This window comes from Engystomops pustulosus, unplaced genomic scaffold, assembly GCF_040894005.1.
Source record: "Engystomops pustulosus unplaced genomic scaffold, aEngPut4.maternal MAT_SCAFFOLD_26, whole genome shotgun sequence".
Lineage (NCBI taxonomy): Eukaryota > Metazoa > Chordata > Amphibia > Anura > Leptodactylidae > Engystomops > Engystomops pustulosus.
This window is the reverse complement of record NW_027284962.1, coordinates 1,462,053-1,534,141: the sequence shown is the minus strand read 5'-3', so window position 1 is coordinate 1,534,141 and position 72,089 is coordinate 1,462,053.

Sequence of the window (72,089 nt, the reverse complement as noted above, 5' to 3'; positions counted from 1 at the left end):
TGTCCCCCATAATACATTATTAAATATACTGCCCCCATAATACATTATTAAATATACTGCCCCCCATTATTAAATATACTGCCCCCCATAATACATTATTAAATATACTGCCCCCCATTATTAAATATACTGTCCCCCATAATAAATTATTAAATATACTGCCCCCTAATAATATTAAATATACTGCCCCCATAATAAATTATTAAATATACTGCCCCCATTAATAAATTATTGAATATACTGTCCCCATAATACATTATTAAATATACTGCCCCCATAATAAATTATTGAATATACTGTCCCCATAATAAATTATTAAATATACTGTCCCCATAATACATTATTAAATATACTGCCCCCATAATAAATTATTAAATATACTGTCCCCATAATACATTATTAAATATACTGCCCCCATAATTAATTATTAAATATACTGCCCCCATAATACATTATTAAATATACTGCCCCCATAATAAATTATTGAATATACTGTCCCCATAATAAATTATTAAATATACTGTCCCCATAATACATTATTAAATATACTGCCCCCCATAAAACATTATTAAATATACTGCCCCCCATTATTAAATATACTGCCCCCCATAATACATTATTAAATATACTGCCCCCCATTATTAAATATACTGTCCCCCATAATAAATTATTAAATATACTGCCCCCATAATAAATTATTAAATATACTGCCCCCATAATAAATTATTGAATATAATGTCCCCATAATAAATTATTAAATATACTGTCCCCATAATACATTATTAAATATACTGTCCCCATAATAAATTATTAAATATACTGCCCCCCATTATTAAATATACTGCCCCCCATAATAAATTATTAAATATACTGCCCCCCATAATACATTATTAAATATACTGCCCCCATAATTAATTATTAAATATACTGCCCCCATAATACATTATTAAATATACTGCCCCCATAATTAATTATTAAATATACTGCCCCCATAATACATTATTAAATATACTGCCCCCATAATAAATTATTGAATATACTGTCCCCATAATAAATTATTAAATATACTGTCCCCATAATACATTATTAAATATACTGCCCCCATAATTAATTATTAAATATACTGCCCCCATAATACATTATTAAATATACTGCCCCCATAATAAATTATTGAATATACTGTCCCCATAATAAATTATTAAATATACTGTCCCCATAATACATTATTAAATATACTGCCCCCCATAAAACATTATTAAATATACTGCCCCCCATTATTAAATATACTGCCCCCCATAATACATTATTAAATATACTGCCCCCCATTATTAAATATACTGTCCCCCATAATAAATTATTAAATATACTGCCCCCATAATAAATTATTAAATATACTGCCCCCATAATAAATTATTGAATATAATGTCCCCATAATAAATTATTAAATATACTGTCCCCATAATACATTATTAAATATACTGTCCCCATAATAAATTATTAAATATACTGCCCCCCATTATTAAATATACTGCCCCCCATAATAAATTATTAAATATACTGCCCCCCATAATACATTATTAAATATACTGCCCCCATAATTAATTATTAAATATACTGCCCCCATAATACATTATTAAATATACTGCCCCCATAATTAATTATTAAATATACTGCCCCCATAATACATTATTAAATATACTGCCCCCATAATAAATTATTGAATATACTGTCCCCATAATAAATTATTAAATATACTGTCCCCATAATACATTATTAAATATACTGCCCCCCATAAAACATTATTAAATATACTGCCCCCCATTATTAAATATACTGCCCCCCATAATACATTATTAAATATACTGCCCCCCATTATTAAATATACTGTCCCCCATAATAAATTATTAAATATACTGCCCCCATAATAAATTATTAAATATACTGCCCCCATAATAAATTATTGAATATAATGTCCCCATAATAAATTATTAAATATACTGTCCCCATAATACATTATTAAATATACTGTCCCCATAATAAATTATTAAATATACTGCCCCCCATTATTAAATATACTGCCCCCCATAATACATTATTAAATATACTGCCCCCATAATACATTATTAAATATACTGTCCCCATAATTAATTATTAAATATACTGCCCCCATAATACATTATTAAATATACTGCCCCCATAATTAATTATTAAATATACTGCCCCCATAATACATTATTAAATATACTGCCCCCATAATAAATTATTGAATATACTGTCCCCATAATAAATTATTAAATATACTGTCCCCATAATACATTATTAAATATACTGCCCCCCATAAAACATTATTAAATATACTGCCCCCCATTATTAAATATACTGCCCCCCATAATACATTATTAAATATACTGCCCCCCATTATTAAATATACTGTCCCCCATAATAAATTATTAAATATACTGCCCCCATAATAAATTATTAAATATACTGCCCCCCATAATACATTATTAAATATACTGCCCCCATAATTAATTATTAAATATACTGCCCCCATAATACATTATTAAATATACTGCCCCCATAATAAATTATTGAATATACTGTCCCCATAATAAATTATTAAATATACTGTCCCCATAATACATTATTAAATATACTGCCCCCCATAAAACATTATTAAATATACTGCCCCCCATTATTAAATATACTGCCCCCCATAATACATTATTAAATATACTGCCCCCCATTATTAAATATACTGTCCCCCATAATAAATTATTAAATATACTGCCCCCATAATAAATTATTAAATATACTGCCCCCATAATAAATTATTGAATATAATGTCCCCATAATAAATTATTAAATATACTGTCCCCATAATACATTATTAAATATACTGTCCCCATAATAAATTATTAAATATACTGCCCCCCATTATTAAATATACTGCCCCCCATAATACATTATTAAATATACTGCCCCCATAATACATTATTAAATATACTGTCCCCATAATTAATTATTAAATATACTGCCCCCATAATACATTATTAAATATACTGCCCCCATAATTAATTATTAAATATACTGCCCCCATAATACATTATTAAATATACTGCCCCCATAATAAATTATTGAATATACTGTCCCCATAATAAATTATTAAATATACTGTCCCCATAATACATTATTAAATATACTGCCCCCCATAAAACATTATTAAATATACTGCCCCCCATTATTAAATATACTGCCCCCCATAATACATTATTAAATATACTGCCCCCCATTATTAAATATACTGTCCCCCATAATAAATTATTAAATATACTGCCCCCATAATAAATTATTAAATATACTGCCCCCCATAATACATTATTAAATATACTGCCCCCATAATTAATTATTAAATATACTGCCCCCATAATACATTATTAAATATACTGCCCCCATAATAAATTATTGAATATACTGTCCCCATAATAAATTATTAAATATACTGTCCCCATAATACATTATTAAATATACTGCCCCCCATAAAACATTATTAAATATACTGCCCCCCATTATTAAATATACTGCCCCCCATAATACATTATTAAATATACTGCCCCCCATTATTAAATATACTGTCCCCCATAATAAATTATTAAATATACTGCCCCCATAATAAATTATTAAATATACTGCCCCCATAATAAATTATTGAATATAATGTCCCCATAATAAATTATTAAATATACTGTCCCCATAATACATTATTAAATATACTGTCCCCATAATAAATTATTAAATATACTGCCCCCCATTATTAAATATACTGTCCCCCATAATAAATTATTAAATATACTGCCCCCATAATAAATTATTAAATATACTGCCCCCCATAATACATTATTAAATATACTGCCCCCATAATTAATTATTAAATATACTGCCCCCATAATACATTATTAAATATACTGCCCCCATAATAAATTATTGAATATACTGTCCCCATAATAAATTATTAAATATACTGTCCCCATAATACATTATTAAATATACTGCCCCCCATAAAACATTATTAAATATACTGCCCCCCATTATTAAATATACTGCCCCCCATAATACATTATTAAATATACTGCCCCCCATTATTAAATATACTGTCCCCCATAATAAATTATTAAATATACTGCCCCCATAATAAATTATTAAATATACTGCCCCCATAATAAATTATTGAATATAATGTCCCCATAATAAATTATTAAATATACTGTCCCCATAATACATTATTAAATATACTGTCCCCATAATAAATTATTAAATATACTGCCCCCCATTATTAAATATACTGCCCCCCATAATAAATTATTAAATATACTGCCCCCCATAATACATTATTAAATATACTGCCCCCATAATTAATTATTAAATATACTGCCCCCATAATACATTATTAAATATACTGCCCCCATAATTAATTATTAAATATACTGCCCCCATAATACATTATTAAATATACTGCCCCCATAATAAATTATTGAATATACTGTCCCCATAATAAATTATTAAATATACTGTCCCCATAATACATTATTAAATATACTGCCCCCCATAAAACATTATTAAATATACTGCCCCCCATTATTAAATATACTGCCCCCCATAATACATTATTAAATATACTGCCCCCCATTATTAAATATACTGTCCCCCATAATAAATTATTAAATATACTGCCCCCATAATAAATTATTAAATATACTGCCCCCATAATAAATTATTGAATATAATGTCCCCATAATAAATTATTAAATATACTGTCCCCATAATACATTATTAAATATACTGTCCCCATAATAAATTATTAAATATACTGCCCCCCATTATTAAATATACTGCCCCCCATAATACATTATTAAATATACTGCCCCCATAATACATTATTAAATATACTGTCCCCATAATTAATTATTAAATATACTGCCCCCATAATACATTATTAAATATACTGCCCCCATAATTAATTATTAAATATACTGCCCCCATAATACATTATTAAATATACTGCCCCCATAATAAATTATTGAATATACTGTCCCCATAATAAATTATTAAATATACTGTCCCCATAATACATTATTAAATATACTGCCCCCCATAAAACATTATTAAATATACTGCCCCCCATTATTAAATATACTGCCCCCCATAATACATTATTAAATATACTGCCCCCCATTATTAAATATACTGTCCCCCATAATAAATTATTAAATATACTGCCCCCATAATAAATTATTAAATATACTGCCCCCCATAATACATTATTAAATATACTGCCCCCATAATTAATTATTAAATATACTGCCCCCATAATACATTATTAAATATACTGCCCCCATAATTAATTATTAAATATACTGCCCCCATAATACATTATTAAATATACTGCCCCCATAATAAATTATTGAATATACTGTCCCCATAATAAATTATTAAATATACTGTCCCCATAATACATTATTAAATATACTGCCCCCCATAAAACATTATTAAATATACTGCCCCCCATTATTAAATATACTGCCCCCCATAATACATTATTAAATATACTGCCCCCCATTATTAAATATACTGTCCCCCATAATAAATTATTAAATATACTGCCCCCATAATAAATTATTAAATATACTGCCCCCATAATACATTATTAAATATACTGTCCCCCATAATAAATTATTAAATATACTGCCCCCCATAATACATTATCAAATATACTGCCCCCAATAATATATTATTAAATATATTGCCCCCAAAATACATTATTAAATATACTGTCCCCCATAATACATTATTAAATATACTGCCCCCATAATAAATTATTAAATATACTGCCCCCATAATTAATTATTAAATATTCTGCCCCCATAATACATTATTAAATATACTGCCCCCATAATTAATTATTAAATATACTGCCCCCATAATACATTATTAAATATACTGCCCCCATAATAAATTATTGAATATACTGTCCCCATAATAAATTATTAAATAAACTGTCCCCATAGTACATTATTAAATATACTGCCCCCCATAATAAATTATTAAATATACTGCCCCCCATAATAAATTTTTAAATATACTGCCCCCATAATAAATTATTAAATATACTGCCCCCATAATACATTATTAAATATAATGTCCCCCATAATAAATTATTAAATATACTGCCCCCCATAATACATTATTAAATATACTGCCCCCATAATTAATTATTAAATATACTGCCCCCATAATACATTATTAAATATACTGCCCCCATAATTAATTATTAAATATACTGCCCCCATAATACATTATTAAATATACTGCCCCCATAATTAATTATTAAATATACTGCCCCCATAATACATTATTAAATATACTGCCCCCATAATAAATTATTGAATATACTGTCCCCATAATAAATTATTAAATATACTGTCCCCATAATACATTATTAAATATACTGCCCCCCATAAAACATTATTAAATATACTGCCCCCCATTATTAAATATACTGCCCCCCATAATACATTATTAAATATACTGCCCCCCATTATTAAATATACTGTCCCCCATAATAAATTATTAAATATACTGCCCCCATAATAAATTATTAAATATACTGCCCCCATAATAAATTATTGAATATAATGTCCCCATAATAAATTATTAAATATACTGTCCCCATAATACATTATTAAATATACTGTCCCCATAATAAATTATTAAATATACTGCCCCCCATTATTAAATATACTGCCCCCCATAATACATTATTAAATATACTGCCCCCATAATACATTATTAAATATACTGCCCCCCATAAAACATTATTAAATATACTGCCCCCCATTATTAAATATACTGCCCCCCATAATACATTATTAAATATACTGCCCCCCATTATTAAATATACTGTCCCCCATAATAAATTATTAAATATACTGCCCCCATAATAAATTATTAAATATACTGCCCCCATAATAAATTATTGAATATAATGTCCCCATAATAAATTATTAAATATACTGTCCCCATAATACATTATTAAATATACTGTCCCCATAATAAATTATTAAATATACTGCCCCCCATTATTAAATATACTGCCCCCCATAATACATTATTAAATATACTGCCCCCATAATACATTATTAAATATACTGCCCCCATAATAAATTATTGAATATACTGTCCCCATAATAAATTATTAAATAAACTGTCCCCATAGTACATTATTAAATATACTGCCCCCCATAATAAATTATTAAATATACTGCCCCCCATAATAAATTTTTAAATATACTGCCCCCATAATAAATTATTAAATATACTGCCCCCATAATACATTATTAAATATAATGTCCCCCATAATAAATTATTAAATATACTGCCCCCCATAATACATTATTAAATATACTGCCCCCATAATTAATTATTAAATATACTGCCCCCATAATACATTATTAAATATACTGCCCCCATAATAAATTATTGAATATACTGTCCCCATAATAAATTATTAAATATACTGTCCCCATAATACATTATTAAATATACTGCCCCCCATAAAACATTATTAAATATACTGCCCCCCATTATTAAATATACTGCCCCCCATAATACATTATTAAATATACTGCCCCCCATTATTAAATATACTGTCCCCCATAATAAATTATTAAATATACTGCCCCCATAATAAATTATTAAATATACTGCCCCCATAATACATTATTAAATATACTGTCCCCCATAATAAATTATTAAATATACTGCCCCCCATAATACATTATCAAATATACTGCCCCCAATAATATATTATTAAATATATTGCCCCCAAAATACATTATTAAATATACTGTCCCCCATAATACATTATTAAATATACTGCCCCCATAATAAATTATTAAATATACTGTCCCCCATAATAAATTATTAAATATACTGTCCCCCATAATAAATTATTAAATATACTGCCCCCATAATACATTATTAAATATACTGCCCCCCATAATAAATTATTAAATATACTGCCCCCATAATAAATTATTAAATATACTGCCCCCATAATACATTATTAAATATACTGTCCCACATAATACATTATTAAATATACTGCCCCCATAATTAATTATTGAATATACTGTCCCCATAATAAATTATTAAATATACTGTCCCCATAATACATTATTAAATATACTGCCCCCCATAATACATTATTAAATATACTGTCCCCCATAATACATTATTAAATATACTGTCCCCATAATACATTATTAAATATACTGTCCCCCATAATACATTATTAAATATACTGCCCCCATAATACATTATTAAATATACTGCCCCCCATTATTAAATATACTGCCCCCCATAATACATTATTAAATATACTGCCCCCCATTATTAAATATACTGTCCCCCATAATAAATTATTAAATATACTGCCCCCCATTATTAAATATACTGCCCCCATAATAAATTATTAAATATACTGCCCCCATTAATAAATTATTGAATATACTGTCCCCATAATACATTATTAAATATACTGCCCCCATAATAAATTATTGAATATACTGTCCCCATAATAAATTATTAAATATACTGTCCCCATAATACATTATTAAATATACTGCCCCCCATAATAAATTATTAAATATACTGTCCCCATAATACATTATTAAATATACTGCCCCCATAATTAATTATTAAATATACTGCCCCCATAATACATTATTAAATATACTGCCCCCATAATAAATTATTGAATATACTGTCCCCATAATAAATTATTAAATATACTGTCCCCATAATACATTATTAAATATACTGCCCCCCATAAAACATTATTAAATATACTGCCCCCCATTATTAAATATACTGCCCCCCATAATACATTATTAAATATACTGCCCCCCATTATTAAATATACTGTCCCCCATAATAAATTATTAAATATACTGCCCCCATAATAAATTATTAAATATACTGCCCCCATAATAAATTATTGAATATAATGTCCCCATAATAAATTATTAAATATACTGTCCCCATAATACATTATTAAATATACTGTCCCCATAATAAATTATTAAATATACTGCCCCCCATTATTAAATATACTGCCCTTCATAATACATTATTAAATATACTGCCCCCATAATACATTATTAAATATACTGTCCCCATAATTAATTATTAAATATACTGCCCCCATAATACATTATTAAATATACTGCCCCCATAATAAATTATTGAATATACTGTCCCCATAATAAATTATTAAATATACTGTCCCCATAATACATTATTAAATATACTGCCCCCCATAAAACATTATTAAATATACTGCCCCCCATTATTAAATATACTGCCCCCCATAATACATTATTAAATATACTGCCCCCCATTATTAAATATACTGTCCCCCATAATAAATTATTAAATATACTGCCCCCATAATAAATTATTAAATATACTGCCCCCCATAATACATTATTAAATATACTGCCCCCATAATTAATTATTAAATATACTGCCCCCATAATACATTATTAAATATACTGCCCCCATAATTAATTATTAAATATACTGCCCCCATAATACATTATTAAATATACTGCCCCCATAATAAATTATTGAATATACTGTCCCCATAATAAATTATTAAATATACTGTCCCCATAATACATTATTAAATATACTGCCCCCCATAAAACATTATTAAATATACTGCCCCCCATTATTAAATATACTGCCCCCCATAATACATTATTAAATATACTGCCCCCCATTATTAAATATACTGTCCCCCATAATAAATTATTAAATATACTGCCCCCATAATAAATTATTAAATATACTGCCCCCATAATACATTATTAAATATACTGTCCCCCATAATAAATTATTAAATATACTGCCCCCCATAATACATTATCAAATATACTGCCCCCAATAATATATTATTAAATATATTGCCCCCAAAATACATTATTAAATATACTGTCCCCCATAATACATTATTAAATATACAGCCCCCATAATAAATTATTAAATATACTGCCCCCATAATTAATTATTAAATATTCTGCCCCCATAATACATTATTAAATATACTGCCCCCCATAATAAATTATTAAATATACTGCCCCCATAATACATTATTAAATATAATGTCCCCCATAATAAATTATTAAATATACTGCCCCCCATAATACATTATTAAATATACTGCCCCCATAATAAATTATTAAATATACTGCCCCCATAATTAATTATTAAATATTCTGCCCCCATAATACATTATTAAATATACTGCCCCCATAATTAATTATTAAATATACTGTCCCCATAATACATTATTAAATATACTGCCCCCCATAAAACATTATTAAATATACTGCCCCCCATTATTAAATATACTGCCCCCCATAATACATTATTAAATATACTGCCCCCCATTATTAAATATACTGTCCCCCATAATAAATTATTAAATATACTGCCCCCCATTATTAAATATACTGCCCCCATAATAAATTATTAAATATACTGCCCCCCATAATAAATTATTAAATATACTGCCCCCATAATACATTATTAAATATACTGTCCCCCATAATAAATTATTAAATATACTGCCCCCCATAATACATTATTAAATATACTGCCCCCCATTATTAAATATACTGCCCCCCATAATACATTATTAAATATACTGCCCCCCATTATTAAATATACTGTCCCCCATAATAAATTATTAAATATACTGCCCCCATAATAAATTATTAAATATACTGCCCCCATAATACATTATTAAATATACTGTCCCCCATAATAAATTATTAAATATACTGCCCCCCATAATACATTATTAAATATACTGCCCCCAATAATATATTTTTAAATATATTGCCCCCAAAATACATTATTAAATATACTGTCCCCCATAATACATTATTAAATATACTGCCCCCCATAATACATTATTAAATATACTGTCCCCCATAATAAATTATTAAATATACTTCCCCCCATATTACATTATTAAATATACTGCCCCCAATAATATATTTTTAAATATATTGCCCCCAAAATACATTATTAAATATACTGTCCCCCATAATACATTATTAAATATACTGCCCCCCATAATACATTATTAAATATACTGTCCCCATAATAAATTATTAAATATACTGTCCCCCATAATAAATTATTAAATATACTGTCCCCCATAATAAATTATTAAATATACTGCCCCCATAATACATTATTAAATATACTGCCCCCCATAATAAATTATTAAATTTACTGCCCCCATAATAAATTATTAAATATACTGCCCCCATAATACATTATTAAATATACTGTCCCACATAATACATTATTAAATATACTGTCCCCCATAATACATTATTAAATATACTGTCCCCATAATACATTATTAAATATACTGCCCCCCATAATACATTATTAAATATACTGTCCCCCATAATACATTATTAAATATACTGCCCCCATAATACATTATTAAATATACTGCCCCCCATTATTAAATATACTGCCCCCCATAATACATTATTAAATATACTGCCCCCCATTATTAAATATACTGTCCCCCATAATAAATTATTAAATATACTGCCCCCCATTATTAAATATACTGCCCCCATAATAAATTATTAAATATACTGCCCCCATTAATAAATTATTGAATATACTGTCCCCATAATACATTATTAAATATACTGCCCCCATAATAAATTATTGAATATACTGTCCCCATAATAAATTATTAAATATACTGTCCCCATAATACATTATTAAATATACTGCCCCCCATAATAAATTATTAAATATACTGTCCCCATAATACATTATTAAATATACTGCCCCCATAATTAATTATTAAATATACTGCCCCCATAATACATTATTAAATATACTGCCCCCATAATAAATTATTGAATATACTGTCCCCATAATAAATTATTAAATATACTGTCCCCATAATACATTATTAAATATACTGCCCCCCATAAAACATTATTAAATATACTGCCCCCCATTATTAAATATACTGCCCCCCATAATACATTATTAAATATACTGCCCCCCATTATTAAATATACTGTCCCCCATAATAAATTATTAAATATACTGCCCCCATAATAAATTATTAAATATACTGCCCCCATAATAAATTATTGAATATAATGTCCCCATAATAAATTATTAAATATACTGTCCCCATAATACATTATTAAATATACTGTCCCCATAATAAATTATTAAATATACTGCCCCCCATTATTAAATATACTGCCCCCCATAATAAATTATTAAATATACTGCCCCCCATAATACATTATTAAATATACTGCCCCCATAATTAATTATTAAATATACTGCCCCCATAATACATTATTAAATATACTGCCCCCATAATTAATTATTAAATATACTGCCCCCATAATACATTATTAAATATACTGCCCCCATAATAAATTATTGAATATACTGTCCCCATAATAAATTATTAAATATACTGTCCCCATAATACATTATTAAATATACTGCCCCCATAATTAATTATTAAATATACTGCCCCCATAATACATTATTAAATATACTGCCCCCATAATAAATTATTGAATATACTGTCCCCATAATAAATTATTAAATATACTGTCCCCATAATACATTATTAAATATACTGCCCCCCATAAAACATTATTAAATATACTGCCCCCCATTATTAAATATACTGCCCCCCATAATACATTATTAAATATACTGCCCCCCATTATTAAATATACTGTCCCCCATAATAAATTATTAAATATACTGCCCCCATAATAAATTATTAAATATACTGCCCCCATAATAAATTATTGAATATAATGTCCCCATAATAAATTATTAAATATACTGTCCCCATAATACATTATTAAATATACTGTCCCCATAATAAATTATTAAATATACTGCCCCCCATTATTAAATATACTGCCCCCCATAATAAATTATTAAATATACTGCCCCCCATAATACATTATTAAATATACTGCCCCCATAATTAATTATTAAATATACTGCCCCCATAATACATTATTAAATATACTGCCCCCATAATTAATTATTAAATATACTGCCCCCATAATACATTATTAAATATACTGCCCCCATAATAAATTATTGAATATACTGTCCCCATAATAAATTATTAAATATACTGTCCCCATAATACATTATTAAATATACTGCCCCCCATAAAACATTATTAAATATACTGCCCCCCATTATTAAATATACTGCCCCCCATAATACATTATTAAATATACTGCCCCCCATTATTAAATATACTGTCCCCCATAATAAATTATTAAATATACTGCCCCCATAATAAATTATTAAATATACTGCCCCCCATAAAACATTATTAAATATACTGCCCCCATAATTAATTATTAAATATACTGCCCCCATAATACATTATTAAATATACTGCCCCCATAATTAATTATTAAATATACTGCCCCCATAATACATTATTAAATATACTGCCCCCATAATAAATTATTGAATATACTGTCCCCATAATAAATTATTAAATATACTGTCCCCATAATACATTATTAAATATACTGCCCCCCATAAAACATTATTAAATATACTGCCCCCCATTATTAAATATACTGCCCCCCATAATACATTATTAAATATACTGCCCCCCATTATTAAATATACTGTCCCCCATAATAAATTATTAAATATACTGCCCCCATAATAAATTATTAAATATACTGCCCCCATAATAAATTATTGAATATAATGTCCCCATAATAAATTATTAAATATACTGTCCCCATAATACATTATTAAATATACTGTCCCCATAATAAATTATTAAATATACTGCCCCCCATTATTAAATATACTGCCCCCCATAATACATTATTAAATATACTGCCCCCATAATACATTATTAAATATACTGTCCCCATAATTAATTATTAAATATACTGCCCCCATAATACATTATTAAATATACTGCCCCCATAATTAATTATTAAATATACTGCCCCCATAATACATTATTAAATATACTGTCCCCCATAATAAATTATTAAATATACTGCCCCCCATAATACATTATCAAATATACTGCCCCCAATAATATATTATTAAATATATTGCCCCCAAAATACATTATTAAATATACTGTCCCCCATAATACATTATTAAATATACTGCCCCCATAATAAATTATTAAATATACTGCCCCCATAATTAATTATTAAATATTCTGCCCCCATAATACATTATTAAATATACTGCCCCCATAATTAATTATTAAATATACTGTCCCCATAATACATTATTAAATATACTGCCCCCCATAAAACATTATTAAATATACTGCCCCCCATTATTAAATATACTGCCCCCCATAATACATTATTAAATATACTGCCCCCCATTATTAAATATACTGTCCCCCATAATAAATTATTAAATATACTGCCCCCCATTATTAAATATACTGCCCCCATAATAAATTATTAAATATACTGCCCCCCATAATAAATTATTAAATATACTGCCCCCATAATACATTATTAAATATACTGTCCCCCATAATAAATTATTAAATATACTGCCCCCCATAATACATTATTAAATATACTGCCCCCATAATTAATTATTAAATATACTGCCCCCATAATACATTATTAAATATACTGCCCCCATAATAAATTATTGAATATACTGTCCCCATAATAAATTATTAAATATACTGTCCCCATAATACATTATTAAATATACTGCCCCCCATAAAACATTAGTAAATATACTGCCCCCCATTATTAAATATACTGCCCCCCATAATACATTATTAAATATACTGCCCCCCATTATTAAATATACTGTCCCCCATAATAAATTATTAAATATACTGCCCCCATAATAAATTATTAAATATACTGCCCCCATAATACATTATTAAATATACTGTCCCCCATAATAAATTATTAAATATACTGCCCCCCATAATTCATTATTAAATATACTGCCCCCAATAATATATTTTTAAATATATTGCCCCCAAAATACATTATTAAATATACTGTCCCCCATAATACATTATTAAATATACTGCCCCCCATAATACATTATTAAATATACTGTCCCCCATAATAAATTATTAAATATACTTCCCCCCATATTACATTATTAAATATACTGCCCCCAATAATATATTTTTAAATATATTGCCCCCAAAATACATTATTAAATATACTGTCCCCCATAATACATTATTAAATATACTGCCCCCCATAATACATTATTAAATATACTGTCCCCATAATAAATTATTAAATATACTGTCCCCCATAATAAATTATTAAATATACTGTCCCCCATAATAAATTATTAAATATACTGCCCCCATAATACATTATTAAATATACTGCCCCCCATAATAAATTATTAAATTTACTGCCCCCATAATAAATTATTAAATATACTGCCCCCATAATACATTATTAAATATACTGTCCCACATAATACATTATTAAATATACTGTCCCCCATAATACATTATTAAATATACTGTCCCCATAATACATTATTAAATATACTGCCCCCCATAATACATTATTAAATATACTGCCCCCATAATAAATTATTGAATATACTGTCCCCATAATAAATTATTAAATATACTGTCCCCATAATACATTATTAAATATACTGCCCCCCATAAAACATTATTAAATATACTGCCCCCCATTATTAAATATACTGCCCCCCATAATACATTATTAAATATACTGCCCCCCATTATTAAATATACTGTCCCCCATAATAAATTATTAAATATACTGCCCCCATAATAAATTATTAAATATACTGCCCCCATAATAAATTATTGAATATAATGTCCCCATAATAAATTATTAAATATACTGTCCCCATAATACATTATTAAATATACTGTCCCCATAATAAATTATTAAATATACTGCCCCCCATTATTAAATATACTGCCCCCCATAATACATTATTAAATATACTGCCCCCATAATACATTATTAAATATACTGTCCCCATAATTAATTATTAAATATACTGCCCCCATAATACATTATTAAATATACTGCCCCCATAATTAATTATTAAATATACTGCCCCCATAATACATTATTAAATATACTGCCCCCATAATAAATTATTGAATATACTGTCCCCATAATAAATTATTAAATATACTGTCCCCATAATACATTATTAAATATACTGCCCCCCATAAAACATTATTAAATATACTGCCCCCCATTATTAAATATACTGCCCCCCATAATACATTATTAAATATACTGCCCCCCATTATTAAATATACTGTCCCCCATAATAAATTATTAAATATACTGCCCCCATAATAAATTATTAAATATACTGCCCCCCATAATACATTATTAAATATACTGCCCCCATAATTAATTATTAAATATACTGCCCCCATAATACATTATTAAATATACTGCCCCCATAATTAATTATTAAATATACTGCCCCCATAATACATTATTAAATATACTGCCCCCATAATAAATTATTGAATATACTGTCCCCATAATAAATTATTAAATATACTGTCCCCATAATACATTATTAAATATACTGCCCCCCATAAAACATTATTAAATATACTGCCCCCCATTATTAAATATACTGCCCCCCATAATACATTATTAAATATACTGCCCCCCATTATTAAATATACTGTCCCCCATAATAAATTATTAAATATACTGCCCCCATAATAAATTATTAAATATACTGCCCCCATAATACATTATTAAATATACTGTCCCCCATAATAAATTATTAAATATACTGCCCCCCATAATACATTATCAAATATACTGCCCCCAATAATATATTATTAAATATATTGCCCCCAAAATACATTATTAAATATACTGTCCCCCATAATACATTATTAAATATACTGCCCCCATAATACATTATTAAATATACTGTCCCCATAATTAATTATTAAATATACTGCCCCCATAATACATTATTAAATATACTGCCCCCATAATAAATTATTGAATATACTGTCCCCATAATAAATTATTAAATATACTGTCCCCATAATACATTATTAAATATACTGCCCCCCATAAAACATTATTAAATATACTGCCCCCCATTATTAAATATACTGCCCCCCATAATACATTATTAAATATACTGCCCCCCATTATTAAATATACTGTCCCCCATAATAAATTATTAAATATACTGCCCCCATAATAAATTATTAAATATACTGCCCCCATAATAAATTATTGAATATAATGTCCCCATAATAAATTATTAAATATACTGTCCCCATAATACATTATTAAATATACTGTCCCCATAATAAATTATTAAATATACTGCCCCCCATTATTAAATATACTGCCCCCCATAATACATTATTAAATATACTGCCCCCATAATACATTATTAAATATACTGTCCCCATAATTAATTATTAAATATACTGCCCCCATAATACATTATTAAATATACTGCCCCCATAATTAATTATTAAATATACTGCCCCCATAATACATTATTAAATATACTGCCCCCATAATAAATTATTGAATATACTGTCCCCATAATAAATTATTAAATATACTGTCCCCATAATACATTATTAAATATACTGCCCCCCATAAAACATTATTAAATATACTGCCCCCCATTATTAAATATACTGTCCCCCATAATAAATTATTAAATATACTGCCCCCATAATAAATTATTAAATATACTGCCCCCCATAATACATTATTAAATATACTGCCCCCATAATTAATTATTAAATATACTGCCCCCATAATACATTATTAAATATACTGCCCCCATAATTAATTATTAAATATACTGCCCCCATAATACATTATTAAATATACTGCCCCCATAATAAATTATTGAATATACTGTCCCCATAATAAATTATTAAATATACTGTCCCCCATAATAAATTATTAAATATACTGCCCCCCATAATACATTATTAAATATACTGCCCCCCATAAAACATTATTAAATATACTGCCCCCCATTATTAAATATACTGCCCCCCATAATACATTATTAAATATACTGCCCCCCATTATTAAATATACTGTCCCCCATAATAAATTATTAAATATACTGCCCCCATAATAAATTATTAAATATACTGCCCCCATAATACATTATTAAATATACTGTCCCCCATAATAAATTATTAAATATACTGCCCCCCATAATACATTATCAAATATACTGCCCCCAATAATATATTATTAAATATATTGCCCCCAAAATACATTATTAAATATACTGTCCCCCATAATACATTATTAAATATACTGCCCCCATAATACATTATTAAAGATACTGTCCCCATAATTAATTATTAAATATACTGCCCCCATAATACATTATTAAATATACTGCCCCCATAATAAATTATTGAATATACTGTCCCCATAATAAATTATTAAATATACTGTCCCCATAATACATTATTAAATATACTGCCCCCCATAAAACATTATTAAATATACTGCCCCCCATTATTAAATATACTGCCCCCCATAATACATTATTAAATATACTGCCCCCCATTATTAAATATACTGTCCCCCATAATAAATTATTAAATATACTGCCCCCATAATAAATTATTAAATATACTGCCCCCATAATAAATTATTGAATATAATGTCCCCATAATAAATTATTAAATATACTGTCCCCATAATACATTATTAAATATACTGTCCCCATAATAAATTATTAAATATACTGCCCCCCATTATTAAATATACTGCCCCCCATAATAAATTATTAAATATACTGCCCCCCATAATACATTATTAAATATACTGCCCCCATAATTAATTATTAAATATACTGCCCCCATAATACATTATTAAATATACTGCCCCCATAATAAATTATTGAATATACTGTCCCCATAATAAATTATTAAATATACTGTCCCCATAATACATTATTAAATATACTGCCCCCATAATAAATTATTGAATATACTGTCCCCATAATAAATTATTAAATATACTGTCCCCATAATACATTATTAAATATACTGCCCCCCATAAAACATTATTAAATATACTGCCCCCCATTATTAAATATACTGCCCCCCATAATACATTATTAAATATACTGCCCCCCATTATTAAATATACTGTCCCCCATAATAAATTATTAAATATACTGCCCCCATAATAAATTATTAAATATACTGCCCCCATAATACATTATTAAATATACTGTCCCCCATAATAAATTATTAAATATACTGCCCCCCATAATACATTATCAAATATACTGCCCCCAATAATATATTATTAAATATATTGCCCCCAAAATACATTATTAAATATACTGTCCCCCATAATACATTATTAAATATACTGCCCCCATAATAAATTATTAAATATACTGCCCCCATAATAAATTATTGAATATAATGTCCCCATAATAAATTATTAAATATACTGTCCCCATAATACATTATTAAATATACTGTCCCCATAATAAATTATTAAATATACTGCCCCCCATTATTAAATATACTGCCCCCCATAATACATTATTAAATATACTGCCCCCATAATTAATTATTAAATATACTGCCCCCATAATACATTATTAAATATACTGCCCCCATAATAAATTATTGAATATACTGTCCCCATAATAAATTATTAAATATACTGTCCCCATAGTACATTATTAAATATACTGCCCCCCATAAAACATTATTAAATATACTGCCCCCCATTATTAAATATACTGCCCCCCATAATACATTATTAAATATACTGCCCCCATAATTAATTATTAAATATACTGCCCCCATAATACATTATTAAATATACTGCCCCCATAATAAATTATTGAATATACTGTCCCCATAATAAATTATTAAATATACTGTCCCCATAGTACATTATTAAATATACTGCCCCCCATAATAAATTATTAAATATACTGCCCCCCATAATAAATTTTTAAATATACTGCCCCCCATAATAAATTATTAAATATACTGCCCCCATAATACATTATTAAATATAATGTCCCCCATAATAAATTATTAAATATACTGCCCCCCATTATTAAATATACTGCCCCCCATAATACATTATTAAATATACTGCCCCCCATTATTAAATATACTGTCCCCCATAATAAATTATTAAATATACTGCCCCCCATTATTAAATATACTGCCCCCATAATAAATTATTAAATATACTGCCCCCATTAATAAATTATTGAATATACTGTCCCCATAATACATTATTAAATATACTGCCCCCATAATAAATTATTGAATATACTGTCCCCATAATAAATTATTAAATATACTGTCCCCATAATACATTATTAAATATACTGCCCCCCATAATAAATTATTAAATATACTGTCCCCATAATACATTATTAAATATACTGCCCCCATAATTAATTATTAAATATACTGCCCCCATAATACATTATTAAATATACTGCCCCCATAATAAATTATTGAATATACTGTCCCCATAATAAATTATTAAATATACTGTCCCCATAATACATTATTAAATATACTGCCCCCCATAAAACATTATTAAATATACTGCCCCCCATTATTAAATATACTGCCCCCCATAATACATTATTAAATATACTGCCCCCCATTATTAAATATACTGTCCCCCATAATAAATTATTAAATATACTGCCCCCATAATAAATTATTAAATATACTGCCCCCATAATAAATTATTGAATATAATGTCCCCATAATAAATTATTAAATATACTGTCCCCATAATACATTATTAAATATACTGTCCCCATAATAAATTATTAAATATACTGCCCCCCATTATTAAATATACTGCCCCCCATAATACATTATTAAATATACTGCCCCCATAATACATTATTAAATATACTGTCCCCATAATTAATTATTAAATATACTGCCCCCATAATACATTATTAAATATACTGCCCCCATAATTAATTATTAAATATACTGCCCCCATAATACATTATTAAATATACTGCCCCCATAATAAATTATTGAATATACTGTCCCCATAATAAATTATTAAATATACTGTCCCCATAATACATTATTAAATATACTGCCCCCCCATAAAACATTATTAAATATACTGCCCCCCATTATTAAATATACTGCCCCCCATAATACATTATTAAATATACTGCCCCCCATTATTAAATATACTGTCCCCCATAATAAATTATTAAATATACTGCCCCCATAATAAATTATTAAATATACTGCCCCCATAATACATTATTAAATATACTGTCCCCCATAATAAATTATTAAATATACTGCCCCCCATAATACATTATCAAATATACTGCCCCCAATAATATATTATTAAATATATTGCCCCCGAAATACATTATTAAATATACTGTCCCCCATAATACATTATTAAATATACTGCCCCCATAATACATTATTAAATATACTGTCCCCATAATTAATTATTAAATATACTGCCCCCATAATACATTATTAAATATACTGCCCCCATAATAAATTATTGAATATACTGTCCCCATAATAAATTATTAAATATACTGTCCCCATAATACATTATTAAATATACTGCCCCCCATAAAACATTATTAAATATACTGCCCCCCATTATTAAATATACTGCCCCCCATAATACATTATTAAATATACTGCCCCCCATTATTAAATATACTGTCCCCCATAATAAATTATTAAATATACTGCCCCCATAATAAATTATTAAATATACTGCCCCCATAATAAATTATTGAATATAATGTCCCCATAATAAATTATTAAATATACTGTCCCCATAATACATTATTAAATATACTGTCCCCATAATAAATTATTAAATATACTGCCCCCCATTATTAAATATACTGCCCCCCATAATACATTATTAAATATACTGTCCCCATAATTAATTATTAAATATACTGCCCCCATAATACATTATTAAATATACTGCCCCCATAATTAATTATTAAATATACTGCCCCCATAATACATTATTAAATATACTGCCCCCATAATAAATTATTGAATATACTGTCCCCATAATAAATTATTAAATATACTGTCCCCATAATACATTATTAAATATACTGCCCCCCATAAAACATTATTAAATATACTGCCCCCCATTATTAAATATACTGCCCCCCATAATACATTATTAAATATACTGCCCCCCATTATTAAATATACTGTCCCCCATAATAAATTATTAAATATACTGCCCCCATAATAAATTATTAAATATACTGCCCCCCATAATACATTATTAAATATACTGCCCCCATAATTAATTATTAAATATACTGCCCCCATAATACATTATTAAATATACTGCCCCCATAATTAATTATTAAATATACTGCCCCCATAATACATTATTAAATATACTGCCCCCATAATAAATTATTGAATATACTGTCCCCATAATAAATTATTAAATATACTGTCCCCATAATACATTATTAAATATACTGCCCCCCATAAAACATTATTAAATATACTGCCCCCCATTATTAAATATACTGCCCCCCATAATACATTATTAAATATACTGCCCCCCATTATTAAATATACTGTCCCCCATAATAAATTATTAAATATACTGCCCCCATAATAAATTATTAAATATACTGCCCCCCATAATACATTATTAAATATACTGCCCCCATAATTAATTATTAAATATACTGCCCCCATAATACATTATTAAATATACTGCCCCCATAATTAATTATTAAATATACTGCCCCCATAATACATTATTAAATATACTGCCCCCATAATAAATTATTGAATATACTGTCCCCATAATAAATTATTAAATATACTGTCCCCATAATACATTATTAAATATACTGCCCCCCATAAAACATTATTAAATATACTGCCCCCCATTATTAAATATACTGCCCCCCATAATACATTATTAAATATACTGCCCCCCATTATTAAATATACTGTCCCCCATAATAAATTATTAAATATACAGCCCCCATAATAAATTATTAAATATACTGCCCCCATAATTAATTATTAAATATTCTGCCCCCATAATACATTATTAAATATACTGCCCCCCATAATAAATTATTAAATATACTGCCCCCATAATACATTATTAAATATAATGTCCCCCATAATAAATTATTAAATATACTGCCCCCCATAATACATTATTAAATATACTGCCCCCATAATAAATTATTAAATATACTGCCCCCATAATTAATTATTAAATATTCTGCCCCCATAATACATTATTAAATATACTGCCCCCATAATTAATTATTAAATATACTGTCCCCATAATACATTATTAAATATACTGCCCCCCATAAAACATTATTAAATATACTGCCCCCCATTATTAAATATACTGCCCCCCATAATACATTATTAAATATACTGCCCCCCATTATTAAATATACTGTCCCCCATAATAAATTATTAAATATACTGCCCCCCATTATTAAATATACTGCCCCCATAATAAATTATTAAATATACTGCCCCCCATAATAAATTATTAAATATACTGCCCCCATAATACATTATTAAATATACTGTCCCCCATAATAAATTATTAAATATACTGCCCCCCATAATACATTATTAAATATACTGCCCCCCATTATTAAATATACTGCCCCCCATAATACATTATTAAATATACTGCCCCCCATTATTAAATATACTGTCCCCCATAATAAATTATTAAATATACTGCCCCCATAATAAATTATTAAATATACTGCCCCCATAATACATTATTAAATATACTGTCCCCCATAATAAATTATTAAATATACTGCCCCCCATAATACATTATTAAATATACTGCCCCCAATAATATATTTTTAAATATATTGCCCCCAAAATACATTATTAAATATACTGTCCCCCATAATACATTATTAAATATACTGCCCCCCATAATACATTATTAAATATACTGTCCCCCATAATAAATTATTAAATATACTTCCCCCCATATTACATTATTAAATATACTGCCCCCAATAATATATTTTTAAATATATTGCCCCCAAAATACATTATTAAATATACTGTCCCCCATAATACATTATTAAATATACTGCCCCCCATAATACATTATTAAATATACTGTCCCCATAATAAATTATTAAATATACTGTCCCCCATAATAAATTATTAAATATACTGTCCCCCATAATAAATTATTAAATATACTGCCCCCATAATACATTATTAAATATACTGCCCCCCATAATAAATTATTAAATTTACTGCCCCCATAATAAATTATTAAATATACTGCCCCCATAATACATTATTAAATATACTGTCCCACATAATACATTATTAAATATACTGTCCCCCATAATACATTATTAAATATACTGTCCCCATAATACATTATTAAATATACTGCCCCCCATAATACATTATTAAATATACTGTCCCCCATAATACATTATTAAATATACTGCCCCCATAATACATTATTAAATATACTGCCCCCCATTATTAAATATACTGCCCCCCATAATACATTATTAAATATACTGCCCCCCATTATTAAATATACTGTCCCCCATAATAAATTATTAAATATACTGCCCCCCATTATTAAATATACTGCCCCCATAATAAATTATTAAATATACTGCCCCCATTAATAAATTATTGAATATACTGTCCCCATAATACATTATTAAATATACTGCCCCCATAATAAATTATTGAATATACTGTCCCCATAATAAATTATTAAATATACTGTCCCCATAATACATTATTAAATATACTGCCCCCCATAATAAATTATTAAATATACTGTCCCCATAATACATTATTAAATATACTGCCCCCATAATTAATTATTAAATATACTGCCCCCATAATACATTATTAAATATACTGCCCCCATAATAAATTATTGAATATACTGTCCCCATAATAAATTATTAAATATACTGTCCCCATAATACATTATTAAATATACTGCCCCCCATAAAACATTATTAAATATACTGCCCCCCATTATTAAATATACTGCCCCCCATAATACATTATTAAATATACTGCCCCCCATTATTAAATATACTGTCCCCCATAATAAATTATTAAATATACTGCCCCCATAATAAATTATTAAATATACTGCCCCCATAATAAATTATTGAATATAATGTCCCCATAATAAATTATTAAATATACTGTCCCCATAATACATTATTAAATATACTGTCCCCATAATAAATTATTAAATATACTGCCCCCCATTATTAAATATACTGCCCCCCATAATAAATTATTAAATATACTGCCCCCCATAATACATTATTAAATATACTGCCCCCATAATTAATTATTAAATATACTGCCCCCATAATACATTATTAAATATACTGCCCCCATAATTAATTATTAAATATACTGCCCCCATAATACATTATTAAATATACTGCCCCCATAATAAATTATTGAATATACTGTCCCCATAATAAATTATTAAATATACTGTCCCCATAATACATTATTAAATATACTGCCCCCATAATTAATTATTAAATATACTGCCCCCATAATACATTATTAAATATACTGCCCCCATAATAAATTATTGAATATACTGTCCCCATAATAAATTATTAAATATACTGTCCCCATAATACATTATTAAATATACTGCCCCCCATAAAACATTATTAAATATACTGCCCCCCATTATTAAATATACTGCCCCCCATAATACATTATTAAATATACTGCCCCCCATTATTAAATATACTGTCCCCCATAATAAATTATTAAATATACTGCCCCCATAATAAATTATTAAATATACTGCCCCCATAATAAATTATTGAATATAATGTCCCCATAATAAATTATTAAATATACTGTCCCCATAATACATTATTAAATATACTGTCCCCATAATAAATTATTAAATATACTGCCCCCCATTATTAAATATACTGCCCCCCATAATACATTATTAAATATACTGCCCCCATAATACATTATTAAATATACTGTCCCCATAATTAATTATTAAATATACTGCCCCCATAATACATTATTAAATATACTGCCCCCATAATTAATTATTAAATATACTGCCCCCATAATACATTATTAAATATACTGCCCCCATAATAAATTATTGAATATACTGTCCCCATAATAAATTATTAAATATACTGTCCCCATAATACATTATTAAATATACTGCCCCCCATAAAACATTATTAAATATACTGCCCCCCATTATTAAATATACTGCCCCCCATAATACATTATTAAATATACTGCCCCCCATTATTAAATATACTGTCCCCCATAATAAATTATTAAATATACTGCCCCCATAATAAATTATTAAATATACTGCCCCCCATAATACATTATTAAATATACTGCCCCCATAATTAATTATTAAATATACTGCCCCCATAATACATTATTAAATATACTGCCCCCATAATAAATTATTGAATATACTGTCCCCATAATAAATTATTAAATATACTGTCCCCATAATACATTATTAAATATACTGCCCCCCATAAAACATTATTAAATATACTGCCCCCCATTATTAAATATACTGCCCCCCATAATACATTATTAAATATACTGCCCCCCATTATTAAATATACTGTCCCCCATAATAAATTATTAAATATACTGCCCCCATAATAAATTATTAAATATACTGCCCCCATAATAAATTATTGAATATAATGTCCCCATAATAAATTATTAAATATACTGTCCCCATAATACATTATTAAATATACTGTCCCCATAATAAATTATTAAATATACTGCCCCCCATTATTAAATATACTGCCCCCCATAATACATTATTAAATATACTGCCCCCATAATACATTATTAAATATACTGTCCCCATAATTAATTATTAAATATACTGCCCCCATAATACATTATTAAATATACTGCCCCCATAATTAATTATTAAATATACTGCCCCCATAATACATTATTAAATATACTGCCCCCATAATAAATTATTGAATATACTGTCCCCATAATAAATTATTAAATATACTGTCCCCATAATACATTATTAAATATACTGCCCCCCATAAAACATTATTAAATATACTGCCCCCCATTATTAAATATACTGCCCCCCATAATACATTATTAAATATACTGCCCCCCATTATTAAATATACTGTCCCCCATAATAAATTATTAAATATACTGCCCCCATAATAAATTATTAAATATACTGCCCCCCATAATACATTATTAAATATACTGCCCCCATAATTAATTATTAAATATACTGCCCCCATAATACATTATTAAATATACTGCCCCCATAATAAATTATTGAATATACTGTCCCCATAATAAATTATTAAATATACTGTCCCCATAATACATTATTAAATATACTGCCCCCCATAAAACATTATTAAATATACTGCCCCCCATTATTAAATATACTGCCCCCCATAATACATTATTAAATATACTGCCCCCCATTATTAAATATACTGTCCCCCATAATAAATTATTAAATATACTGCCCCCATAATAAATTATTAAATATACTGCCCCCATAATAAATTATTGAATATAATGTCCCCATAATAAATTATTAAATATACTGTCCCCATAATACATTATTAAATATACTGTCCCCATAATAAATTATTAAATATACTGCCCCCCATTATTAAATATACTGCCCCCCATAATAAATTATTAAATATACTGCCCCCCATAATACATTATTAAATATACTGCCCCCATAATTAATTATTAAATATACTGCCCCCATAATACATTATTAAATATACTGCCCCCATAATTAATTATTAAATATACTGCCCCCATAATACATTATTAAATATACTGCCCCCATAATAAATTATTGAATATACTGTCCCCATAATAAATTATTAAATATACTGTCCCCATAATACATTATTAAATATACTGCCCCCCATAAAACATTATTAAATATACTGCCCCCCATTATTAAATATACTGCCCCCCATAATACATTATTAAATATACTGCCCCCCATTATTAAATATACTGTCCCCCATAATAAATTATTAAATATACTGCCCCCATAATAAATTATTAAATATACTGCCCCCATAATAAATTATTGAATATAATGTCCCCATAATAAATTATTAAATATACTGTCCCCATAATACATTATTAAATATACTGTCCCCATAATAAATTATTAAATATACTGCCCCCCATTATTAAATATACTGCCCCCCATAATACATTATTAAATATACTGCCCCCATAATACATTATTAAATATACTGTCCCCATAATTAATTATTAAATATACTGCCCCCATAATACATTATTAAATATACTGCCCCCATAATTAATTATTAAATATACTGCCCCCATAATACATTATTAAATATACTGCCCCCATAATAAATTATTGAATATACTGTCCCCATAATAAATTATTAAATATACTGTCCCCATAATACATTATTAAATATACTGCCCCCCATAAAACATTATTAAATATACTGCCCCCCATTATTAAATATACTGCCCCCCATAATACATTATTAAATATACTGCCCCCCATTATTAAATATACTGTCCCCCATAATAAATTATTAAATATACTGCCCCCATAATAAATTATTAAATATACTGCCCCCATAATACATTATTAAATATACTGTCCCCCATAATAAATTATTAAATATACTGCCCCCCATAATACATTATCAAATATACTGCCCCCAATAATATATTATTAAATATATTGCCCCCAAAATACATTATTAAATATACTGTCCCCCATAATACATTATTAAATATACTGCCCCCATAATAAATTATTAAATATACTGCCCCGATAATTAATTATTAAATATTCTGCCCCCATAATACATTATTAAATATACTGCCCCCATAATTAATTATTAAATATACTGCCCCCATAATACATTATTAAATATACTGCCCCCATAATAAATTATTGAATATACTGTCCCCATAATAAATTATTAAATAAACTGTCCCCATAGTACATTATTAAATATACTGCCCCCCATAATAAATTATTAAATATACTGCCCCCCATAATAAATTTTTAAATATACTGCCCCCATAATAAATTATTAAATATACTGCCCCCATAATACATTATTAAATATAATGTCCCCCATAATAAATTATTAAATATACTGCCCCCCATAATACATTATTAAATATACTGCCCCCATAATTAATTATTAAATATACTGCCCCCATAATACATTATTAAATATACTGCCCCCATAATTAATTATTAAATATACTGCCCCCATAATACATTATTAAATATACTGCCCCCATAATTAATTATTAAATATACTGCCCCCATAATACATTATTAAATATACTGCCCCCATAATAAATTATTGAATATACTGTCCCCATAATAAATTATTAAATATACTGTCCCCATAATACATTATTAAATATACTGCCCCCCATAAAACATTATTAAATATACTGCCCCCCATTATTAAATATACTGCCCCCCATAATACATTATTAAATATACTGCCCCCCATTATTAAATATACTGTCCCCCATAATAAATTATTAAATATACTGCCCCCATAATAAATTATTAAATATACTGCCCCCATAATAAATTATTGAATATAATGTCCCCATAATAAATTATTAAATATACTGTCCCCATAATACATTATTAAATATACTGTCCCCATAATAAATTATTAAATATACTGCCCCCCATTATTAAATATACTGCCCCCCATAATACATTATTAAATATACTGCCCCCATAATACATTATTAAATATACTGTCCCCATAATTAATTATTAAATATACTGCCCCCATAATACATTATTAAATATACTGCCCCCATAATTAATTATTAAATATACTGCCCCCATAATACATTATTAAATATACTGCCCCCATAATAAATTATTGAATATACTGTCCCCATAATAAATTATTAAATATACTGTCCCCATAATACATTATTAAATATACTGCCCCCCATAAAACATTATTAAATATACTGCCCCCCATTATTAAATATACTGCCCCCCATAATACATTATTAAATATACTGTCCCCCATTATTAAATATACTGTCCCCCATAATAAATTATTAAATATACTGCCCCCATAATAAATTATTAAATATACTGCCCCCATAATACATTATTAAATATACTGTCCCCCATAATAAATTATTAAATATACTGCCCCCATAATAAATTATTGAATATACTGTCCCCATAATAAATTATTAAATATACTGTCCCCATAGTACATTATTAAATATACTGCCCCCCATAATAAATTATTAAATATACTGCCCCCCATAATAAATTTTTAAATATACTGCCCCCCATAATAAATTATTAAATATACTGCCCCCATAATACATTATTAAATATACTGTCCCCATAATAAATTATTAAATATACTGCCCCCCATAATACATTATTAAATATACTGCCCCCATAATTAATTATTAAATATACTGCCCCCATAATTAATTATTAAATATACTGCCCCCATAATACATTATTAAATATACTGCCCCCCATTATTAAATATACTGCCCCCCATAATACATTATTAAATATACTGCCCCCCCTTATTAAATATACTGTCCCCCATAATAAATTATTAAATATACTGTCCCCCATAATAAATTATTAAATATACTGCCCCCATAATACATTATTAAATATACTGCCCCCCATAATAAATTATTAAATATACTGCCCCCCATAATACATTATCAAATATACTGCCCCCAATAATATATTATTAAATATATTGCCCCCAAAATACATTATTAAATATACTGTCCCCCATAATACATTATTAAATATACTGCCCCCATAATAAATTATTAAATATACTGCCCCCATAATTAATTATTAAATATTCTGCCCCCATAATACATTATTAAATATACTGCCCCCATAATTAATTATTAAATATACTGCCCCCATAATACATTATTAAATATACTGCCCCCATAATAAATTATTGAATATACTGTCCCCATAATAAATTATTAAATAAACTGTCCCCATAGTACATTATTAAATATACTGCCCCCCATAATAAATTATTAAATATACTGCCCCCCATAATACATTATCAAATATACTGCCCCCAATAATATATTATTAAATATATTGCCCCCAAAATACATTATTAAATATACTGTCCCCCATAATAAATTATTAAATATACTGTCCCCCATAATAAATTATTAAATATACTGCCCCCATAATACATTATTAAATATACTGCCCCCCATAATAAATTATTAAATATACTGCCCCCATAATAAATTATTAAATATACTGCCCCCATAATACATTATTAAATATACTGTCCCACATAATACATTATTAAATATACTGCCCCCATAATTAATTATTGAATATACTGTCCCCATAATAAATTATTAAATATACTGTCCCCATAATACATTATTAAATATACTGCCCCCCATAATACATTATTAAATATACTGTCCCCCATAATACATTATTAAATATACTGTCCCCATAATACATTATTAAATATACAGCCCCCATAATAAATTATTAAATATACTGCCCCCATAATTAATTATTAAATATTCTGCCCCCATAATACATTATTAAATATACTGCCCCCCATAATAAATTATTAAATATACTGCCCCCATAATACATTATTAAATATAATGTCCCCCATAATAAATTATTAAATATACTGCCCCCCATAATACATTATTAAATATACTGCCCCCATAATAAATTATTAAATATACTGCCCCCATAATTAATTATTAAATATTCTGCCCCCATAATACATTATTAAATATACTGCCCCCATAATTAATTATTAAATATACTGTCCCCATAATACATTATTAAATATACTGCCCCCCATAAAACATTATTAAATATACTGCCCCCCATTATTAAATATACTGCCCCCCATAATACATTATTAAATATACTGCCCCCCATTATTAAATATACTGTCCCCCATAATAAATTATTAAATATACTGCCCCCCATTATTAAATATACTGCCCCCATAATAAATTATTAAATATACTGCCCCCCATAATAAATTATTAAATATACTGCCCCCATAATACATTATTAAATATACTGTCCCCCATAATAAATTATTAAATATACTGCCCCCCATAATACATTATTAAATATACTGCCCCCCATTATTAAATATACTGCCCCCCATAATACATTATTAAATATACTGCCCCCCATTATTAAATATACTGTCCCCCATAATAAATTATTAAATATACTGCCCCCATAATAAATTATTAAATATACTGCCCCCATAATACATTATTAAATATACTGTCCCCCATAATAAATTATTAAATATACTGCCCCCCATAATACATTATTAAATATACTGCCCCCAATAATATATTTTTAAATATATTGCCCCCAAAATACATTATTAAATATACTGTCCCCCATAATACATTATTAAATATACTGCCCCCCATAATACATTATTAAATATACTGTCCCCCATAATAAATTATTAAATATACTTCCCCCCATATTACATTATTAAATATACTGCCCCCAATAATATATTTTTAAATATATTGCCCCCAAAATACATTATTAAATATACTGTCCCCCATAATACATTATTAAATATACTGCCCCCCATAATACATTATTAAATATACTGTCCCCATAATAAATTATTAAATATACTGTCCCCCATAATAAATTATTAAATATACTGTCCCCCATAATAAATTATTAAATATACTGCCCCCATAATACATTATTAAATATACTGCCCCCCATAATAAATTATTAAATTTACTGCCCCCATAATAAATTATTAAATATACTGCCCCCATAATACATTATTAAATATACTGTCCCACATAATACATTATTAAATATACTGTCCCCCATAATACATTATTAAATATACTGTCCCCATAATACATTATTAAATATACTGCCCCCCATAATACATTATTAAATATACTGTCCCCCATAATACATTATTAAATATACTGCCCCCATAATACATTATTAAATATACTGCCCCCCATTATTAAATATACTGCCCCCCATAATACATTATTAAATATACTGCCCCCCATTATTAAATATACTGTCCCCCATAATAAATTATTAAATATACTGCCCCCCATTATTAAATATACTGCCCCCATAATAAATTATTAAATATACTGCCCCCATTAATAAATTATTGAATATACTGTCCCCATAATACATTATTAAATATACTGCCCCCATAATAAATTATTGAATATACTGTCCCCATAATAAATTATTAAATATACTGTCCCCATAATACATTATTAAATATACTGCCCCCCATAATAAATTATTAAATATACTGTCCCCATAATACATTATTAAATATACTGCCCCCATAATTAATTATTAAATATACTGCCCCCATAATACATTATTAAATATACTGCCCCCATAATAAATTATTGAATATACTGTCCCCATAATAAATTATTAAATATACTGTCCCCATAATACATTATTAAATATACTGCCCCCCATAAAACATTATTAAATATACTGCCCCCCATTATTAAATATACTGCCCCCCATAATACATTATTAAATATACTGCCCCCCATTATTAAATATACTGTCCCCCATAATAAATTATTAAATATACTGCCCCCATAATAAATTATTAAATATACTGCCCCCATAATAAATTATTGAATATAATGTCCCCATAATAAATTATTAAATATACTGTCCCCATAATACATTATTAAATATACTGTCCCCATAATAAATTATTAAATATACTGCCCCCCATTATTAAATATACTGCCCCCCATAATAAATTATTAAATATACTGCCCCCCATAATACATTATTAAATATACTGCCCCCATAATTAATTATTAAATATACTGCCCCCATAATACATTATTAAATATACTGCCCCCATAATTAATTATTAAATATACTGCCCCCATAATACATTATTAAATATACTGCCCCCATAATAAATTATTGAATATACTGTCCCCATAATAAATTATTAAATATACTGTCCCCATAATACATTATTAAATATACTGCCCCCATAATTAATTATTAAATATACTGCCCCCATAATACATTATTAAATATACTGCCCCCATAATAAATTATTGAATATACTGTCCCCATAATAAATTATTAAATATACTGTCCCCATAATACATTATTAAATATACTGCCCCCCATAAAACATTATTAAATATACTGCCCCCCATTATTAAATATACTGCCCCCCATAATACATTATTAAATATACTGCCCCCCATTATTAAATATACTGTCCCCCATAATAAATTATTAAATATACTGCCCCCATAATAAATTATTAAATATACTGCCCCCATAATAAATTATTGAATATAATGTCCCCATAATAAATTATTAAATATACTGTCCCCATAATACATTATTAAATATACTGTCCCCATAATAAATTATTAAATATACTGCCCCCCATTATTAAATATACTGCCCCCCATAATACATTATTAAATATACTGCCCCCATAATACATTATTAAATATACTGTCCCCATAATTAATTATTAAATATACTGCCCCCATAATACATTATTAAATATACTGCCCCCATAATTAATTATTAAATATACTGCCCCCATAATACATTATTAAATATACTGCCCCCATAATAAATTATTGAATATACTGTCCCCATAATAAATTATTAAATATACTGTCCCCATAATACATTATTAAATATACTGCCCCCCATAAAACATTATTAAATATACTGCCCCCCATTATTAAATATACTGCCCCCCATAATACATTATTAAATATACTGCCCCCCATTATTAAATATACTGTCCCCCATAATAAATTATTAAATATACTGCCCCCATAATAAATTATTAAATATACTGCCCCCCATAATACATTATTAAATATACTGCCCCCATAATTAATTATTAAATATACTGCCCCCATAATACATTATTAAATATACTGCCCCCATAATAAATTATTGAATATACTGTCCCCATAATAAATTATTAAATATACTGTCCCCATAATACATTATTAAATATACTGCCCCCCATAAAACATTATTAAATATACTGCCCCCCATTATTAAATATACTGCCCCCCATAATACATTATTAAATATACTGCCCCCCATTATTAAATATACTGTCCCCCATAATAAATTATTAAATATACTGCCCCCATAATAAATTATTAAATATACTGCCCCCATAATAAATTATTGAATATAATGTCCCCATAATAAATTATTAAATATACTGTCCCCATAATACATTATTAAATATACTGTCCCCATAATAAATTATTAAATATACTGCCCCCCATTATTAAATATACTGCCCCCCATAATACATTATTAAATATACTGCCCCCATAATACATTATTAAATATACTGTCCCCATAATTAATTATTAAATATACTGCCCCCATAATACATTATTAAATATACTGCCCCCATAATTAATTATTAAATATACTGCCCCCATAATACATTATTAAATATACTGCCCCCATAATAAATTATTGAATATACTGTCCCCATAATAAATTATTAAATATACTGTCCCCATAATACATTATTAAATATACTGCCCCCCATAAAACATTATTAAATATACTGCCCCCCATTATTAAATATACTGCCCCCCATAATACATTATTAAATATACTGCCCCCCATTATTAAATATACTGTCCCCCATAATAAATTATTAAATATACTGCCCCCATAATAAATTATTAAATATACTGCCCCCCATAATACATTATTAAATATACTGCCCCCATAATTAATTATTAAATATACTGCCCCCATAATACATTATTAAATATACTGCCCCCATAATAAATTATTGAATATACTGTCCCCATAATAAATTATTAAATATACTGTCCCCATAATACATTATTAAATATACTGCCCCCCATAAAACATTATTAAATATACTGCCCCCCATTATTAAATATACTGCCCCCCATAATACATTATTAAATATACTGCCCCCCATTATTAAATATACTGTCCCCCATAATAAATTATTAAATATACTGCCCCCATAATAAATTATTAAATATACTGCCCCCATAATAAATTATTGAATATAATGTCCCCATAATAAATTATTAAATATACTGTCCCCATAATACATTATTAAATATACTGTCCCCATAATAAATTATTAAATATACTGCCCCCCATTATTAAATATACTGCCCCCCATAATAAATTATTAAATATACTGCCCCCCATAATACATTATTAAATATACTGCCCCCATAATTAATTATTAAATATACTGCCCCCATAATACATTATTAAATATACTGCCCCCATAATTAATTATTAAATATACTGCCCCCATAATACATTATTAAATATACTGCCCCCATAATAAATTATTGAATATACTGTCCCCATAATAAATTATTAAATATACTGTCCCCATAATACATTATTAAATATACTGCCCCCCATAAAACATTATTAAATATACTGCCCCCCATTATTAAATATACTGCCCCCCATAATACATTATTAAATATACTGCCCCCCATTATTAAATATACTGTCCCCCATAATAAATTATTAAATATACTGCCCCCATAATAAATTATTAAATATACTGCCCCCATAATAAATTATTGAATATAATGTCCCCATAATAAATTATTAAATATACTGTCCCCATAATACATTATTAAATATACTGTCCCCATAATAAATTATTAAATATACTGCCCCCCATTATTAAATATACTGCCCCCCATAATACATTATTAAATATACTGCCCCCATAATACATTATTAAATATACTGTCCCCATAATTAATTATTAAATATACTGCCCCCATAATACATTATTAAATATACTGCCCCCATAATTAATTATTAAATATACTGCCCCCATAATACATTATTAAATATACTGCCCCCATAATAAATTATTGAATATACTGTCCCCATAATAAATTATTAAATATACTGTCCCCATAATACATTATTAAATATACTGCCCCCCATAAAACATTATTAAATATACTGCCCCCCATTATTAAATATACTGCCCCCCATAATACATTATTAAATATACTGCCCCCCATTATTAAATATACTGTCCCCCATAATAAATTATTAAATATACTGCCCCCATAATAAATTATTAAATATACTGCCCCCCATAATACATTATTAAATATACTGCCCCCATAATTAATTATTAAATATACTGCCCCCATAATACATTATTAAATATACTGCCCCCATAATTAATTATTAAATATACTGCCCCCATAATACATTATTAAATATACTGCCCCCATAATAAATTATTGAATATACTGTCCCCATAATAAATTATTAAATATACTGTCCCCATAATACATTATTAAATATACTGCCCCCCATAAAACATTATTAAATATACTGCCCCCCATTATTAAATATACTGCCCCCCATAATACATTATTAAATATACTGCCCCCCATTATTAAATATACTGTCCCCCATAATAAATTATTAAATATACTGCCCCCATAATAAATTATTAAATATACTGCCCCCATAATACATTATTAAATATACTGTCCCCCATAATAAATTATTAAATATACTGCCCCCCATAATACATTATCAAATATACTGCCCCCAATAATATATTATTAAATATATTGCCCCCAAAATACATTATTAAATATACTGTCCCCCATAATACATTATTAAATATACTGCCCCCATAATAAATTATTAAATATACTGCCCCGATAATTAATTATTAAATATTCTGCCCCCATAATACATTATTAAATATACTGCCCCCATAATTAATTATTAAATATACTGCCCCCATAATACATTATTAAATATACTGCCCCCATAATAAATTATTGAATATACTGTCCCCATAATAAATTATTAAATAAACTGTCCCCATAGTACATTATTAAATATACTGCCCCCCATAATAAATTATTAAATATACTGCCCCCCATAATAAATTTTTAAATATACTGCCCCCATAATAAATTATTAAATATACTGCCCCCATAATACATTATTAAATATAATGTCCCCCATAATAAATTATTAAATATACTGCCCCCCATAATACATTATTAAATATACTGCCCCCATAATTAATTATTAAATATACTGCCCCCATAATACATTATTAAATATACTGCCCCCATAATTAATTATTAAATATACTGCCCCCATAATACATTATTAAATATACTGCCCCCATAATTAATTATTAAATATACTGCCCCCATAATACATTATTAAATATACTGCCCCCATAATAAATTATTGAATATACTGTCCCCATAATAAATTATTAAATATACTGTCCCCATAATACATTATTAAATATACTGCCCCCCATAAAACATTATTAAATATACTGCCCCCCATTATTAAATATACTGCCCCCCATAATACATTATTAAATATACTGCCCCCCATTATTAAATATACTGTCCCCCATAATAAATTATTAAATATACTGCCCCCATAATAAATTATTAAATATACTGCCCCCATAATAAATTATTGAATATAATGTCCCCATAATAAATTATTAAATATACTGTCCCCATAATACATTATTAAATATACTGTCCCCATAATAAATTATTAAATATACTGCCCCCCATTATTAAATATACTGCCCCCCATAATACATTATTAAATATACTGCCCCCATAATACATTATTAAATATACTGTCCCCATAATTAATTATTAAATATACTGCCCCCATAATACATTATTAAATATACTGCCCCCATAATTAATTATTAAATATACTGCCCCCATAATACATTATTAAATATACTGCCCCCATAATAAATTATTGAATATACTGTCCCCATAATAAATTATTAAATATACTGTCCCCATAATACATTATTAAATATACTGCCCCCCATAAAACATTATTAAATATACTGCCCCCCATTATTAAATATACTGCCCCCCATAATACATTATTAAATATACTGTCCCCCATTATTAAATATACTGTCCCCCATAATAAATTATTAAATATACTGCCCCCATAATAAATTATTAAATATACTGCCCCCATAATACATTATTAAATATACTGTCCCCCATAATAAATTATTAAATATACTGCCCCCATAATAAATTATTGAATATACTGTCCCCATAATAAATTATTAAATATACTGTCCCCATAGTACATTATTAAATATACTGCCCCCCATAATAAATTATTAAATATACTGCCCCCCATAATAAATTTTTAAATATACTGCCCCCCATAATAAATTATTAAATATACTGCCCCCATAATACATTATTAAATATAATGTCCCCCATAATAAATTATTAAATATACTGCCCCCCATAATACATTATTAAATATACTGCCCCCATAATTAATTATTAAATATACTGCCCCCATAATTAATTATTAAATATACTGCCCCCATAATACATTATTAAATATACTGCCCCCCATTATTAAATATACTGCCCCCCATAATACATTATTAAATATACTGCCCCCCCTTATTAAATATACTGTCCCCCATAATAAATTATTAAATATACTGTCCCCCATAATAAATTATTAAATATACTGCCCCCATAATACATTATTAAATATACTGCCCCCCATAATAAATTATTAAATATACTGCCCCCCATAATACATTATCAAATATACTGCCCCCAATAATATATTATTAAATATATTGCCCCCAAAATACATTATTAAATATACTGTCCCCCATAATACATTATTAAATATACTGCCCCCCATAATACATTATTAAATATACTGTCCCCATAATAAATTATTAAATATACTGTCCCCCATAATAAATTATTAAATATACTGTCCCCCATAATAAATTATTAAATATACTGCCCCCATAATACATTATTAAATATACTGCCCCCCATAATAAATTATTAAATATACTGCCCCCATAATAAATTATTAAATATACTGCCCCCATAATACATTATTAAATATACTGTCCCACATAATACATTATTAAATATACTGCCCCCATAATTAATTATTGAATATACTGTCCCCATAATAAATTATAAAATATACTGTCCCCATAATACATTATTAAATATACTGCCCCCCATAATACATTATTAAATATACTGTCCCCCATAATACATTATTAAATATACTGTCCCCATAATACATTATTAAATATACTGCCCCCCATAATACATTATTAAATATACTGTCCCCCATAATACATTATTAAATATACTGCCCCCATAATACATTATTAAATATACTGCCCCCATAATTAATTATTAAATATTCTGCCCCCATAATAAATTATTAAATATACTGCCCCCATAATTAATTATTAAATATACTGCCCCCATAATACATTATTAAATATACTGCCCCCCATTATTAAATATACTGCCCCCCATAATACATTATTAAATATACTGCCCCCCATTATTAAATATACTGTCCCCCATAATAAATTATTAAATATACTGCCCCCATAATAAATTATTAAATATACTGCCCCCATAATAAATTATTGAATATAATGTCCCCATAATAAATTATTAAATATACTGTCCCCATAATACATTATTAAATATACTGTCCCCATAATAAATTATTAAATATACTGCCCCCCATTATTAAATATACTGCCCCCCATAATACATTATTAAATATACTGCCCCCATAATTAATTATTAAATATACTGCCCCCATAATACATTATTAAATATACTGCCCCCATAATAAATTATTGAATATACTGTCCCCATAATAAATTATTAAATATACTGTCCCCATAATACATTATTAAATATACTGCCCCCCATAAAACATTATTAAATATACTGCCCCCCATTATTAAATATACTGCCCCCCATAATACATTATTAAATATACTGCCCCCCATTATTAAATATACTGTCCCCCATAATAAATTATTAAATATACTGTCCCCATAATACATTATTAAATATACTGTCCCCATAATAAATTATTAAATATACTGCCCCCCATTATTAAATATACTGCCCCCCATAATACATTATTAAATATACTGCCCCCATAATACATTATTAAATATACTGTCCCCATAATTAATTATTAAATATACTGCCCCCATAATACATTATTAAATATACTGCCCCCATAATTAATTATTAAATATACTGCCCCCATAATACATTATTAAATATACTGCCCCCATAATAAATTATTGAATATACTGTCCCCATAATAAATTATTAAATATACTGTCCCCATAATACATTATTAAATATACTGCCCCCCATAAAACATTATTAAATATACTGCCCCCCATTATTAAATATACTGCCCCCCATAATACATTATTAAATATACTGCCCCCCATTATTAAATATACTGTCCCCCATAATAAATTATTAAATATACTGCCCCCATAATAAATTATTAAATATACTGCCCCCATAATACATTATTAAATATACTGTCCCCCATAATAAATTATTAAATATACTGCCCCCCATAATACATTATCAAATATACTGCCCCCAATAATATATTATTAAATATATTGCCCCCAAAATACATTATTAAATATACTGTCCCCCATAATACATTATTAAATATACTGCCCCCATAATAAATTATTAAATATACTGCCCCCATAATTAATTATTAAATATTCTGCCCCCATAATACATTATTAAATATACTGCCCCCATAATTAATTATTAAATATACTGTCCCCATAATACATTATTAAATATACTGCCCCCCATAAAACATTATTAAATATACTGCCCCCCATTATTAAATATACTGCCCCCCATAATACATTATTAAATATACTGCCCCCCATTATTAAATATACTGTCCCCCATAATAAATTATTAAATATACTGCCCCCCATTATTAAATATACTGCCCCCATAATAAATTATTAAATATACTGCCCCCCATAATAAATTATTAAATATACTGCCCCCATAATACATTATTAAATATACTGTCCCCCATAATAAATTATTAAATATACTGCCCCCCATAATACATTATTAAATATACTGCCCCCATAATTAATTATTAAATATACTGCCCCCATAATACATTATTAAATATACTGCCCCCATAATAAATTATTGAATATACTGTCCCCATAATAAATTATTAAATATACTGTCCCCATAATACATTATTAAATATACTGCCCCCCATAAAACATTATTAAATATACTGCCCCCCATTATTAAATATACTGCCCCCCATAATACATTATTAAATATACTGCCCCCCATTATTAAATATACTGTCCCCCATAATAAATTATTAAATATACTGCCCCCATAATAAATTATTAAATATACTGCCCCCATAATACATTATTAAATATACTGTCCCCCATAATAAATTATTAAATATACTGCCCCCCATAATACATTATTAAATATACTGCCCCCAATAATATATTTTTAAATATATTGCCCCCAAAATACATTATTAAATATACTGTCCCCCATAATATATTATTAAATATACTGCCCCCCATAATACATTATTAAATATACTGTCCCCCATAATAAATTATTAAATATACTTCCCCCCATATTACATTATTAAATATACTGCCCCCAATAATATATTTTTAAATATATTGCCCCCAAAATACATTATTAAATATACTGTCCCCCATAATACATTATTAAATATACTGCCCCCCATAATACATTATTAAATATACTGTCCCCATAATAAATTATTAAATATACTGTCCCCCATAATAAATTATTAAATATACTGTCCCCCATAATAAATTATTAAATATACTGCCCCCATAATACATTATTAAATATACTGCCCCCCATAATAAATTATTAAATATACTGCCCCCATAATAAATTATTAAATATACTGCCCCCATAATACATTATTAAATATACTGTCCCCATAATAAATTATTAAATATACTGCCCCCCATTATTAAATATACTGCCCCCCATAATAAATTATTAAATATACTGCCCCCATAATACATTATTAAATATACTGTCCCCCATAATAAATTATTAAATATACTGTCCCCCATAATAAATTATTAAATATACTGCCCCCATAATACATTATTAAATATACTGCCCCCCATAATAAATTATTAAATATACTGCCCCCATAATAAATTATTAAATATACTGCCCCCATAATACATTATTAAATATACTGTCCCCATAATAAATTATTAAATATACTGCCCCCCATTATTAAATATACTGCCCCCCATAATACATTATTAAATATACTGCCCCCCATTATTAAATATACTGTCCCCCATAATAAATTATTAAATATACTGTCCCCCATAATAAATTATTAAATATACTGCCCCCATAATACATTATTAAATATACTGCCCCCCATAATAAATTATTAAATATACTGCCCCCCATAATACATTATCAAATATACTGCCCCCAATAATATATTATTAAATATATTGCCCCCAAAATACATTATTAAATATACTGTCCCCCATAATACATTATTAAATATACTGCCCCCATAATAAATTATTAAATATACTGCCCCCATAATTAATTATTAAATATTCTGCCCCCATAATACATTATTAAATATACTGCCCCCATAATTAATTATTAAATATACTGTCCCCATAATACATTATTAAATATACTGCCCCCCATAAAACATTATTAAATATACTGCCCCCCATTATTAAATATACTGCCCCCCATAATACATTATTAAATATACTGCCCCCCATTATTAAATATACTGTCCCCCATAATAAATTATTAAATATACTGCCCCCCATTATTAAATATACTGCCCCCATAATACATTATTAAATATACTGCCCCCATAATTAATTATTAAATATACTGCCCCCATAATACATTATTAAATATACTGCCCCCATAATAAATTATTGAATATACTGTCCCCATAATAAATTATTAAATATACTGTCCCCATAATACATTATTAAATATACTGCCCCCCATAAAACATTATTAAATATACTGCCCCCCATTATTAAATATACTGCCCCCCATAATAAATTATTAAATATACTGCCCCCATAATACATTATTAAATATACTGCCCCCCATAATAAATTATTAAATATACTGCCCCCATAATAAATTATTAAATATACTGCCCCCATAATACATTATTAAATATACTGTCCCACATAATACATTATTAAATATACTGCCCCCATAATTAATTATTGAATATACTGTCCCCATAATAAATTATAAAATATACTGTCCCCATAATACATTATTAAATATACTGCCCCCCATAATACATTATTAAATATACTGTCCCCCATAATACATTATTAAATATACTGTCCCCATAATACATTATTAAATATACTGCCCCCCATAATACATTATTAAATATACTGTCCCCCATAATACATTATTAAATATACTGCCCCCATAATACATTATTAAATATACTGCCCCCATAATTAATTATTAAATATTCTGCCCCCATAATAAATTATTAAATATACTGCCCCCATAATTAATTATTAAATATACTGCCCCCATAATACATTATTAAATATACTGCCCCCCATTATTAAATATACTGCCCCCCATAATACATTATTAAATATACTGCCCCCCATTATTAAATATACTGTCCCCCATAATAAATTATTAAATATACTGCCCCCATAATAAATTATTAAATATACTGCCCCCATAATAAATTATTGAATATAATGTCCCCATAATAAATTATTAAATATACTGTCCCCATAATACATTATTAAATATACTGTCCCCATAATAAATTATTAAATATACTGCCCCCCATTATTAAATATACTGCCCCCCATAATACATTATTAAATATACTGCCCCCATAATTAATTATTAAATATACTGCCCCCATAATACATTATTAAATATACTGCCCCCATAATAAATTATTGAATATACTGTCCCCATAATAAATTATTAAATATACTGTCCCCATAATACATTATTAAATATACTGCCCCCCATAAAACATTATTAAATATACTGCCCCCCATTATTAAATATACTGCCCCCCATAATACATTATTAAATATACTGCCCCCCATTATTAAATATACTGTCCCCATAATACATTATTAAATATACTGTCCCCATAATAAATTATTAAATATACTGCCCCCCATTATTAAATATACTGCCCCCCATAATACATTATTAAATATACTGCCCCCATAATACATTATTAAATATACTGTCCCCATAATTAATTATTAAATATACTGCCCCCATAATACATTATTAAATATACTGCCCCCATAATTAATTATTAAATATACTGCCCCCATAATACATTATTAAATATACTGCCCCCATAATAAATTATTGAATATACTGTCCCCATAATAAATTATTAAATATACTGTCCCCATAATACATTATTAAATATACTGCCCCCCATAAAACATTATTAAATATACTGCCCCCCATTATTAAATATACTGCCCCCCATAATACATTATTAAATATACTGCCCCCCATTATTAAATATACTGTCCCCCATAATAAATTATTAAATATACTGCCCCCATAATAAATTATTAAATATACTGCCCCCCATAATACATTATTAAATATACTGCCCCCATAATTAATTATTAAATATACTGCCCCCATAATTAATTATTAAATATACTGCCCCCATAATACATTATTAAATATACTGCCCCCATAATAAATTATTGAATATACTGTCCCCATAATAAATTATTAAATATACTGTCCCCATAATACATTATTAAATATACTGCCCCCCATAAAACATTATTAAATATACTGCCCCCCATTATTGAATATAATGTCCCCATAATAAATTATTAAATATACTGTCCCCATAATACATTATTAAATATACTGTCCCCATAATAAATTATTAAATATACTGCCCCCCATTATTAAATATACTGCCCCCCATAATACATTATTAAATATACTGCCCCCATAATACATTATTAAATATACTGTCCCCATAATTAATTATTAAATATACTGCCCCCATAATACATTATTAAATATACTGCCCCCATAATAAATTATTGAATATACTGTCCCCATAATAAATTATTAAATATACTGTCCCCATAATACATTATTAAATATACTGCCCCCCATAAAACATTATTAAATATACTGCCCCCCATTATTAAATATACTGCCCCCCATAATACATTATTAAATATACTGCCCCCCATTATTAAATTTACTGTCCCCCATAATAAATTATTAAATATACTGCCCCCATAATAAATTATTAAATATACTGCCCCCCATAATACATTATTAAATATACTGCCCCCATAATTAATTATTAAATATACTGCCCCCATAATACATTATTAAATATACTGCCCCCATAATTAATTATTAAATATACTGCCCCCATAATACATTATTAAATATACTGCCCCCATAATAAATTATTGAATATACTGTCCCCATAATAAATTATTAAATATACTGTCCCCATAATACATTATTAAATATACTGCCCCCCATAAAACATTATTAAATATACTGCCCCCCATTATTAAATATACTGCCCCCCATAATACATTATTAAATATACTGCCCCCCATTATTAAATATACTGTCCCCCATAATAAATTATTAAATATACTGCCCCCATAATAAATTATTAAATATACTGCCCCCATAATACATTATTAAATATACTGTCCCCCATAATAAATTATTAAATATACTGCCCCCATAATAAATTATTGAATATACTGTCCCCATAATAAATTATTAAATATACTGTCCCCATAGTACATTATTAAATATACTGCCCCCCATAATAAATTATTAAATATACTGCCCCCCATAATAAATTTTTAAATATACTGCCCCCCATAATAAATTATTAAATATACTGCCCCCATAATACATTATTAAATATAATGTCCCCCATAATAAATTATTAAATATACTGCCCCCCATAATACATTATTAAATATACTGCCCCCATAATTAATTATTAAATATACTGCCCCCATAATTAATTATTAAATATACTGCCCCCATAATACATTATTAAATATACTGCCCCCATAATTAATTATTAAATATACTGCCCCCATAATACATTATTAAATATACTGCCCCCATAATAAATTATTGAATATACTGTCCCCATAATAAATTATTAAATATACTGTCCCCATAATACATTATTAAATATACTGCCCCCCATAAAACATTATTAAATATACTGCCCCCCATTATTAAATATACTGCCCCCCATAATACATTATTAAATATACTGCCCCCCCTTATTAAATATACTGTCCCCCATAATAAATTATTAAATATACTGTCCCCCATAATAAATTATTAAATATACTGCCCCCATAATACATTATTAAATATACTGCCCCCCATAATAAATTATTAAATATACTGCCCCCCATAATACATTATCAAATATACTGCCCCCAATAATATATTATTAAATATATTGCCCCCAAAATACATTATTAAATATACTGTCCCCCATAATACATTATTAAATATACTGCCCCCCATAATACATTATTAAATATACTGTCCCCATAATAAATTATTAAATATACTGTCCCCCATAATAAATTATTAAATATACTGTCCCCCATAATAAATTATTAAATATACTGCCCCCATAATACATTATTAAATATACTGCCCCCCATAATAAATTATTAAATATACTGCCCCCATAATAAATTATTAAATATACTGCCCCCATAATACATTATTAAATATACTGTCCCACATAATACATTATTAAATATACTGCCCCCATAATTAATTATTGAATATACTGTCCCCATAATAAATTATAAAATATACTGTCCCCATAATACATTATTAAATATACTGCCCCCCATAATACATTATTAAATATACTGTCCCCCATAATACATTATTAAATATACTGTCCCCATAATACATTATTAAATATACTGCCCCCCATAATACATTATTAAATATACTGTCCCCCATAATACATTATTAAATATACTGCCCCCATAATACATTATTAAATATACTGCCCCCATAATTAATTATTAAATATTCTGCCCCCATAATAAATTATTAAATATACTGCCCCCATAATTAATTATTAAATATACTGCCCCCATAATACATTATTAAATATACTGCCCCCCATTATTAAATATACTGCCCCCCATAATACATTATTAAATATACTGCCCCCCATTATTAAATATACTGTCCCCCATAATAAATTATTAAATATACTGCCCCCATAATAAATTATTAAATATACTGCCCCCATAATAAATTATTGAATATAATGTCCCCATAATAAATTATTAAATATACTGTCCCCATAATACATTATTAAATATACTGTCCCCATAATAAATTATTAAATATACTGCCCCCCATTATTAAATATACTGCCCCCCATAATACATTATTAAATATACTGCCCCCATAATTAATTATTAAATATACTGCCCCCATAATACATTATTAAATATACTGCCCCCATAATAAATTATTGAATATACTGTCCCCATAATAAATTATTAAATATACTGTCCCCATAATACATTATTAAATATACTGCCCCCCATAAAACATTATTAAATATACTGCCCCCCATTATTAAATATACTGCCCCCCATAATACATTATTAAATATACTGCCCCCCATTATTAAATATACTGTCCCCCATAATAAATTATTAAATATACTGTCCCCATAATACATTATTAAATATACTGTCCCCATAATAAATTATTAAATATACTGCCCCCCATTATTAAATATACTGCCCCCCATAATACATTATTAAATATACTGCCCCCATAATACATTATTAAATATACTGTCCCCATAATTAATTATTAAATATACTGCCCCCATAATACATTATTAAATATACTGCCCCCATAATTAATTATTAAATATACTGCCCCCATAATACATTATTAAATATACTGCCCCCATAATAAATTATTGAATATACTGTCCCCATAATAAATTATTAAATATACTGTCCCCATAATACATTATTAAATATACTGCCCCCCATAAAACATTATTAAATATACTGCCCCCCATTATTAAATATACTGCCCCCCATAATACATTATTAAATATACTGCCCCCCATTATTAAATATACTGTCCCCCATAATAAATTATTAAATATACTGCCCCCATAATACATTATTAAATATACTGCCCCCATAATAAATTATTAAATATACTGCCCCCATAATTAATTATTAAATATTCTGCCCCCATAATACATTATTAAATATACTGCCCCCATAATTAATTATTAAATATACTGTCCCCATAATACATTATTAAATATACTGCCCCCCATAAAACATTATTAAATATACTGCCCCCCATTATTAAATATACTGCCCCCCATAATACATTATTAAATATACTGCCCCCCATTATTAAATATACTGTCCCCCATAATAAATTATTAAATATACTGCCCCCCATTATTAAATATACTGCCCCCATAATAAATTATTAAATATACTGCCCCCCATAATAAATTATTAAATATACTGCCCCCATAATACATTATTAAATATACTGTCCCCCATAATAAATTATTAAATATACTGCCCCCCATAATACATTATTAAATATACTGCCCCCATAATTAATTATTAAATATACTGCCCCCATAATACATTATTAAATATACTGCCCCCATAATAAATTATTGAATATACTGTCCCCATAATAAATTATTAAATATACTGTCCCCATAATACATTATTAAATATACTGCCCCCCATAAAACATTATTAAATATACTGCCCCCCATTATTAAATATACTGCCCCCCATAATACATTATTAAATATACTGCCCCCCATTATTAAATATACTGTCCCCCATAATAAATTATTAAATATACTGCCCCCATAATAAATTATTAAATATACTGCCCCCATAATACATTATTAAATATACTGTCCCCCATAATAAATTATTAAATATACTGCCCCCCATAATACATTATTAAATATACTGCCCCCAATAATATATTTTTAAATATATTGCCCCCAAAATACATTATTAAATATACTGTCCCCCATAATATATTATTAAATATACTGCCCCCCATAATACATTATTAAATATACTGTCCCCCATAATAAATTATTAAATATACTTCCCCCCATATTACATTATTAAATATACTGCCCCCAATAATATATTTTTAAATATATTGCCCCCAAAATACATTATTAAATATACTGTCCCCCATAATACATTATTAAATATACTGCCCCCCATAATACATTATTAAATATACTGTCCCCATAATAAATTATTAAATATACTGTCCCCCATAATAAATTATTAAATATACTGTCCCCCATAATAAATTATTAAATATACTGCCCCCATAATACATTATTAAATATACTGCCCCCCATAATAAATTATTAAATATACTGCCCCCATAATAAATTATTAAATATACTGCCCCCATAATACATTATTAAATATACTGTCCCCATAATAAATTATTAAATATACTGCCCCCCATTATTAAATATACTGCCCCCCATAATAAATTATTAAATATACTGCCCCCATAATACATTATTAAATATACTGCCCCCATAATAAATTATTGAATATACTGTCCCCATAATAAATTATTAAATATACTGTCCCCATAATACATTATTAAATATACTGCCCCCCATAAAACATTATTAAATATACTGCCCCCCATTATTAAATATACTGCCCCCCATAATACATTATTAAATATACTGCCCCCCATTATTAAATATACTGTCCCCCATAATAAATTATTAAATATACTGCCCCCATAATAAATTATTAAATATACTGCCCCCATAATACATTATTAAATATACTGTCCCCCATAATAAATTATTAAATATACTGCCCCCCATAATACATTATTAAATATACTGCCCCCATAATTAATTATTAAATATACTGCCCCCATAATACATTATTAAATATACTGCCCCCATAATAAATTATTGAATATACTGTCCCCATAATAAATTATTAAATATACTGTCCCCATAATACATTATTAAATATACTGCCCCCCATAAAACATTATTAAATATACTGCCCCCCATTATTAAATATACTGCCCCCCATAATACATTATTAAATATACTGCCCCCCATTATTAAATATACTGTCCCCCATAATAAATTATTAAATATACTGCCCCCATAATAAATTATTAAATATACTGCCCCCATAATACATTATTAAATATACTGTCCCCCATAATAAATTATTAAATATACTGCCCCCCATAATACATTATTAAATATACTGCCCCCAATAATATATTTTTAAATATATTGCCCCCAAAATACATTATTGAATATACTGTCCCCCATAATACATTATTAAATATACTGCCCCCCATAATACATTATTAAATATACTGTCCCCCATAATAAATTATTAAATATACTTCCCCCCATATTACATTATTAAATATACTGCCCCCAATAATATATTTTTAAATATATTGCCCCCAAAATACATTATTAAATATACTGTCCCCCATAATACATTATTAAATATACTGCCCCCCATAATACATTATTAAATATACTGTCCCCATAATAAATTATTAAATATACTGTCCCCCATAATAAATTATTAAATATACTGTCCCCCATAATAAATTATTAAATATACTGCCCCCATAATACATTATTAAATATACTGCCCCCCATAATAAATTATTAAATATACTGCCCCCATAATAAATTATTAAATATACTGCCCCCATAATACATTATTAAATATACTGTCCCACATAATACATTATTAAATATACTGCCCCCATAATTAATTATTGAATATACTGTCCCCATAATAAATTATAAAATATACTGTCCCCATAATACATTATTAAATATACTGCCCCCCATAATACATTATTAAATATACTGTCCCCCATAATACATTATTAAATATACTGTCCCCATAATACATTATTAAATATACTGCCCCCCATAATACATTATTAAATATACTGTCCCCCATAATACATTATTAAATATACTGCCCCCATAATACATTATTAAATATACTGCCCCCATAATTAATTATTAAATATTCTGCCCCCATAATAAATTATTAAATATACTGCCCCCATAATACATTATTAAATATACTGCCCCCCATTATTAAATATACTGCCCCCCATAATACATTATTAAATATACTGCCCCCCATTATTAAATATACTGTCCCCCATAATAAATTATTAAATATACTGCCCCCATAATAAATTATTAAATATACTGCCCCCATAATAAATTATTGAATATAATGTCCCCATAATAAATTATTAAATATACTGTCCCCATAATACATTATTAAATATACTGTCCCCATAATAAATTATTAAATATACTGCCCCCCATTATTAAATATACTGCCCCCCATAATACATTATTAAATATACTGCCCCCATAATACATTATTAAATATACTGCCCCCATAATTAATTATTAAATATACTGCCCCCATAATACATTATTAAATATACTGCCCCCATAATAAATTATTGAATATACTGTCCCCATAATAAATTATTAAATATACTGTCCCCATAATACATTATTAAATATACTGCCCCCCATAAAACATTATTAAATATACTGCCCCCCATTATTAAATATACTGCCCCCCATAATACATTATTAAATATACTGCCCCCCATTATTAAATATACTGTCCCCCATAATAAATTATTAAATATACTGTCCCCATAATACATTATTAAATATACTGTCCCCATAATAAATTATTAAATATACTGCCCCCCATTATTAAATATACTGCCCCCCATAATACATTATTAAATATACTGCCCCCATAATACATTATTAAATATACTGTCCCCATAATTAATTATTAAATATACTGCCCCATAATACATTATTAAATATACTGCCCCCATAATTAATTATTAAATATACTGCCCCCATAATACATTATTAAATATACTGCCCCCATAATAAATTATTGAATATACTGTCCCCATAATAAATTATTAAATATACTGTCCCCATAATACATTATTAAATATACTGCCCCCCATAAAACATTATTAAATATACTGCCCCCCATTATTAAATATACTGCCCCCCATAATACATTATTAAATATACTGCCCCCCATTATTAAATATACTGTCCCCCATAATAAATTATTAAATATACTGCCCCCATAATAAATTATTAAATATACTGCCCCCCATAATACATTATTAAATATACTGCCCCCCATAAAACATTATTAAATATACTGCCCCCCATTATTAAATATACTGCCCCCCATAATACATTATTAAATATACTGCCCCCCATTATTAAATATACTGTCCCCCATAATAAATTATTAAATATACTGCCCCCCATTATTAAATATACTGCCCCCATAATAAATTATTAAATATACTGCCCCCCATAATAAATTATTAAATATACTGCCCCCATAATACATTATTAAATATACTGTCCCCCATAATAAATTATTAAATATACTGCCCCCCATAATACATTATTAAATATACTGCCCCCATAATTAATTATTAAATATACTGCCCCCATAATACATTATTAAATATACTGCCCCCAAAATAAATTATTGAATATACTGTCCCCATAATAAATTATTAAATATACTGTCCCCATAATACATTATTAAATATACTGCCCCCCATAAAACATTATTAAATATACTGCCCCCCATTATTAAATATACTGCCCCCCATAATACATTATTAAATATACTGCCCCCCATTATTAAATATACTGTCCCCCATAATAAATTATTAAATATACTGCCCCCATAATAAATTATTAAATATACTGCCCCCATAATACATTATTAAATATACTGTCCCCCATAATAAATTATTAAATATACTGCCCCCCATAATACATTATTAAATATACTGCCCCCAATAATATATTTTTAAATATATTGCCCCCAAAATACATTATTAAATATACTGTCCCCCATAATACATTATTAAATATACTGCCCCCCATAATACATTATTAAATATACTGTCCCCCATAATAAATTATTAAATATACTTCCCCCCATATTACATTATTAAATATACTGCCCCCAATAATATATTTTTAAATATATTGCCCCCAAAATACATTATTAAATATACTGTCCCCCATAATACATTATTAAATATACTGCCCCCCATAATACATTATTAAATATACTGTCCCCATAATAAATTATTAAATATACTGTCCCCCATAATAAATTATTAAATATACTGTCCCCCATAATAAATTATTAAATATACTGCCCCCATAATACATTATTAAATATACTGCCCCCCATAATAAATTATTAAAAATACTGCCCCCATAATAAATTATTAAATATACTGCCCCCATAATACATTATTAAATATACTGTCCCACATAAAACATTATTAAATATACTGCCCCCATAATTAATTATTGAATATACTGTCCCCATAATAAATTATAAAATATACTGTCCCCATAATACATTATTAAATATACTGCCCCCCATAATACATTATTAAATATACTGTCCCCCATAATACATTATTAAATATACTGTCCCCATAATACATTATTAAATATACTGCCCCCCATAATACATTATTAAATATACTGTCCCCCATAATACATTATTAAATATACTGCCCCCATAATACATTATTAAATATACTGCCCCCATAATTAATTATTAAATATTCTGCCCCCATAATAAATTATTAAATATACTGCCCCCATAATACATTATTAAATATACTGCCCCCCATTATTAAATATACTGCCCCCCATAATACATTATTAAATATACTGCCCCCCATTATTAAATATACTGTCCCCCATAATAAATTATTAAATATACTGCCCCCATAATAAATTATTAAATATACTGCCCCCATAATAAATTATTGAATATAATGTCCCCATAATAAATTATTAAATATACTGTCCCCATAATACATTATTAAATATACTGTCCCCATAATAAATTATTAAATATACTGCCCCCCATTATTAAATATACTGCCCCCCATAATACATTATTAAATATACTGCCCCCATAATACATTATTAAATATACTGCCCCCATAATTAATTATTAAATATACTGCCCCCATAATACATTATTAAATATACTGCCCCCATAATAAATTATTGAATATACTGTCCCCATAATAAATTATTAAATATACTGTCCCCATAATACATTATTAAATATACTGCCCCCCATAAAACATTATTAAATATACTGCCCCCCATTATTAAATATACTGCCCCCCATAATACATTATTAAATATACTGCCCCCCATTATTAAATATACTGTCCCCCATAATAAATTATTAAATATACTGTCCCCATAATACATTATTAAATATACTGTCCCCATAATAAATTATTAAATATACTGCCCCCCATTATTAAATATACTGCCCCCCATAATACATTATTAAATATACTGCCCCCATAATACATTATTAAATATACTGTCCCCATAATTAATTATTAAATATACTGCCCCATAATACATTATTAAATATACTGCCCCCATAATTAATTATTAAATATACTGCCCCCATAATACATTATTAAATATACTGCCCCCATAATAAATTATTGAATATACTGTCCCCATAATAAATTATTAAATATACTGTCCCCATAATACATTATTAAATATACTGCCCCCCATAAAACATTATTAAATATACTGCCCCCCATTATTAAATATACTGCCCCCCATAATACATTATTAAATATACTGCCCCCCATTATTAAATATACTGTCCCCCATAATAAATTATTAAATATACTGCCCCCATAATAAATTATTAAATATACTGCCCCCCATAATACATTATTAAATATACTGCCCCCATAATTAATTATTAAATATACTGCCCCCATAATACATTATTAAATATACTGCCCCCATAATTAATTATTAAATATACTGCCCCCATAATACATTATTAAATATACTGCCCCCATAATAAATTATTGAATATACTGTCCCCATAATAAATTATTAAATATACTGTCCCCATAATACATTATTAAATATACTGCCCCCCATAAAACATTATTAAATATACTGCCCCCCATTATTAAATATACTGCCCCCCATAATACATTATTAAATATACTGCCCCCCATTATTAAATATACTGTCCCCCATAATAAATTATTAAATATACTGCCCCCATAATAAATTATTAAATATACTGCCCCCATAATACATTATTAAATATACTGTCCCCCATAATAAATTATTAAATATACTGCCCCCCATAATACATTATCAAATATACTGCCCCCAATAATATATTATTAAATATATTGCCCCCAAAATACATTATTAAATATACTGTCCCCCATAATACATTATTAAATATACTGCCCCCATAATAAATTATTAAATATACTGCCCCCATAATTAATTATTAAATATTCTGCCCCCATAATACATTATTAAATATACTGCCCCCCATAATAAATTATTAAATATACTGCCCCCATAATACATTATTAAATATACTGCCCCCCATTATTAAATATACTGCCCCCCATAATACATTATTAAATATACTGCCCCCCATTATTAAATATACTGTCCCCCATAATAAATTATTAAATATACTGCCCCCCATTATTAAATATACTGCCCCCATAATAAATTATTAAATATACTGCCCCCATTAATAAATTATTGAATATACTGTCCCCATAATAAATTATTAAATATACTGTCCCCATAATACATTATTAAATATACTGCCCCCCATAATAAATTATTAAATATACTGTCCCCATAATACATTATTAAATATACTGCCCCCATAATTAATTATTAAATATACTGCCCCCATAATACATTATTAAATATACTGCCCCCATAATAAATTATTGAATATACTGTCCCCATAATAAATTATTAAATATACTGTCCCCATAATACATTATTAAATATACTGCCCCCCATAAAACATTATTAAATATACTGCCCCCCATTATTAAATATACTGCCCCCCATAATACATTATTAAATATACTGCCCCCCATTATTAAATATACTGTCCCCCATAATAAATTATTAAATATACTGCCCCCATAATAAATTATTAAATATACTGCCCCCATAATACATTATTAAATATACTGTCCCCCATAATAAATTATTAAATATACTGCCCCCCATAATACATTATTAAATATACTGCCCCCAATAATATATTTTTAAATATATTGCCCCCAAAATACATTATTAAATATACTGTCCCCCATAATACATTATTAAATAAACTGCCCCCCATAATACATTATTAAATATACTGTCCCCCATAATAAATTATTAAATATACTTCCCCCCATATTACATTATTAAATATACTGCCCCCAATAATATATTTTTAAATATATTGCCCCCAAAATACATTATTAAATATACTGTCCCCCATAATACATTATTAAATATACTGCCCCCCATAATACATTATTAAATATACTGTCCCCATAAGAAATTATTAAATATACTGTCCCCCATAATAAATTATTAAATATACTGTCCCCCATAATAAATTATTAAATATACTGCCCCCATAATACATTATTAAATATACTGCCCCCCATAATAAATTATTAAATTTACTGCCCCCATAATAAATTATTAAATATACTACCCCCATAATACATTATTAAATATACTGTCCCACATAATACATTATTAAATATACTGTCCCCCATAATACATTATTAAATATACTGCCCCCCATAATACATTATTAAATATACTGTCCCCCATAATACATTATTAAATATACTGCCCCCATAATACATTATTAAATATACTGCCCCCATAATTAATTATTAAATATTCTGCCCCCATAATAAATTATTAAATATACTGCCCCCATAATTAATTATTAAATATACTGCCCCCATAATACATTATTAAATATACTGCCCCCCATTATTAAATATACTGCCCCCCATAATACATTATTAAATATACTGCCCCCCATTATTAAATATACTGTCCCCCATAATAAATTATTAAATATACTGCCCCCCATTATTAAATATACTGCCCCCATAATAAATTATTAAATATACTGCCCCCATTAATAAATTATTGAATATACTGTCCCCATAATAAATTATTAAATATACTGTCCCCATAATACATTATTAAATATACTGCCCCCCATAATAAATTATTAAATATACTGTCCCCATAATACATTATTAAATATACTGCCCCCATAATTAATTATTAAATATACTGCCCCCATAATACATTATTAAATATACTGCCCCCATAATAAATTATTGAATATACTGTCCCCATAATAAATTATTAAATATACTGTCCCCATAATACATTATTAAATATACTGCCCCCCATAAAACATTATTAAATATACTGCCCCCCATTATTAAATATACTGTCCCCCATAATAAATTATTAAATATACTGCCCCCATAATAAATTATTAAATATACTGCCCCCATAATAAATTATTGAATATAATGTCCCCATAATAAATTATTAAATATACTGTCCCCATAATACATTATTAAATATACTGTCCCCATAATAAATTATTAAATATACTGCCCCCCATTATTAAATATACTGCCCCCATAATACATTATTAAATATACTGCCCCCATAATACATTATTAAATATACTGTCCCCATAATTAATTATTAAATATACTGCCCCCATAATACATTATTAAATATACTGCCCCCATAATTAATTATTAAATATACTGCCCCCATAATACATTATTAAATATACTGCCCCCATAATAAATTATTGAATATACTGTCCCCATAATAAATTATTAAATATACTGTCCCCATAATACATTATTAAATATACTGCCCCCCATAATACATTATCAAATATACTGCCCCCAATAATATATTATTAAATATATTGCCCCCAAAATACATTATTAAATATACTGTCCCCCATAATACATTATTAAATATACTGCCCCCATAATACATTATTAAATATACTGTCCCCATAATTAATTATTAAATATACTGCCCCCATAATACATTATTAAATATACTGCCCCCATAATAAATTATTGAATATACTGTCCCCATAATAAATTATTAAATATACTGTCCCCATAATACATTATTAAATATACTGCCCCCCATAAAACATTATTAAATATACTGCCCCCCATTATTAAATATACTGCCCCCCATAATACATTATTAAATATACTGCCCCCCATAATACATTATCAAATATACTGCCCCCAATAATATATTATTAAATATATTGCCCCCAAAATACATTATTAAATATACTGTCCCCCATAATACATTATTAAATATACTGCCCCCATAATACATTATTAAATATACTGTCCCCATAATTAATTATTAAATATACTGCCCCCATAATACATTATTAAATATACTGCCCCCATAATAAATTATTGAATATACTGTCCCCATAATAAATTATTAAATATACTGTCCCCATAATACATTATTAAATATACTGCCCCCCATAAAACATTATTAAATATACTGCCCCCCATTATTAAATATACTGCCCCCCATAATACATTATTAAATATACTGCCCCCCATTATTAAATATACTGTCCCCCATAATAAATTATTAAATATACTGCCCCCATAATAAATTATTAAATATACTGCCCCCATAATAAATTATTGAATATAATGTCCCCATAATAAATTATTAAATATACTGTCCCCATAATACATTATTAAATATACTGTCCCCATAATAAATTATTAAATATACTGCCCCCCATTATTAAATATACTGCCCCCCATAATACATTATTAAATATACTGCCCCCATAATACATTATTAAATATACTGCCCCCATAATTAATTATTAAATATACTGCCCCCATAATACATTATTAAATATACTGCCCCCATAATAAATTATTGAATATACTGTCCCCATAATAAATTATTAAATATACTGTCCCCATAATACATTATTAAATATACTGCCCCCCATAAAACATTATTAAATATACTGCCCCCCATTATTAAATATACTGCCCCCCATAATACATTATTAAATATACTGCCCCCCATTATTAAATATACTGTCCCCCATAATAAATTATTAAATATACTGTCCCCATAATACATTATTAAATATACTGTCCCCATAATAAATTATTAAATATACTGCCCCCCATTATTAAATATACTGCCCCCCATAATACATTATTAAATATACTGCCCCCATAATACATTATTAAATATACTGTCCCCATAATTAATTATTAAATATACTGCCCCATAATACATTATTAAATATACTGCCCCCATAATTAATTATTAAATATACTGCCCCCATAATACATTATTAAATATACTGCCCCCATAATAAATTATTGAATATACTGTCCCCATAATAAATTATTAAATATACTGTCCCCATAATACATTATTAAATATACTGCCCCCCATAAAACATTATTAAATATACTGCCCCCCATTATTAAATATACTGCCCCCCATAATACATTATTAAATATACTGCCCCCCATTATTAAATATACTGTCCCCCATAATAAATTATTAAATATACTGCCCCCATAATAAATTATTAAATATACTGCCCCCCATAATACATTATTAAATATACTGCCCCCCATAAAACATTATTAAATATACTGCCCCCCATTATTAAATATACTGCCCCCCATAATACATTATTAAATATACTGCCCCCCATTATTAAATATACTGTCCCCCATAATAAATTATTAAATATACTGCCCCCCATTATTAAATATACTGCCCCCATAATAAATTATTAAATATACTGCCCCCCATAATAAATTATTAAATATACTGCCCCCATAATACATTATTAAATATACTGTCCCCCATAATAAATTATTAAATATACTGCCCCCCATAATACATTATTAAATATACTGCCCCCATAATTAATTATTAAATATACTGCCCCCATAATACATTATTAAATATACTGCCCCCAAAATAAATTATTGAATATACTGTCCCCATAATAAATTATTAAATATACTGTCCCCATAATACATTATTAAATATACTGCCCCCCATAAAACATTATTAAATATACTGCCCCCCATTATTAAATATACTGCCCCCCATAATACATTATTAAATATACTGCCCCCCATTATTAAATATACTGTCCCCCATAATAAATTATTAAATATACTGCCCCCATAATAAATTATTAAATATACTGCCCCCATAATACATTATTAAATATACTGTCCCCCATAATAAATTATTAAATATACTGCCCCCCATAATACATTATTAAATATACTGCCCCCAATAATATATTTTTAAATATATTGCCCCCAAAATACATTATTAAATATACTGTCCCCCATAATACATTATTAAATATACTGCCCCCCATAATACATTATTAAATATACTGTCCCCCATAATAAATTATTAAATATACTTCCCCCCATATTACATTATTAAATATACTGCCCCCAATAATATATTTTTAAATATATTGCCCCCAAAATACATTATTAAATATACTGTCCCCCATAATACATTATTAAATATACTGCCCCCCATAATACATTATTAAATATACTGTCCCCATAATAAATTATTAAATATACTGTCCCCCATAATAAATTATTAAATATACTGTCCCCCATAATAAATTATTAAATATACTGCCCCCATAATACATTATTAAATATACTGCCCCCCATAATAAATTATTAAAAATACTGCCCCCATAATAAATTATTAAATATACTGCCCCCATAATACATTATTAAATATACTGTCCCACATAAAACATTATTAAATATACTGCCCCCATAATTAATTATTGAATATACTGTCCCCATAATAAATTATAAAATATACTGTCCCCATAATACATTATTAAATATACTGCCCCCCATAATACATTATTAAATATACTGTCCCCCATAATACATTATTAAATATACTGTCCCCATAATACATTATTAAATATACTGCCCCCCATAATACATTATTAAATATACTGTCCCCCATAATACATTATTAAATATACTGCCCCCATAATACATTATTAAATATACTGCCCCCATAATTAATTATTAAATATTCTGCCCCCATAATAAATTATTAAATATACTGCCCCCATAATACATTATTAAATATACTGCCCCCCATTATTAAATATACTGCCCCCCATAATACATTATTAAATATACTGCCCCCCATTATTAAATATACTGTCCCCCATAATAAATTATTAAATATACTGCCCCCATAATAAATTATTAAATATACTGCCCCCATAATAAATTATTGAATATAATGTCCCCATAATAAATTATTAAATATACTGTCCCCATAATACATTATTAAATATACTGTCCCCATAATAAATTATTAAATATACTGCCCCCCATTATTAAATATACTGCCCCCCATAATACATTATTAAATATACTGCCCCCATAATACATTATTAAATATACTGCCCCCATAATTAATTATTAAATATACTGCCCCCATAATACATTATTAAATATACTGCCCCCATAATAAATTATTGAATATACTGTCCCCATAATAAATTATTAAATATACTGTCCCCATAATACATTATTAAATATACTGCCCCCCATAAAACATTATTAAATATACTGCCCCCCATTATTAAATATACTGCCCCCCATAATACATTATTAAATATACTGCCCCCCATTATTAAATATACTGTCCCCCATAATAAATTATTAAATATACTGTCCCCATAATACATTATTAAATATACTGTCCCCATAATAAATTATTAAATATACTGCCCCCCATTATTAAATATACTGCCCCCCATAATACATTATTAAATATACTGCCCCCATAATACATTATTAAATATACTGTCCCCATAATTAATTATTAAATATACTGCCCCATAATACATTATTAAATATACTGCCCCCATAATTAATTATTAAATATACTGCCCCCATAATACATTATTAAATATACTGCCCCCATAATAAATTATTGAATATACTGTCCCCATAATAAATTATTAAATATACTGTCCCCATAATACATTATTAAATATACTGCCCCCCATAAAACATTATTAAATATACTGCCCCCCATTATTAAATATACTGCCCCCCATAATACATTATTAAATATACTGCCCCCCATTATTAAATATACTGTCCCCCATAATAAATTATTAAATATACTGCCCCCATAATAAATTATTAAATATACTGCCCCCCATAATACATTATTAAATATACTGCCCCCATAATTAATTATTAAATATACTGCCCCCATAATACATTATTAAATATACTGCCCCCATAATTAATTATTAAATATACTGCCCCCATAATACATTATTAAATATACTGCCCCCATAATAAATTATTGAATATACTGTCCCCATAATAAATTATTAAATATACTGTCCCCATAATACATTATTAAATATACTGCCCCCCATAAAACATTATTAAATATACTGCCCCCCATTATTAAATATACTGCCCCCCATAATACATTATTAAATATACTGCCCCCCATTATTAAATATACTGTCCCCCATAATAAATTATTAAATATACTGCCCCCATAATAAATTATTAAATATACTGCCCCCATAATACATTATTAAATATACTGTCCCCCATAATAAATTATTAAATATACTGCCCCCCATAATACATTATCAAATATACTGCCCCCAATAATATATTATTAAATATATTGCCCCCAAAATACATTATTAAATATACTGTCCCCCATAATACATTATTAAATATACTGCCCCCATAATAAATTATTAAATATACTGCCCCCATAATTAATTATTAAATATTCTGCCCCCATAATACATTATTAAATATACTGCCCCCCATAATAAATTATTAAATATACTGCCCCCATAATACATTATTAAATATACTGCCCCCCATTATTAAATATACTGCCCCCCATAATACATTATTAAATATACTGCCCCCCATTATTAAATATACTGTCCCCCATAATAAATTATTAAATATACTGCCCCCCATTATTAAATATACTGCCCCCATAATAAATTATTAAATATACTGCCCCCATTAATAAATTATTGAATATACTGTCCCCATAATAAATTATTAAATATACTGTCCCCATAATACATTATTAAATATACTGCCCCCCATAATAAATTATTAAATATACTGTCCCCATAATACATTATTAAATATACTGCCCCCATAATTAATTATTAAATATACTGCCCCCATAATACATTATTAAATATACTGCCCCCATAATAAATTATTGAATATACTGTCCCCATAATAAATTATTAAATATACTGTCCCCATAATACATTATTAAATATACTGCCCCCCATAAAACATTATTAAATATACTGCCCCCCATTATTAAATATACTGCCCCCCATAATACATTATTAAATATACTGCCCCCCATTATTAAATATACTGTCCCCCATAATAAATTATTAAATATACTGCCCCCATAATAAATTATTAAATATACTGCCCCCATAATACATTATTAAATATACTGTCCCCCATAATAAATTATTAAATATACTGCCCCCCATAATACATTATTAAATATACTGCCCCCAATAATATATTTTTAAATATATTGCCCCCAAAATACATTATTAAATATACTGTCCCCCATAATACATTATTAAATAAACTGCCCCCCATAATACATTATTAAATATACTGTCCCCCATAATAAATTATTAAATATACTTCCCCCCATATTACATTATTAAATATACTGCCCCCAATAATATATTTTTAAATATATTGCCCCCAAAATACATTATTAAATATACTGTCCCCCATAATACATTATTAAATATACTGCCCCCCATAATACATTATTAAATATACTGTCCCCATAAGAAATTATTAAATATACTGTCCCCCATAATAAATTATTAAATATACTGTCCCCCATAATAAATTATTAAATATACTGCCCCCATAATACATTATTAAATATACTGCCCCCCATAATAAATTATTAAATTTACTGCCCCCATAATAAATTATTAAATATACTACCCCCATAATACATTATTAAATATACTGTCCCACATAATACATTATTAAATATACTGTCCCCCATAATACATTATTAAATATACTGCCCCCCATAATACATTATTAAATATACTGTCCCCCATAATACATTATTAAATATACTGCCCCCATAATACATTATTAAATATACTGCCCCCATAATTAATTATTAAATATTCTGCCCCCATAATAAATTATTAAATATACTGCCCCCATAATTAATTATTAAATATACTGCCCCCATAATACATTATTAAATATACTGCCCCCCATTATTAAATATACTGCCCCCCATAATACATTATTAAATATACTGCCCCCCATTATTAAATATACTGTCCCCCATAATAAATTATTAAATATACTGCCCCCCATTATTAAATATACTGCCCCCATAATAAATTATTAAATATACTGCCCCCATTAATAAATTATTGAATATACTGTCCCCATAATAAATTATTAAATATACTGTCCCCATAATACATTATTAAATATACTGCCCCCCATAATAAATTATTAAATATACTGTCCCCATAATACATTATTAAATATACTGCCCCCATAATTAATTATTAAATATACTGCCCCCATAATACATTATTAAATATACTGCCCCCATAATAAATTATTGAATATACTGTCCCCATAATAAATTATTAAATATACTGTCCCCATAATACATTATTAAATATACTGCCCCCCATAAAACATTATTAAATATACTGCCCCCCATTATTAAATATACTGTCCCCCATAATAAATTATTAAATATACTGCCCCCATAATAAATTATTAAATATACTGCCCCCATAATAAATTATTGAATATAATGTCCCCATAATAAATTATTAAATATACTGTCCCCATAATACATTATTAAATATACTGTCCCCATAATAAATTATTAAATATACTGCCCCCCATTATTAAATATACTGCCCCCATAATACATTATTAAATATACTGCCCCCATAATACATTATTAAATATACTGTCCCCATAATTAATTATTAAATATACTGCCCCCATAATACATTATTAAATATACTGCCCCCATAATTAATTATTAAATATACTGCCCCCATAATACATTATTAAATATACTGCCCCCATAATAAATTATTGAATATACTGTCCCCATAATAAATTATTAAATATACTGTCCCCATAATACATTATTAAATATACTGCCCCCCATAATACATTATCAAATATACTGCCCCCAATAATATATTATTAAATATATTGCCCCCAAAATACATTATTAAATATACTGTCCCCCATAATACATTATTAAATATACTGCCCCCATAATACATTATTAAATATACTGTCCCCATAATTAATTATTAAATATACTGCCCCCATAATACATTATTAAATATACTGCCCCCATAATAAATTATTGAATATACTGTCCCCATAATAAATTATTAAATATACTGTCCCCATAATACATTATTAAATATACTGCCCCCCATAAAACATTATTAAATATACTGCCCCCCATTATTAAATATACTGCCCCCCATAATACATTATTAAATATACTGCCCCCCATAATACATTATCAAATATACTGCCCCCAATAATATATTATTAAATATATTGCCCCCAAAATACATTATTAAATATACTGTCCCCCATAATACATTATTAAATATACTGCCCCCATAATACATTATTAAATATACTGTCCCCATAATTAATTATTAAATATACTGCCCCCATAATACATTATTAAATATACTGCCCCCATAATAAATTATTGAATATACTGTCCCCATAATAAATTATTAAATATACTGTCCCCATAATACATTATTAAATATACTGCCCCCCATAAAACATTATTAAATATACTGCCCCCCATTATTAAATATACTGCCCCCCATAATACATTATTAAATATACTGCCCCCCATTATTAAATATACTGTCCCCCATAATAAATTATTAAATATACTGCCCCCATAATAAATTATTAAATATACTGCCCCCATAATAAATTATTGAATATAATGTCCCCATAATAAATTATTAAATATACTGTCCCCATAATACATTATTAAATATACTGTCCCCATAATAAATTATTAAATATACTGCCCCCCATTATTAAATATACTGCCCCCCATAATAAATTATTAAATATACTGCCCCCCATAATACATTATTAAATATACTGCCCCCATAATTAATTATTAAATATACTGCCCCCATAATACATTATTAAATATACTGCCCCCATAATAAATTATTGAATATACTGTCCCCATAATAAATTATTAAATATACTGTCCCCATAATACATTATTAAATATACTGCCCCCCATAAAACATTATTAAATATACTGCCCCCCATTATTAAATATACTGCCCCCCATAATACATTATTAAATATACTGCCCCCCATTATTAAATATACTGTCCCCCATAATAAATTATTAAATATACTGCCCCCATAATAAATTATTAAATATACTGCCCCCATAATACATTATTAAATATACTGTCCCCCATAATAAATTATTAAATATACTGCCCCCCATAATACATTATCAAATATACTGCCCCCAATAATATATTATTAAATATATTGCCCCCAAAATACATTATTAAATATACTGTCCCCCATAATACATTATTAAATATACTGCCCCCATAATAAATTATTAAATATACTGCCCCCATAATTAATTATTAAATATTCTGCCCCCATAATACATTATTAAATATACTGCCCCCCATAATAAATTATTAAATATACTGCCCCCATAATACATTATTAAATATAATGTCCCCCATAATAAATTATTAAATATACTGCCCCCCATAATACATTATTAAATATACTGCCCCCATAATTAATTATTAAATATACTGCCCCCATAATACATTATTAAATATACTGCCCCCATAATAAATTATTGAATATACTGTCCCCATAATAAATTATTAAATATACTGTCCCCATAATACATTATTAAATATACTGCCCCCCATAAAACATTATTAAATATACTGCCCCCCATTATTAAATATACTGCCCCCCATAATACATTATTAAATATACTGCCCCCCATTATTAAATATACTGTCCCCCATAATAAATTATTAAATATACTGCCCCCATAATAAATTATTAAATATACTGCCCCCATAATACATTATTAAATATACTGTCCCCCATAATAAATTATTAAATATACTGCCCCCCATAATACATTATCAAATATACTGCCCCCAATAATATATTATTAAATATATTGCCCCCAAAATACATTATTAAATATACTGTCCCCCATAATACATTATTAAATATACTGCCCCCATAATAAATTATTAAATATACTGCCCCCATAATTAATTATTAAATATTCTGCCCCCATAATACATTATTAAATATACTGCCCCCATAATTAATTATTAAATATACTGTCCCCATAATACATTATTAAATATACTGCCCCCCATAAAACATTATTAAATATACTGCCCCCCATTATTAAATATACTGCCCCCCATAATACATTATTAAATATACTGCCCCCCATTATTAAATATACTGTCCCCCATAATAAATTATTAAATATACTGCCCCCCATTATTAAATATACTGCCCCCATAATAAATTATTAAATATACTGCCCCCCATAATAAATTATTAAATATACTGCCCCCATAATACATTATTAAATATACTGTCCCCCATAATAAATTATTAAATATACTGCCCCCCATAATACATTATTAAATATACTGCCCCCATAATTAATTATTAAATATACTGCCCCCATAATACATTATTAAATATACTGCCCCCATAATAAATTATTGAATATACTGTCCCCATAATAAATTATTAAATATACTGTCCCCATAATACATTATTAAATATACTGCCCCCCATAAAACATTATTAAATATACTGCCCCCCATTATTAAATATACTGCCCCCCATAATACATTATTAAATATACTGCCCCCCATTATTAAATATACTGTCCCCCATAATAAATTATTAAATATACTGCCCCCATAATAAATTATTAAATATACTGCCCCCATAATACATTATTAAATATACTGTCCCCCATAATAAATTATTAAATATACTGCCCCCCATAATACATTATTAAATATACTGCCCCCAATAATATATTTTTAAATATATTGCCCCCAAAATACATTATTAAATATACTGTCCCCCATAATACATTATTAAATAAACTGCCCCCCATAATACATTATTAAATATACTGTCCCCCATAATAAATTATTAAATATACTTCCCCCCATATTACATTATTAAATATACTGCCCCCAATAATATATTTTTAAATATATTGCCCCCAAAATACATTATTAAATATACTGTCCCCCATAATACATTATTAAATATACTGCCCCCCATAATACATTATTAAATATACTGTCCCCATAAGAAATTATTAAATATACTGTCCCCCATAATAAATTATTAAATATACTGTCCCCCATAATAAATTATTAAATATACTGCCCCCATAATACATTATTAAATATACTGCCCCCCATAATAAATTATTAAATTTACTGCCCCCATAATAAATTATTAAATATACTGCCCCCATAATACATTATTAAATATACTGTCCCACATAATACATTATTAAATATACTGTCCCCCATAATACATTATTAAATATACTGTCCCCATAATACATTATTAAATATACTGCCCCCCATAATACATTATTAAATATACTGTCCCCCATAATACATTATTAAATATACTGCCCCCATAATACATTATTAAATATACTGCCCCCATAATTAATTATTAAATATTCTGCCCCCATAATAAATTATTAAATATACTGCCCCCATAATTAATTATTAAATATACTGCCCCCATAATACATTATTAAATATACTGCCCCCCATTATTAAATATACTGCCCCCCATAATACATTATTAAATATACTGCCCCCCATTATTAAATATACTGTCCCCCATAATAAATTATTAAATATACTGCCCCCCATTATTAAATATACTGCCCCCATAATAAATTATTAAATATACTGCCCCCATTAATAAATTATTGAATATACTGTCCCCATAATAAATTATTAAATATACTGTCCCCATAATACATTATTAAATATACTGCCCCCCATAATAAATTATTAAATATACTGTCCCCATAATACATTATTAAATATACTGCCCCCATAATTAATTATTAAATATACTGCCCCCATAATACATTATTAAATATACTGCCCCCATAATAAATTATTGAATATACTGTCCCCATAATAAATTATTAAATATACTGTCCCCATAATACATTATTAAATATACTGCCCCCCATAAAACATTATTAAATATACTGCCCCCCATTATTAAATATACTGCCCCCCATAATACATTATTAAATATACTGCCCCCCATTATTAAATATACTGTCCCCCATAATAAATTATTAAATATACTGCCCCCATAATAAATTATTAAATATACTGCCCCCATAATAAATTATTGAATATAATGTCCCCATAATAAATTATTAAATATACTGTCCCCATAATACATTATTAAATATACTGTCCCCATAATAAATTATTAAATATACTGCCCCCCATTATTAAATATACTGCCCCCATAATACATTATTAAATATACTGCCCCCATAATACATTATTAAATATACTGTCCCCATAATTAATTATTAAATATACTGCCCCCATAATACATTATTAAATATACTGCCCCCATAATTAATTATTAAATATACTGCCCCCATAATACATTATTAAATATACTGCCCCCATAATAAATTATTGAATATACTGTCCCCATAATAAATTATTAAATATACTGTCCCCATAATACATTATTAAATATACTGCCCCCCATAATACATTATCAAATATACTGCCCCCAATAATATATTATTAAATATATTGCCCCCAAAATACATTATTAAATATACTGTCCCCCATAATACATTATTAAATATACTGCCCCCATAATACATTATTAAATATACTGTCCCCATAATTAATTATTAAATATACTGCCCCCATAATACATTATTAAATATACTGCCCCCATAATAAATTATTGAATATACTGTCCCCATAATAAATTATTAAATATACTGTCCCCATAATACATTATTAAATATACTGCCCCCCATAAAACATTATTAAATATACTGCCCCCCATTATTAAATATACTACCCCCCATAATACATTATTAAATATACTGCCCCCCATAATACATTATCAAATATACTGCCCCCAATAATATATTATTAAATATATTGCCCCCAAAATACATTATTAAATATACTGTCCCCCATAATACATTATTAAATATACTGCCCCCCATAATACATTATCAAATATACTGCCCCCAATAATATATTATTAAATATATTGCCCCCAAAATACATTATTAAAT